Source organism: Macaca mulatta, chromosome X (genome assembly GCF_049350105.2).
Source record: "Macaca mulatta isolate MMU2019108-1 chromosome X, T2T-MMU8v2.0, whole genome shotgun sequence".
Classification (NCBI taxonomy): domain Eukaryota; kingdom Metazoa; phylum Chordata; class Mammalia; order Primates; family Cercopithecidae; genus Macaca; species Macaca mulatta.
Window position 1 is genome coordinate 144,270,600 of NC_133426.1, and position 72,089 is coordinate 144,342,688.

Here is a 72,089-nt window from a genome sequence, read left to right on the forward strand (position 1 = left end):
ATTCTAGGATTTTCTTTGGTTGATGAATTTTTTATATTAGAATATTAAATGTTCCTTATCTGATCAGATTTTGATAATTTCTTCAGAAAATGTAGATTATTTGCTTGAGATGGATTTAAAGATTTCATTTGCAGTCCAAAAATACTTGAATCACATAATAATATCAAACACTGACATTGTCCTAGACACTGTTTGAAATTTCCTATGAGGCAGATGGTCTTACGTGTATGTGTATGTGCATGTGTGTATGCTCACACATACTATTTTTTGAACTATCTATTTTTCCATGTATCCATTTGCAGTAATGTCCTAGGTAAATGGTCTCTTTGTTTTCTCTTTTTCTTAGTGTAACATCTGGTGTCATGCTGTCAGTGTTTAAATCCCAGCTCCATTATTACTTAGCTTCACCTCAGTTTTCTCATTTATAGAATGTGGACAATAAGAGTGCCTACTTTTGCCAGCCAGGTTTCTTGGTTGCAAGCAACAGCAACCAACTACAGTTAGCATGTTCAAAACAGAAATTTCTTGGAAAGATATTAGGAAGGCTGGCAAAACAGGTTTCAAAAATGGTACAAAACAAAGGAACCTGCAAAGGCCAGTTTAGGTACTAGACTCTGGAGGCTATTTTTGGTACCACGACCACTGATCACTCTGATCACTTGATGTTCCTACTGGTGAAAGGCATCACTTGTTTCAGATGCCAAGTCCTCGATGGGAGTATTCAATTGGCCAACTTTAGGGCACTAGCTCATGATCACTACAGTAGCAGGATCTGGCTTTTGGAATGGGAGGTAGGACCCTGCCTTCCATAAAGATTCACACAGTGGGTTGGATGCAGTGGCTCACACCTGTAATTCCATAACTTTGGGAAGCTGAGGCAGGAGGATTGGTTGAGCCCAGGAGTGCGAGTTCAGCCTGGGCAACACAGTGAGATTCTGCCACTACAAATAATAATAATAATAATGATAATAATAATTAGCTAGGTGTGATGGTGCATACCTTTGGCCTCAGCTACTATGGAGGCTGAGGTGGGAGGATCACTCGAGCCTGAGAGGTCAAGGTTGCAGTAAGCCATGATGGCACCACTGCATTGCAGCTTGGGTGACAGAGTGAGACCCTGTCTCAAAAAAAAAAAAGAAAAAAAGACTCACACTGTGGTGGAATTTTCAAACAAGGGAAGAATGTTCAGGTACTAGACTACCATAAAGCAAGTCAAAACACAGTGAAACAAACACACGTTACTGGGAAAAAAGTCTACAATCCATCTCACAGGTTGTTGTACAGATGAAATGAGTGGCACATAGTTAAGAACCCTCTAAATTTTACCTATTATGATTACGTAGGGGAGAAAAAATATCTTTTCCCTTCTACCTTTCTAAGTTCTCAGCTGGGGCACCTGTAACAAAAGACAGATTAACAAGAGAAAAGCATACAAACTTATTTAATATAATTTTTATATGGCAAGATAGCCTTCATAAAGAAATGAAAACACTAAGAAATGGTTAAACCTGAGCATGTTTATGAGGAGGGAGAAACTGGGAAAATTTGATGGAACAAACAGGTATGAGCTAAGAGTAGTAAACTGGGGAAAACTTAGCAGGGCCTATTCATTCATTCAGATTCCTCTCCACATCCCTCTGCCTTGGGAGATAAGGGTGTTCCTTTTGTGTGGGTATAGGGAGGGCACATCTCATATAAAGGTCTTATGACCAGCTTCAGGGAAAGATCAGAGAGTCTTAAGTACACCTGCCATTTCTCAAATACCTTCAGCTTAAAATATTCAACTTGCCAAGTTGCCATATTTGGGGGTAGAGTGTCCTGAGCCCCATAAATTTTTCTCATATACTATTTTGTAGTAGGTTGTAGTATAGGACTCTCTTTTCACATGTGAGTTTCTGCCTTCTGGTTCAGTGGTTTTCTGTGATCATTTCTAATGTCCTTAAAACATTTTTATATTTGATCCTAATCTTACAAGTAAAAATAGTTCTAATAAGAAAAGTAATGGTGTTATATAGTTCAAAATTGTTTAAATTTATAGCATCTCATTTAATCATCACAACAGCCATATGAGAAACACTGTAACAGCCCACTGTAACACTGTAACTGTTACAATTGAGGTCAATTCTAACAGCCCCAAAACTCCTCCTATAGTTCAACATTGTTAGTACCACGTAACTATGCTTTTCCAAAATCTTTTGTGTGGTTATCAGTTAGATTGTAAATTTCTTGAGGATTGTGATTAGTTTCCCACAATGACTAGCACAGGGCCATGAAAGCACATAATAGTGGCTTAATTAATGCTTGTCAATTAATTTCCCTGGATCATTCAGAGGAAAGGCCAATAAAAATTGCTGAATAATACTCAACAACAAGAAAACAAACAACTATACCAAAAAAATGTTCAAGAACCTTAACAGATGCCTCATCAAAGATGATATACAAATGACAAATAAGTATATGCAAAGATGTTTTATATCATGTCATCAGGGAAATGCAAATTAAACAACAATGAGATACCTACACACTTATTAGAATGGTAAGTCCAGAACACTAACAACACCAAATGCTGGCAAGAATGTGGATAAACAGAAACTCTCATTCATTGCTGGTGGGAATGGAAAATGGTACGGCCACTTTGGAACTCAGTTTGGCAGTTTCTTACAAAACTAAACATATTCTTAACATATGATCCAGTAATTGTGCATCTTGGTATTTACCCCATGGAGTTGAAAACTTATGTCCACACAAAAACCTGGACATATATATTTATATTTATAACAGCTTTATTCATAATTCCCAAAATTTGGAAGCAACCAAGATATCCCTTTGTGAGTGAATGTATAAACTGTGGCACATGTAGATGACAGGGTATTACTGAGTGCTAAAAAAAAAAGTTATTGAGCCATGAAAACATGTGGAGGAATCCTAAATATATGGTACTGAATGAATGAAGCCAATCTGAAAAGGCTACATTCAGTAGTATTCCAACTATATGACATTCGGGAAAAGGCAAAACTGTGGAGACAGTAAAAAGATCAGTGTTTTTCAGGGGTTGGGGCATAGAGGGGAAAGGAATGAATAGGTGGAGTATAGAGGAGATTTTAGGGCAGTGAAACCACTCTGTGTGATATTACAGTGGTGGGTATATGTGATTATGCATTTGTCCAAACCCATAGAATATACAACATGAAAAGTGAACCCTGATGTAAACTGTGAATTTTGGGTGGTAATGGTAGGTCAATGTAGGTTCATTAACTGCAACAAATGTACCACTATGATGGGGGATATTGATAATGGGGGAGGCTGTGCATGTGTGGAGACAAGGGGTAAATGGTAAATCTCTGTACAGTCCAATTATGTTGTGAACCTAAAACTGCTCTAAAAAATAAATACATTTTTAAAAGGACAAAAATATTTCTGTGTAATAATACCATATTTTGGCCTATTTTTCAAAGCCCCTTCAAAGTGTAATGTTATGATAATCATATTACCCCCTGTGAGGAAGGCATAGAGTGTTTTCAGTTACGTTTTAATGACTGCAGAAACAGCGAGAAAGGGCTTTCTTGTTTTTATTCCATTCTGCTGTGCTTCTGGTGGGTTTGTATTACCAACTTCCCGTGCTGAAATTTCCCTAGGAATAGACCTGGTTCTAACTACGCAAACAGAGAAAATGTGATCATATGGTCTTTAATTAGCATTATATGTAAAAGGGCAGGGCCTAGTGTTGAAGGAGTCCTGGAAGTGAAGGATCTGTAAGTACCTTCAGCAATAATTCTGAGCCTCAGTCTCCTTTTGCGTAATGGAGAAGATCTTTAAAAACATTTTCAGATCTGCTCTTCTGTGACTTGGGCAGTGTATTATTTAAGATAGTACTAGCTGCTATAACCAATAGGTCCCAAAATTCAGTGCTGTATTAGTCCATTCTCACACTGCTATAAAGAACTACCTGAGGACGGGCGCAGTGGCTCACGCCTATAATCCCAGCGCTTTGGGAGGCTGAGGCGGGCAGATCACCTGAGGTCGGGAGTTCGAGACCACCCTGAACAACATGGAGAAACCCTGTCTCTACCAAAAATAGAAAGTTAGCCAGGTGTGATGTCGCATGCCTGTAATCCCAACTACTTGGGAGGCTGAGGCAGGAGAATTGCTTGAACCTGTGAGGCAGAGGTTGCGGTGAGCCGAAATCTCACCATTGCACTCCAGCCTGGGCAACAAGAATAAAACTCCATCTGAAAAAACAAACAAACAAACAAACAAAAAACAACAACAAAAAAAACTGAGATTGGGTAATTTATAAAGGAAGGAGGTTTAACTGACTCATAGTTCTGCATGTCTTGGGAAGCCTCAGGAAACTTACAATCATGGAGGAAGGCAAAAGGGAAGCAAGCACCCTTCTTCACATGGTAGCAGGAGAGAGACAGAGAGAAAGAGAAGGTCCCACACAGTTTTAAACAATCAGATCTCATGAGAACTCTATCATGAGCCAGTACTAGGGGGATGGTGCTAAACCATTAGAAACCACCCCCATGAGCCAATCACCTCCAACCAGGCTCCACTTCCAACACTAAGGATTACAATTCAATGTGAGATTTGGGTGGGGACACAGAGCCAAACCATATCAAGTGCCTTAACACAACAGAAGTTTATTTATTGGTTATGTAATGGTCCAATATAGGTATTCCCAGTCTGTGGTAATAATGATAGGGCTCTGTTTTATGTAGTCATTTTAGTGACCCTGGTTGCCCTTCAACACAGGGTATCCAAGGTTGTCCTAGGGGTCAGCATCTGGCAAACGGGAGGGGAAAGAGCATATGAGATTGTGTTTTAAAGGCCTAGAAGTGGTGCACATAACTTTTGTTCATTTTTTATTAGCCAGACATGACTACAATTAATTACACGGGAAATTTGGAAACATACTGTAGCTGGGTGCCCAGGAAAAAGAGGAGAACATGGATATTGATGAATTAGTCTCTGCACGCACAGTAATAACAATTATCATAAGTAACATTTTAGAACACTTATTCTGTGCCAGGTTCTGTGCAATGTGCATTTACATACATTATCTTATTTAATCTTTTCAACCTTAATGAGGTGAGCACTATTTTTGAGGTGAGCCCAGTTTTTCAGATGAAGAAATGGAGGTTCACATAATCCAGCAAGTCAACTCTAAAGCTATGCTTTAAACCTGGGTCTACTTGGCCTCAGAGTTGGATCCCTTAACGTCTATACACTTATAACTGCCCTATATGATTGTTTAATGTTGGAATATATTCTATTGAGTTCCAGCCTAATGGAAACACAGATCATTTAGTAAAACGCTTTCTTTAGCTCTTTGGGTGTTTATATCATGTTATAGCTGGCCAATGTCCCAGTCATATTTTAGCTCTCCACAGGTGAGCTTTCAGAATATGTCCATAGATAAAATATACTGCCTCAATCAGATTCTTATCCACAGTTTCTCTTGGAATGTTGTTCACACGTGGTATATGAAGTGTTTATGAACGCAGGGAATGATGATTGGAAATGAGGTTGGAAATCTCAGGAGCTACTTCTCTGATGAGGTTTCCAGTTCCCTTTGAGTCATGTGGGACATTGATCTAACTGTACTCTTGTGGTACTGGGAGAGTTCTGCTTTGGGTCTTGGCCATCATCAGAAGGGTTGGGAAGTGAAGCATTCAGGGATGCAAATTAGCATGGATCTGTGGCCAAGGCTATAAAGAATCCAGACTGCCTGAGGTCAGAAACCTTACACACTGAAAGCAACGGGCCTTTCAGGTGCATATTTTGCGCGGGAGGAGAATGGCACCTGGAGAAAGCAGAGACCGGGGTATGGCAAACTCCATGCTCTGTGAAGGGTGGAGGTTGCAATCAGTCATACCGATTGAGGAGAGATGGTGGCCTGACTGAAGAAGTTTAAAAGCCTGCTATGAGGCTAACCAATGTGTAGAGGACTATGTGCTCGCAAACGAGGCGTTCCCGATAAGTCCTGCTCTTGCAAACGAAGCAGGGCGTTCCTGATAAGTCCTGCTCTTGCAAACGAAGCAGGGCGTTGGGGGCTTGTTTATGTGTAAACATCTTGAAAATCCAGAAAGTCAGGGAAAGGTCAGAAAAACAACAATGTGTCTTGTGACTTGGCAACATTCCACAAACGACTGTATAAAATAAAGCAGAGCACGCCATTCGAGGCGGCCGCCATGTTTGTCTTGTCTTGTGTTGTCTTGTGTGTCCTTTGTTTAGGAAACACGCGGACCCCAATACCAATGTTGGAGAAAAATATATAAACTACACATAATGGAATCTTTTGAGTGTTTGATTTTCAACTTGTTGTTTTGATATCTTGTAAATGCACTGGTTTTCCTTACGTATTTTTACTCACTCAGGCTTTAAATTCTGAGAAACACTACTCTTTCAATTAGGTTATGTGACCCAGCCATAAGATGCAATTTAAGCTATTCCTCCACTCTCTGTCCCCACCTACTTCCCTCTTAAGTTGGTTGTGATAACTAGAGGTAGGAATTTTTTGTTTGCCTTGCAAAACAGGGAAAACAAAACAATGTTTAGCATACATGTTCACAGTAGTTCCTCAACCCAGGCAGCAAGGGGCACAGCAAATTCTGGTGCCGTGCAGATAGCTTCATTTCAAAGGACTTCAGGCCTTTTGCTCTAACCATTTGCTAAGTAATGGTTTGCAATTAGTCAAAGGATATCTGCAAGAAAGCCTCGGGCAATGTACTAGGCTTTGAATACCCAGAAACAAAATAGACATTGCTCTTGGCCTCAAGGAGCTCACAGTCTAGTGGGGGACAAGACAATGTGATAAAGGTTAGACTGGAAGAAGGAAAGGACGGCAATAGTAGCAAAAGGGGTTGCCCTTAGGCATTGGAGATTGTGATGTTTAATATTGAGTGTCAACTTGATTGGTTTGAAGGATGCTGTTCCTGGGTGTGTCTGTGAGGGTGTCTCCAAAGGAGATTACCATTTGAGTCAGTGGACTGGGAGAAGCAGACCCACCTTCAATCTGGGTGGACACCATCTAATCAGCTGCCAGTGCGGCTAAGATAAAGGCAGGCAGAGGAACATAGAAGGACTAGACTGGCTAAGCCTTCTGGCCTCCATCTTTCTCCTGTGCTGAATGTTTCCTGCCCTCGAACATCAGACTCCAAGTTCTTCAGCTTTTGGACTCTTGGACTTACACCAGTGATTTTCCAGGAGCTCTCGGGCCTTCGGCCACAGACTGATGGCTGCTCTGTCCGCTTCCCTACTTTTGAGGTTTTGGGACCCAGACTGGCTTCCTGGCTGCTCAGCTTGCAGGCGGCCTATTATGGGACTTCACCTTGTGAACGTGTGAGTCAGTTCTCCAAATAAACTCCCTTTCATATATACACCTATCCTATTCGTTCTGTCTCTTTAGAGAACCCTGACTAATACAGAGACCTAGGCTGTTAAAAGTACTAACACTAAGGTGACCTATGGTAGCGAGTCTTATAGAGCCAAGCCCCTCCACTAATTCTCAAGCAAACTTATAAAAACTGTATTTTGCACAGTTGGAAAATGAGTTTCTTCCTCCTTTTCTTCACCAAGAAATGCTTTCCATCCCTTTTATAAATACTGGCTTGATACGTACCATGGGCCAGACACTGTTCAAGGGCTATAAAGATCTGTGACATTAATAGGGATTGGACGTAGAGGACAGAGGGCTAAACAAATAATATGGCACATGGAATGCTAGAGATATGCACAGGGGATTATGGGAGCACAGAAGAGAGGTGCCTAAATCTAGCCTAAGTATAGAGGAGGGAAACCTGGTGGTCTGTCAAGGTTTTGTGGAGATGTGCGCCTGAGCAGAATCTTCGGGAATAAACAGGAATTAGCCAGGAGAGATAAGAAAGGGCATAGCAGGGGGGTGGCACATGGCACCCCGGTAGAGGCAATAGTGCAAGTATGAAGGTCAGATTTTAATATGATACAAAAATCACTATAACCATTCAATTTTGTTAAATGGATTTTCAATTAATATATGTTTCTGATAAATGTATTATTATAAAGATAAAACAGCCTTTTGTGTCAAATTTCTCTTAGACATACTCTAAGAGAAAAGTAGAAATTATTCTGAATGCCCTCATTGTGAGGGCACCGCCATTAATATTTTGCAAACTGTTTTCTTCCACATAAGTTATGGTAATTTTCTCAAATCGTTAAATAATCTTTTAGGTCATGATTATTGGTGTCTGCATAGTATTCCATTGGATTTACTTAAGCGAGCCCCTATTGGCATGTGTTTATGTTATTTACACTTGTACACAAATATAAATCCTGCTGTACCTGGTATCCTTTCATAGATATCATGGCATAGGGGTTAAGAGTAAAGACTGTTGGGTTTAGATTCTAGCTCTGCCACTTATAAGCTCTGTAAATCTTTGGCTAACTACTTAGCTTCCATGTGCTTCCATGTTCCCATATATAAAATAGAGATAAAATAGTAGCAGTCTCAGAAAGTTGAGAGAATTAAATGAGTTAATGCTAGTAGAATTCTTACACAAAGCCTAATACCAAGTAAGCACTTGTAATATTTACTATTATTGTTAAATGTATGCCTCTCTGATCATTTACTGAGGGTAAAATCTTGCAGGTAGAATGGCAAGGTTAAGGAGTACGTCTATATTTAATATGCTTAATGCTTCTTTTAAAATTCCTCGGCAGAAGGGGTATACCAATTTACTGTCCTACCAGTAGTGCATGACAGTGCCTTTTGTCTGAAGCTCTCTTACCACTTTTCCTTCTCCATCTCCATCTGAACACTTACGAAACAAAGCCCATGTCTAATTCACCAGCACTTATTACTTAATGCAGTGCCTGATAAGTAATAGTTGCTGCAAAAATATTTCTAGAATTAAGAAAAATATGCCAACTTGGTATTTTTGTTTTAAAAGAGTGGCTTATTTTAAAGCATATATTTTCTCTAAGTTTATTATTTGCCTCCTAATTTTGTTTATGGAATTATTTTTTAAATTTCAACTTTTATTTCAGATTTAGGGGGTACATGTGCAAATGTGTTACATGGGTGTATTACATGATGCTGAAGTTTGGGGTATGATTGATCCTGTCACGCAGGTAGTAAGCATACTAACCAATAGGTAGTTTCTAAGCCCTTGCTCCCCTCCCTTCCACCTCTAGTAGTCCCCAGTTTCTATTGCTGCCATCTTTATGTCCGTTAGTATTGCTTAGCTCCTGCTTACAAGTGAAAATATGAGGTATTTGGTTTCCTGTTCCTGTATTAATTCTCTTAAGATGATGGCCTCCAGCTGCATCCATGCTGCTGCAAAGGACATGATTTCATTGTTTTTATGGCTGCATAGTATTCCATGGTGTATATGTGCCACATTTTCTTTATCCAATCCACCATTGATTAATACCTGGGTTGATTCCATGTTTTTGATATTGTCAACAGTGCTGCGATGAACATGTGAGTAAATGTGTCTTTTTGGTAGAATGATTTCTTTTCCCTTGTGTATGTAACTAGTAGTGGGATTGCTGGGTCAAATGGTAGTTCTATTTTTAGTTCTCTGAAAAATTTCTGAACTGCTTTCCACAGTGGCTGAATGAATTTACATTCCCACCAACAACGTGTAAGTGTTTTCCTTTTCCCTGCAGCCTCACCAACATCTGTTATTTTTTGACTTTTTAATAATAGCCTTTCTGACTGGTGTGAGATGGTATCTCATTGTAGTTTTTATTTGCATTTCTCTGATGATTAGAGATGTGGAGCATTCTTTAATATGTTTCTTGGTCACATGTATGTCTTCTTTTGAGAAGTGTCTGTTAATGTCCTTTGCTCACTTCTTAATGGTGTTATCTGTTTTTTGTTTGCTGAATTAAGTTTCTTATAGATTCTGTGTATTACACCTTTGTCAGATGCACAGTTTGCAAACATTTTCTTACATTCTGTAGGCTGTCTGTTTACACTATTGATAATTTCCTTACTTTAATTAGGACTCACTTGTCAATTTTTGGTTTTGTTGCCATTGCTTTTGAGGACTTAGTCATAAATTCTTTGCCAAGGCTAATATACAAAATGATATTTCCTATGTTTTCTTCCAGAATTTTTATAGTTTTGGGTCTTACATTAAAGTATTTAATCCATCCTGAGTTAATTTTTGTATATGGTATAAGGAAGGGGTCCAGTTTTATTCTTTCGCATATGGCTTGCCAGTTATCACAGCATCATTTATTGAATAGGGATATGTCATTATTTTAATGTGCAATTATCTGAGTAGTAATGAGACAGAACATAATTTTCTCATGTTTCTTGGAAATTTCGTGTGTGTGTGTGTGTGTGTGTGTGTGTGTGTGAATTGTGTGCTCATATCATTTGTTTATGTTTCCAATAAGGTGTTTATCCTCTTTTGATTTTAAGTATTTTCTGTGTATTATATAGTCTTTTTCATATATGACGTAATTCTATCTTTGATTTTGTTATTTGTCTGTTAATTTTGTTTATGAAATTATTTTGACATGCAGAGTATTTTAATATTATATAGTCAAATTGTTTAATCTGTATAGTTTTGTCTTTGCTACCATGCCTAGAATGCCTTCTTTCCTCCAAGATGGTATTTTCTCCTAGGTTTTATGACTTCAGCGTTTACATTTAACTCTTTAATTCATCTGGAATTAATGTTGGCTCAATTTACTCCCAAGGAGCTAATAATTGTCCCAGCATTTTCCTTTCCCCCATGGATTTGAAATATCATCTTTACCATATACTAAATTTATATGTCCATCCGGAACAGTTTCTGTGCTTTCTTTCCTTATCTGTTAATATTGCCAGTCTATTCCTATACTAGTATAATATTGTTTTCATTATTGTTGCTTTAAGAGATAATTTAAGTATTTGGCAGGGCAAGCTCTTCTTCCTTATTCTTTTTTCTTTTTTTTTCTTGAGACAGAGTCTTGCTCTGTTGCCAAGGCTAGAGTGCATTGGCACGATGTTTTGGCTCACTGCAACCTCCACCACCTCCACCGTTCAAGCAATTCTCTGCCTCCGCCTCCTGAGTATCTGGGATTACAGGTGCCCGCCACCATGCCCAGCTAATTTTTGTATTTTTAGTAGAGACAGAGTTTCACCATCTTGGCCAGGCTGGTCTTGAACTCCTGACCTCGTGATCCACCCACCTCGGCCTCCCAAAGTGCTGGGATTACAGGCGTGAGCCACCGCGTCCAGCCTACTCATTTTGTTTTAAAAAATATCTTGGTTATTAAATAAATAAGTAATTATGTATATATCTTCAGAGATTCACAATTCCCCAAAATACATTTCTTTTTTTTTTTCTTCAAAATAATGCAGATATTTTTATAGATGGTGGTCCTAGAAGGCTGCTATACTTGAGGTATATATTTTTTTCTCTCTAGGAAAACATTTACAGTCCCTTATTCTGCATAATATTGCAGATTTTAAGCTAGCAGTCACCTTCAAGATTGTGTAGTCCAGCTACCTTATTTCACAAATGAGACACTGAAACTTCAGCAGTCAGGCAGCTAGTTTAAGGCAGGGGTAGGGAGAGAATGAATGGTCCCTGACTCTTCATTCTGGAACACTAGCACAAAAAAGATAGTAATGAATAGTTATCATATCATCTCATGCAGTAACATCCATGAGAGCATTTAACATGTACCCTTTGACACAAAATTCTCTTGAAATTAGTTTTTTTTTCCCTTCTCTTCCCCACACCCCAATTGAAATATCTAAACAAATCTCTTTCTGCCTCCATCATAGACTTTACAAATATAAATGTTGTATGTAGTACATGGTATTTTACAGAAAACTACAATAAGATAAATTTAGACTATGGTTTGAGCATATAATTATAGCATGCCATGAAACAAAGAGAGTTAAAAATACAAAACTAAGCCCACAGCAAATAAATATTGTATAAGACACTCACTGCTTTATGGAAATTCAAAAGAATTTGTAAAATCTCTTTTTGAAGCACTTCACTCAAATTTGTAGTGCAGACTCATCAAATTGAGCTATGCTTTTGGATATTCCCAGACTTTACCTATTAAAGTAAGTGTCAGCAAGTAAGGAGGTTAGATTGCAGGACTTTGGGAATAGATATGTAGCCTAAATATTTAGCTTTCTTGACCTAAATCATCTCTGACCAGCAAAGACCAAAAATTAACTTTACCTCAAATGTACATGTTGGCCTTATGAGAAATGTTTGGATTGTAACATTTACTACCCTGAGTCCAAGTCATATGGTCAGACTCCAACAACCTGCAGACTCAGAAATAAAGATCTTTGATGGAAGTTCCTGCCAAGAAGTCAATATTGAATAGGCAGAGATCATGCGAAGTTGAGAAGTAATTACGTAGCCAGGATTTAAATTGAAGTAGAAGATTTGAAAGAGGATGGGGACCTATGATTCTATTCCTGTTTGGAAAGATCTGATACCTAAGTGCACATCAGCATTCAAGAATGTTTTACATCTCTCACAAGGGGAACTGTTTATAGTAATGGATGAGGGAGACCCCTGCCAATCTTGGAAAAGAAATTGCCTTAATGGAAGAAAGTCATGCACCACTGAATTCCTACTATTGGGTTATATTAAAACGTTATGCCCCTCATTCTCATCAGTAAATAATTGAACTCCCTTTGGGTGTGTGCCATGCCACAAAGCATGATGAAAGCTTACGGATTTGGGACTAGGCTCCAGGACGCAATGGAAAGAAGTTAGGCAAAGTGAGTTTTACTTCCAGTTCAGCCACTATGTGTCTGAGCAAATTACTTTCCCGCCTTGGGCCTCAATTTCCCCAAATGTTATACTTCCTGAGTCATGGACACCCCTGAGAACCTGATGAATGTTATGGATTGCTTCAGAGAAATGCACACACATACATACACCACTGCCCCAACACACACACCAGGTTCGGAATCTCTGATTGATGTGATAGCCAGATCTCTTTCTAGTCTACAAGAACCTCTGCTCAAAAAGCTACATTTACAAAGAAATTATAGGTGTAAATTCATAAAAAAATGAGGTTGGTCTTGAGTTCATAAAAGTGAAAAATATTCTCTTAGTAGTTACATTTTTAATGGTAGGCTTTTCCACACTGTGTGTATGTACACATGCATACATGTGCATATGCAAAATGGCAAATGACCAATATGAAGTACTTAGCAACCTCTCACTAAAACCACCACTATCCTCTCATTTTAGGTAACTTTGGTAGTTGGTCTTTATTTAGAAAGAAGGTATATAAATGACTTAAGTCCAATTGTGAGATTCCTATGGTGCATCACTTTTGAAATATCCTGTTTTTGCCAGTATTATATAGATATACATTAGTTAATGAGGGATACAGTATATCTGCTGTTGAATTATATTTAATTGGGGAAGTCTCTAGGTTTCTTGTTTCTTCATTAATTTATCCATTTTGAAATATGGTAATTAATAGGAAAGCTGAAATACATCTAGATTTTTAGGGGCCTGAGATAAGACTAGGGTTTTAATCCTGGTTCTAACTCTCAGTTTCCACCTATCACATAGTTGCCTCTATTTTCAGCCACAAATTTTCCTACATAATGTCTTCCTGAAAATTTAGGTGACAGTCCAATATGCAGAAGTCAAACAATTCATTTGGATGCTCTAAGTGTGGTTCTGTTCTTGGAAAGCTAAAATATATTTATTTGATAATTATATTTTGCCTTTCAGACATAATCTTCAATGTTTAATATGGCCAGAATTTTCCACATATTTCTAAATTGAATTTTAAAGTCATCAAGTGAACCTGCAGTTGGTCAATTTAAGCCTAATAAACATCACAAGGAAGTTAAATATTTGTTATTTGGGCATGATCTTTGTCACAATTAGGTTATGGTTATGAGACTCATTTCTATTTACAGTCATTTTTATAAAATAACAGAACAAAATGCAATAACACATTCGAATGATTGCAAAAGCACTGATGGCCGTACAAAGATGGTGAATCAGCTAAAAATGGATAAAATCTAACATAGGAAAGTCCAAAAGCACATTTAAGTTGTAGTGAAATCTAACCTTTGGCAAAAATCAACACTCATAATTAACCCCTGCATAGCCCTAGGAAGAAACCCTAATAAATAGATATACTCCACTATTTTTAAAAATATATGTATTTTAAAATCAAAATGTGTACAATAAGATTTTTAAAGTCCAAAATGCTAAAAGTCCTTTAATAAAAAACATCCGTTCCTTGATTTAACCTGCTCAACTTCATTCCCTAGTGGCAACCTCTTTCAAATCTGTAACTATTTCATCTGATATTTATGTCTATTTTCCAAAATGTTCAAAACACACACACACACATACAAAGGGTTATTGGATCAAGTTTAGACATTGTCTATTGAGTATTATTATGTCAAATCTGGAGTTTTGCTCACATACATACTCTTCTCTATTCCATCCCACATCCTTCCAATATGTCTTACTTTTTTGTGGAAATACGTATTATAAATTTACTACTGTGTCTATGCAGTATAATTCAATGTTGAGCCAATTAGTCAACTATGAATACATTTACTTTCTTTTTCAATTTGCTTTTATTCCTAGAGTTACTTATTAACTAACTTTTGTGTTACTTTTTTTTTTTTTTTTTGTTCTGAGATGGATTCTAGTTCTGTCACCCAGGCTGGAGTGCAGTGGCACGATTCGGCTCACTGCAAGCTCCGCCTCCTGGGTTCACGCCATTCTCCTGCCTCAGCCTCCGGAGTAGCTGGGACTACAAGGCACCTGCCACCATGCCTGGCTAATTTTTTGTATTTTTAGTAGAGATGGGGTTTCACCATGTTAGCCAGGATGATCTCGATCTCCTGACCTCGTGATCCGCCCGCCTCAGCCTCCCAAAGTGCTGGGTTACAGGTGTGAGCCACCACACCTGCCCATTTTGTTTTACATCTGATGAAGTCTTCTAACATAGTTCAATAGTTCTGTAAAGAGATTTATAACGATTTTCCATATCTTGTCAGATGACATAAATTTTAAGTTTCAGTAGAAGGTAAATTTCAAGAGGGCAGAAACTTAATTTTGTTCATAAGTATAGCCTGAGTGCCTCTAACAGGCTCTAAAGCATAGTGTGTTCTCCATAGATAGCTGTTGCATAGAAAATGAAAAGAATAATTTGTCATTTTTATTTTTCCCTGGAAGCATTCCCTCTGAAACCTTCCAATCTTTTGCTCCAACCTGGACTGATTGCTTGCTTCATAGCTGACATCCTGGGACTTACCTTCAAGTATTATGTGGTTGTTTTTTTTTTTTTCCTGGATCCTATGTCTTCTATTTTCTTGGTTTGCACCCTCACTTCATAGAATATATCCTTCAGAAGCTTCTTGAGTATGAAAGTTTTTATGGAAGATAAATATTGCACTTGCACATCTAAAATTATTTTTGCCATATACTTGCTTGATAATTTAGTCGCATATCAAATTAAAATTTGAAAATGGTTTTTATGCAGACTTTTGAAGCATTTCTCTATTGTCTTCTATCTTCCAGTATTGATTACCATTCCATCACCCTTTGCAGACACTTGAAAATCCAGAAACAAACTCATATGATATATGGTCTGGCTCTGTGTCCCACACAAATCTCATCTTGAATTGTAATGCAAATTGTAATCCCCACGTGTTGGGGAAGGGACATTGTGGGGGGTGATTAGATCATGGGGGTCCCCCCATGCTGTTCTTATGATAGTGAGTTCTCACGAGCGATCTGATGGTTTTATACCTTCACGCTGCACTTCTCTCTCCTGCCACCTTGAGAAAAAGGATGTGTTGGCTTTCCCTTCCACCATGATTGAAGTTTCCTGAGGCATACCCAGCCATGCAAAACTGTGAGTCAAATCTTTTTCCTTTATAAATTACCCATCCTTGGGTATGTCCTTATAGCAGCATGAGAACAGAATAATACAGTAAATTGGTACTGCAGAAGTGGGGTACTGCTATAAAGATACCCAAAAATGTGAAAGCAGCCTTAGAACTGGGTAACAGCCAGAGGTTGGAACAGTTTGAAGGTCTCAGAAGAAGACAGAAAAATGTGGGAAAGTTTGGAACTTCCTAGAGACTTGTTGAATGGCTTTGACCAACATATTGATAGTGATATGTACAATAATGTCCAGGTTGAGGTAGTCTCAGATAGAGATGAGGACCTTGTTGGGAACTGGAGTAAAGGTCACTCTTGCTATGCAGAGAGACTGGCATCATTTTGCCCTTGCCCTAGAGATCTGTGGAACTGTGACCTTAAGAGAGATTATTTAAGGTATCTGGCAGAAGAAATTTCTAAGCAACAAAGCATTCAAAAGGAAGCAGAGCATAAAAGTTTGGAAAAATTGCAGTCTAAAGATGAAGTAGAAAAGAAAAACCCATTTTCTGAGGAGAAATTCAAGTTGGCTGCAGAAATTTGCAAAAGTAACAAGGATCCAAATGTTAATCACCAAGAAAATGGGGGAAATGTCTCTAGGGCATGTCACAGACCTTCACGGTAGCCCCTCCCATCACAGGCCTGGAGGCCTAGGAGGGAAAAATGGTTTCCTATGATGGGCCCAGGGCCCCCCTGCTCTATGCAGCCTTGAGACATGGTGCCCTGTGTCCCAGCTGCCTCAGCTCTAGCCATGGTTAAAAGGGGCCAAGGTAGAGCTCAGGCCATTGCTTCAGAGGTGCAAGCCCCAAGTCTTTGGGGCTAACACATGGTGTTGGGCCTCCGGGTGCACAGAAGTCAAGAATTGAGATTGGGGAACCTCTGCCTGGATTTCAGAGGATGTGTGGAAATGCCTGGATGTCTAGGCAGAAGTTTGCTATGGGTTGGAGCCCTCATGGAGAACCTCTACTGAGGCAGTATAGAAAGAAAATGTGGGGTTGGAGCCCCGACAGAGAGTACCCACTGGGGTACTGCCTAGGGAGCTATGAGAAGAGGGCCACCATCCTCCAGACCCCAGAATGGTAGATCCACCTACAGCTTGCATCGTGTGCCAGGAAAAGCCATAGACACTCAATGCCAGCCACTGAAAAAAGCCAGGATGGGCTGTAGAGGTAGAGCTGCCCAAGGCCATGGGAGCCCACCTCTTGCATCAGCATGACCTGGATGTGAGACATGGAGTCAAAGGAGATCATTTTGGAACTTTAAGGTTTAATGACTGCCCTATTGGATTTTGGACTTGCATGAGGCCCTTTGTTTTGGCCATTTTTCTCCTATTTGGAACAGGTGTACTTACCCAATGCCTATACCCCCATTGTATCTAGAAAGGAACTAACTTGCTTTTGATTTTACAGGCTCATAGGCAGAAGGGACTTGCCTTGTCTTAGACAAGACTTTGGACTTGGACTTTTGGGTTAATGCTGAAATGAGTTAAGACTATGGGCAACTGTTGGGAAGGCATAATTGTGTTTTAACATGTGAGAAAGATGAAATTTGAGAGGGCCCTGGGGCAGAATAATATGGTCTGGCTCTGTGTCCCACCCAAATCTCATGTTGAATTGTAATCCAAATTATAATCCCCATGTGTTGGGGGAGAGCCCTCATGGGAGGTGATTAGATCATGGAGGTGGTCCCTCCATGCTGTTTTCATGATAGTGAATGAGTTCTCATGAGATCTGATGGTTTTATAAGGGACTTTTCCCCACTTTGCTCTGCACTTCTCTCTCCTGCCACCTTGTGAAGAAGGACATGTTTGCTTTCCCTTCTGCCATGATTTTAAGTTTCCTGAGGCCTTCCCAGTCATGCAGAACTGTGAGTCAATTAAACGTCTTTCCTTTAAAAATTACCCAGTCTTGGGTATATCCTTATAGCAGCATGAGAATGAACTAATACACCATACATATGTGGTTAACTGATTTTTGACAAGGATTCCAAGACCATTCAATGAGGAAAGAGTAGTCTATTCAACAAATGGCATTGAGACAACTGAATAACTACATGCAAAAGAATGAAATTGAACCCTTGCCTCACACCAAATATAAAAATGAACTAAAAATGTATCAAAGGCCTAAATGCAAGAGTGAAAACTACAATAAGATCCTTAGAAGAAAACATAGGGGTAAATCTTCATTATCTTGGATTTGGCAATGAATTATTAGATATGATACCAAAAGCATACATGCAAAAAGAAAACATAAATGAATTTAACTTCATCAAAATTTAAAACTTTTGTGCTTCAAAGGACACTATCAAGAAAGTAAAAGACAATCTACAGGAGAAAATATTTGTAATTTATATATTTAATAAGGGCCTTGTATCTAGAATGTATAAAGTACACTTACAACTCAATAAAAAAAAAAAAGACAACCTAATTTGAAAATGGGAAAACAATCTGAATAGACATTTCCCCAGGGAAGATATAGAAATGACAAATAAACACATAAAATGATGCTCAACATCATTAATTATCAGGGAAATGCAAATCAAAACTACAATGAGACATTAATGTATATCCACTAGGATGGGTAGAATAAAAAAGATCAATAAAAAGATAATTGCTGACAATGTGGAAAAACTTTGTCACTTTCATGCACTGCTGGTGGGCATGTAAAATTGTACAACTGCTTTGGAAAACAGTCTGGCAGCTTCTCCCAAAATTTAACATAGTGGTACCATATAACTCAGCAATTTTATCCCAAGGAATCTACCTGAGAGATTTGAAAATATATGTTAACACAAAACTTGTACATTTGTAGGCATATATTATTTGTAATAGCCAAAACGTGAAAACAACCAAAATGTCCAACTGACAAATTATTAAAATATGATATGTCTATATAATAGAATATCATTCAGTCATAAAAAGTAATGACATTCTGATAAATGCTACAACATGGATAAATCTTGAATACATTATGCCAAGCAAAAGACACGAGTTTAAAAAAACTCGCACATTATATAATTCCATTCATGTGAAAGTCCAGAATAGGGAAATTTACAGAGACAGAAAGTAGATTGTTGGTTTCTTGGGACTGAGGTGGAGTGGGGGAATAGTCTTGTAACGGCTAAAGGATTCACTATTTCTTTTCAGGTGATGAAAATGTTCTAAAACGGATTGTGGTGATTGTTGCCCATATCTGTGAATATACTAAAAACTACTGTATTGTACACTTTAAATGGGCAAATTGTAGAGTATGTGAATTATATCTCAATAACGCTGCTTAAAAAAGAGGCCAGAGACTGACTTCATCCATGAAATAGTAGTTGCAGTTGTACATTCCCACTGGAGATATTCAAGAAACTCAATAAAGCACACCAAAAGAGAGAGACTCAGCTCTGGGAGCACACCTTAGTCAGGGGATACCAAAAACAATTTGTAACCAGTCAGCTGTGAAAGACTGGGCTTTTCTCCTCATTCCCCCTTCACCTTGGGTCTGACCTTTGATGCAACATTCATGTGGATATCTGAGGGAAGTGTTTTTTAGGCAGAGGGAACACTATGTACAAAGTCATAAGATGGGGACATATATGCTGTGTGTATGGAGTGGAGCGAGTGAAGGGGATAAGGGTGGGAAATGAAGTGGAGAGGGGCAGTGAGGTCAATATTAAAAAATGACCATGAATTATTCTGCTTTATGCATCCCTGCCCTTGCAATTGCATGTAATCCATGCAATAGCAAATGTAATCCATGCCATTTCAGTTCTTCCAATCAAAAGACAGACTCTATTTCTTCACTCCTGAAATTTGCCCTGTGACTTGCTTTGGCCAATAGGACATTAACAAACATGACACAAATAGAGTTTTGAAAAACACTTGGGCATTGGAGCTTACTTTCTTGCTGCTCTTAGAATCCCAGGCAGCCATGTGAAGAAACCCAGGCTAGCTGTGTAGATAATTAGAGATGCATGAACCAGTTCCCTTTGTTATTTGAGCTGACACCCAGCCAACCATCAGACATGGCTATTGACTATAGTTAATAACAGGTGCATGGATTAGCCTAGCCAAGACCAGCAAAAGAACCACCCAGCTGAACCCAGTCCAAATCACTGACCCACAGAATTGTGAGCTACATAGCTATTGTTTTTAGCCATTACACTTTGGGGTGGTTTGTTACATAGCAAAATCTAGCTGATATAGTAAACATAAAGGAGGCTTCTGAGGCACACCTCTGCCCCATGCTCAAAGCTAAAGGGGGAAGAGGGGTTTCAGATTTTCATGTCCTAAAGCCCAGCTCACAGGATTTGGGGCTCAACTCCCAATGAACAATAATGGGTTCGTGTTTTCTTGGAGTGTTTTTTGTGCTGCATGGTCTCCTTGGAGACCAAACATAGATTAAGTGGGAAGCACCCGAAGTAATATGTGGATTACAGCCTTTCCCCTGGGAGAGGGTGGATTCTAACAATGAAAATGACATCAGCTGCCATTTCTTGAGGTTCTGGTATAACCTGGGGGCTTCCATTTGCATTATCTCCTTGAATCCTCATAATCACCACGGAAGGTAGGCATTATTGTTCTTCTCATTTTACAGACTGAGATTCAGAGAAATTAAGTGACTTGTCCAAGGTCACACAGCTGGGAGGGCTAGGATTCAAATCCTGATCTGCCTGACTCAATAACCCAAACACCTAAGCACAATACTACACTGTCACTCGGTTGAGACATAACAAGCTCACCCTGAAGTGTGCAATTGCTGACCTGGTTTACTTCCTGGGAGACATCAGGCTGGATGATGGCCAGTAGATGAGCCCACTCCATGCACTGCAATTCAGCCCCATGCCTTGTTCACTCATTTCTACCTTTGTATCATCTGCAGCTGGCCTAGGTCCTCCCATTTCCGCAGCAGTGGAACAGCTGGATTAACCCTTTCCTTCAGTAGGGGATCTCGGGGGAGAGTATGAGCCAAGGGTTGCTCCTGGAGAGGCCTGGCAATGCTTTTACTCTTCATTAAAAGTTTATGTGCATTATACACTTCATTATATGCAATTGGGTTTCTTATATGGCACTCCAGTGCATAAATGACTCCCTAGACACATTTGTGAGTTTCCATTGTTATAATATAAATGCTGGCCAAGTCACAAGGCAGACATGTTTTAAACTATTCAGTTATTCTTGGTATAATAACCAAATCCGGGGGAGGTTTTACTTTACAATCCCTCTACAGGATTGCTTGCTGGACAGCATCAGTATTTCTATTGGTCAAAATCTTTCAGTTTTGATTCTGAGTAGTCAGGAAAATGGGAAAGGCCATGTGTAGAAAATTACGCTCATTTCCAATTTATTGTGAATTCAATTTATTGTGAATTGACTTATGTGGTGGGCTACTTTATAAAACATAAATGTAGATTCTAGAAAGGCTAATATTTTTATATTGAGAAAATAATGAATCCATGAGTATTGTGTAGCTTTAAGAGCTCGTAAAGAGATACACATACATTCATTCATTCACTCACTCATTTTTTTTCAACTGACATTTACCAAGCATTTATTGTATACCTAGCACACAGAGCTAGGCACTAGCTGTGTAAAGATGAATATAAGACACGGTGTTCACTCTGAAAGAACTTACCTTCTAGTAGAATGACAGATAAATGTACAATTTTAGTGTAGTATAATAACTGTTATGAGAGATATATGCCCAGAGTACTGTGGGAAACCAGATTAGAGAGTGGTACATGAAGAGAAAATGACTGTCGAATAGAGTTCTTAGCAGAAAGGTATGTGGCTTCACAGAAGAGGGTTTTCAACTTGCTGGAGTGGGGATAGCTCCCAGAACAACATGGAAACTCACATGTTGCAGATTGCAGAGCCACTTGTCAGTCTGATGCCCTCCATGGAGGATGGCTGATCTGCCTGTTTCTCCAGGTGTTCACTGCTATGTGAGGCAGAAACAAACTTCTCCTTCAAAGAGGTTTGAACCATTATGCACATCAGAATTTGCTTGTTATAGTAGTTAGCCCATCCTTGCCCAATACAGTCACAATGTCCTGCCTGTTTTCATATCTCAATTCTGGCCCTTCCTCTCTGTTATCGCTGCCACCATTTAGGTCCTCAGTGTGTCCCTCCTGGACCACAGCAACAGCCTTCTAATTGCTTTCCCTCCTTTGCCTTCAGCTCTCTTTGCTAAGTGGAAGGATAATATGTTTTACAGAACATGCTTTGAAGAAACAATACTTTAGGCCAGAGGAATAATATTAAAGAAAGATCTGCCAGAGTGGTGGTGGTGAGGAACTCTTCCAGTGATAGGCATCCCTCAGATGTTCATTATATGCAGGCAGCCCCCTCCTCTGCCTCTGCTCAGGATAGTTCTTATAAAAGCCCATAAGCTGGATGCCAGCAAAAATGGCTCCGCTTTTCTCTATTTTAGGAATGTCTTATAACATTTGGTGTTAGACACCAGAGGAATAGATCCGAGAGTATGAATGGTTCAGGAAGATTCATCTCTATTACTAGCAAGAGAGCTCAAGGCATCATGGCTCCTGATTTGGTGGGAGGGTCAGGGTGAATGATATTTTCATTTCATCTCGACCACTTGTTAGTTGTTGAAAACTTGGGCAAGTTACTTGACTCTAACTTCAATCCTTTTCAGCTGTACTATGGGAATAAATAAAAAATTGAATTAAATTGAAAAACAAAATGAAAAATTAAAATGATAAAAAGAATCTCAAAGAGTTGTGAGATGATGAGATGATAAATACAATGCCCTTGGAATAGTGTCTGGCACCTCATAAATTCTTAAATGTTTTTATTATTATTGCTTTTAACATTAAGTAGAAAATAGAGTAGTTATCATTAATGCTATTTTCTGATGTATTTTTAAAAACAATTATTTCCATATTAAATATTTCTAGTAATGTTTTAGAAAAATAAAGTTATCAAGTAGCCAAAGACTTCCATGCAGGGTACAAATTCTTCCTGACTTGGAAACACAGCTCATTCTATTGCTAATATACTTAAATGTGTTTCCAAATGACTTTCAGTTATGGCAAACTCTTTCCCAGAGTTTGATCATATTTAGAAATGTAATACAGTATTTTCCCTTTCTTTCCACAGCTGAGGAACAGACATAAACAGATATTGAGGACAGTTTTCAGGGAATTCTCTTTAAAGCTCTGTTAGCTGAGGCTGTGGCCAAAAGGAATATTGAGGCTTCTGAGGATGTTTTAGATCCAACACAAAGTGGTGTATTTTGTGTCAGGTTCTCTCAGAGGACTCCTACCTTGGATATTATTTGTTTTGTGTCCTCTGAAGCTTCTTCATCACCTGCACTTTCTACTAGAAGTGATTCATGTTTTTTGGTGTGCCTTTCAGATCTGAGAGGGAGGCATTCTGATTCTCCTATCTCACCTTTTCTAAAACAAGGGCAGGATGAGTAAGGGCACAAAACATAAGCTGAAGTCGCCTCTGGGATTTCTGGGTAAGGAAGATGGGAAACAGCCACTGCCTCATTTTTATGGACCCACCTCTGGTGAATTGATGGTGAATAGATGCTGAGACAAGTTTAGCTAAAGACGGGAAACCACCAGACCTTCAAAATATGAATACAACTAGCTCCAAAGAAAGAATAGTGTGGCCCAATTAGAACTCTGCAATACAAAACCTTAGAACACAGGCCAGCAAACTTTTCCTGTAAAAGGCTAAATAACCAAATATTTTAAGCCATTATGAGCCATATGATTTCTGTCAGAACTACTCAACTCCACTACTGTAGTGGGAAAGCAGTTATAAGCTGTACATAAACAAATAGGGATGACTGCATGCTAATAAAACTTTATTTACCAAAAAAAAAAAAAAAAAAAAAAGGATTTGGTCCAAGGGCTATCTATAGTTTGCTTACCTCTGGTTTACAGATTAATGGAAGTCCAGACTAGGACAAGGAAATGAGCCAGCGGTCTTGCTTGGACCTAACTGAGCTAAGCCAATCTAGGATTCATATTGTTTCTAGTTTCATGAAACTGGGACAGGCGTAAGACTCCTTCAGATCCCAAGGCGGAGAGGTGAGGGGCACTAGCATGACCCTTCAGTGAAATCCACAGAGAGATGAAGGGAGTAAGGACAGAGTCTGTGGGTTCCCATTCCTTACAAACTTTAAAGAGATGTGGGTAGGGTGAGGGGAGGGGCATTCTGGCTAATCCATGATGATTTACCCTTTGGTATGTCATCAGAAGGGTTCAACTCAAGGTGAGGTAATGGAACTACCATGACCTATTGACCTTGTTATGTCATCAAAAGGAACAGCTTTTGACCAGAAAATGGTGGGTTTCTTCCTAGTGATTCACATATTACCCAGAAGCCTCTAGCTTGTTGTAGTATTTCATAAAATTCCAAATATGTCAAAAATAATTTGATAATGCCACAGTTTGTGTGTGTCTGTGTGTTTAAGCTAGCACTTTGACTAATTCCTCTCTTTGTTGCCTTGGGACCCGATTATAGATTTGTCAATGGGAAGGGGGCAAGTTTGTCTTAAATGTTGTGGTCATTAGTGTGCATCCATTTGCACAAAGGAGGCCAACACCCAAGTGGGAATGACTGAAAAGGAATCTGATGTCTCATGTTTTTGGATGAAATTCAAAATGCAAACCTTTGCCCATAGTTGTTGGGAGAAGCTAAACAATGTAATACCCTGAGTGTTGCCTACTTTCTGAGGGGGTGGGGAGAGACACCATGTATTTTGCAGAGGCAGACCTTTATTTAATTAGCCCTGATGTAAAGATTTCTTGTCTTTTGCAGCTACACAGCTTTAAGAGAGTGCTGGGTACCTGAAGGCCAGCTCCTACTGGGACTAATTCCATCCAGACAGCTCCAAGTATGTTCATTAGGCGCTGATTAGGTTTCACACAGGTGGGGAAGGTTAGGGGCACAGATAGAGAGGCGGTGCTGATTGTGTTAAGCATAAAACACCATCTGTTTCCCAAGTAAGAAAAGGAACTGCATCCACACTTCTGGAGAGATCACCAGGCCACTGCTGAAGTTGCTGCTCCCTCCTTCCCTTTCTTTTATTCTCCAGCTACATTTACAGGTCTTAAAACAAGTTGGTAAAAAATAATGAAAAACAAAATAATATATCTGAAAGCTGTTGAAGAAGATGCTAACTAATTATCACATTCAAGCTTGCTGATTAGAACGAACAGGGAGAATTTTTCCCCCGATGCAGGCGTTGTACTTGGCATGAAAATAGAATACTACATTGCCTCCTTTTCATACTAAGGACTTTTTCTTCCCCAAGGCAAGCAGCCTGTCCAGTTAGCCCGGCTCTTCAATGCACTTTAATATGGTTTTGTTTGGGACCAAAGAATGCAAATGAGCTGACATGCAGATCCCCCTTTTCTAACAGAAAATAAACAGCCTGGAGGCGCATGGGGGAGGAGAGGCAGCAGTTGGTGGAGTGAGCTGATAAGCACTTGAGTTCACCTGATAAGGGCTCCGAGCTACTGTTCTGCTCGCCCACACAGAACCAGAGGCTCACAATGCTGTCGTCATTCCATCCAGCCTCCCAGAGCAAACCACCCCACCACCTGGCCTCTCCCCATTCACCATTCCTCTTTCCTGCCAAGAAAACTTTCCTACCCAGCAGGTGGTGGCAGGCAGGGCAGTGGGGGGGTGGGGGGAATCCAGAGCAGGGTGCAGAGCTTGTCCCCCTCCTAGTCTTCAATTAATGACCTCACTGGTAAAGAGTCCCATTTTTATTATTGTTAGAGCTCAGCAAAGCCAGCTGGAAGCCAATCAGTGTGACTCCTGTCCCCCACCCCAGGCACATGAAGGAGCAGGAGGCTTTACCCTATAGCCATGGCCAGCAAACCATTCTGGGGCGCTTGCAGTAGACTTCAGTTCTGTGGGTGCAGTGTGAGATGCGCAGCCTGGAGCTGGGTGATGCCTACTTTCACTGGATTCTCTGGGGTAGCTTTGTTGGAATTGTGGGGGAGTCAGGCCCCAGCATGCAGTGAGGATAGCTCCTGTGGGGGAAGGGCAACCTATCACTGCTGTCAGACACAAAGGGCCCAAAGACTTCCCAACTCCGGAAGCTAATGCAGGATAACTAAACTCCTTCCTTCCTTCAGCCCAGTAGTCCTGACTGCTGCTTTTTAGTGGGCACTTTATATATATGAAAAGCATGGCCTCAGCAGAGATGTCTCCTAAATTGGAAGTCAGTTTCCTGTAAGGGGACCCCACTGACTGCTCTTTGCCAATGACTAGTAATGTTAATTTTAACTGGGCACTCAAGGCCCTCCACCATCCAACATTCATCCAACCCCCAATACCTGATCTCAGAGGGATCCAGACTGAGTGCCTGGCTCTCCACTGTGCTGAGAGCATGCTCCCACCCCAACATTTGCACAGATGTCATTTTTCCTGACTAGAATGACCACTTTCTGTTCTTCTTTCTATTGTGTCTCTACGTATTCTTCAAAGGGCATTGGAGCTTTCCCCAATTTTGTCAGTCCATTTAGACCTATTTCTCTTCTGAATACTTCTGGCGATTACTGTATGTCTTCTGGGATTCTTAATGTATGTCTCTCATGGTTTTCTTGCCTCTACCAGTAGTTTGTAAGCTCTCTGAATGCAGAGCCTTTTGCTTCTTATTCCTCCATCTCCCCTATAAAATGTAGCACAGAGCTTGGCAAATAGTAAAATTTACTTGGCTTAGTAAATGTGAATTCATTTGACAATTTGTCGATTGACAACCCGTGATAGCGTTGGAGCTCAGAAAACTACACCCCAAAATATGGTGTCATTCCTGTCCCTCAAGCCTCTGTCTTTCTCAAAGCATAGGATGAGACTGTTCTCTGAAGTACCTTTTTCTACCTAGTAACCAGGCCCCCAAAGAGGAATTGCCTTAGATCCCTTCCCTGAAATTTTGTTAAACAGAGAAGATTAAAACTTATATCACAGAGGAAAAGACTGAAAATTAACCACCACACCTAGAGCACAATGAACTTCAAACTTTGTCCCAAACCATTGTTTGTTCTCCAGTCCTATTCGATTTCCAAATAGAATCACTCACAAGATAATGTCTGCTTCCCAGGTCCATTCATTGTCCCCTAAAAATCATTTACTCCTACACTCCCATCTCCCTTACCCTATGAAGAAGGGTATATAAGCATCTGGACCTCACTGGGGTATTGGATAATCATTCCCCTGCAACGTTAACTAACTTTGTATACCTTTTCTCCTATTAATCTGCCTATTGGTTCATTTTCAGTGGACCTTCAGAGGGCAGAAGGGAAGTTTTCTCTTAGTTTTTACAATAGCATGGGTTAATGTTTTTTTTTGTTGTTGTTGTTTGTTTTTTTACACTGGGCCTGTGCCTATGCTAAAAGAAGAAGAGAAACTAAGGTTTTTGTGTGTCTAATGTATGGTATATGTGTATCTATGTACATGTGTGTAGGTACATGTGTACATAGGTACATGTGTGTCATATTATTTCCTTCAACAATTTTGTGAGAGTTGTTATCCCAATTGTATAGACAAGGAAAACTGAGGCTCAGAGAGCAAAATGATTTGCCTAGATTTACACTTTCAAGAAGTTACATTGTTAAATTTGAGCTCAGCATGGTTTATCTTCAAAGTCAAAGTGTTTTTCATTATTATTCTGCCTCCTCACCTCTCCAGTGCCAGGGCCCCAGTGGGGTGTGAGCTGGGGGGATTGTGGTCTAGAAATAATGGGTTTAAATTTTTCATTAATCAACTGAATGTATTCAATAAGCACTTAATATTTAGTAAAACATTTCATACATACCGTTTTGGATGCTGTGGGGATAGAGAGAAGATCAAGAGAAAGTCCCTGACTGCTAGGAGTTCACAATCTCATAGATGAAAAAATACCCATTGAACCAAATTCTGATTAAAAAAAAATTTATCTGGCAAAGATCTGTATAGGTTTTTTGAGGAAAGAAGATACAGATTGATTCTGACTGAAATTGTTGGAGAGGTCATTGTGGAGAATGTGTAATTTTAGTTGGGTTTCAATGGGAGGATCAGATATTTACAAGTAAACACATAGATAAAGAACCCTCCAGACTAGGGGAAAGAGACAGGTGGGAGAACCCCGTATGTATGTGTGGAAGGGATTTTCTTTGGAGCCCAGCACCATTGGCTGAGTAGTGTTTTGCTCACAACATTCTGTTTAGAGAGGTGCTGTCTTGGTCTCATACTATGCCTGGAGTACAAACCATCCATAAATGAGTAAGACTCTCGGGCTCAGTGATGTCAGTACTTGGAGCCTTCAACTTTTGTGATCAAAAGCTCATGGCAGTGGCCCATAGACCTCTTCCCTTTTGACTCAATGGATTGTCACAGGCTCATGATTCAATAAAGACACTATGTATCTTTTTTGTGCCATCTTGATTGCCATTGAGAATGGTTATGAAAGGTAAAACACACAATTAGAAGTCATTCAACAAGGCAGAGTACATAATTCCACAATTGATTTTCTTGAAAGTTCATGGAAAATGTTCTTTGGGGTAAATATGTATGTGCCCAAACATTTCATATCATCAACAGAAGTCTCTGAGCAAAGGTCAACATGAAGGAAAAGAGATCTGTCTTGTTTAGATAAAAAAATTCTGATTGCTCTTTTAACTGCCTCTCTAGAGACAATAGGATGCTCTGGAAAGAGCACAGGCTTTGGAATCATTCAGCCATGTGTTTAAATTCCAGCTATGCAAGTTAGTATCTCTGTGATCTTGAACAAGCTGCTTTACCTCTCTGAGCCTCCTTTTCTTCATCTGTAAAATGAGGATAGTAAGACCCACTTGCTAGGTTACTGTGAGAATTAAAATAGATAACACATACATGATATCTGGATCTGTGCAAGTCACATAGTAAATCCTCCACATATAATATTGTTATTTTGATGATATTTAATCAAATTTTTCAGCAGAAAAATGTCCCCCCCCCCATTTGATTGTAATGTACATGAAACCTAGAGACCATGCTTATGTTATCTAGCACCTAACATATTGCATTGATATAGTGGGTACTCAGTTAAAATTTGTTGGATGGATATAGATGGACAGATCAATGGAAAAAACAGCATTTAGCAAAGTGCCTGACACCAAGTTGTCACGTCATATTTAATTGTTAAATTGACTTGCAACTAGCCTGATTGGGTAAGAGAGAGGGAAGCAGAGGGTCCAGAACTTTCAAGTATCCTTAAGAATCATATTAGATCTTTTCTTCATCAATCTTTGTGAATACAGGGTTATGAGTTTGCCCTCTCCATCTTTTAGTGTCCTGGTCCATAGTCCTGTCCAAAACAGAAGTTAAACAAAGAGTCAAAGGCTAAATCCTCAATTGACAGAGTAAAAACTGGCCGCAAGGTTTTCCCTTTAAAGGCAATTGCTTGCTGCCAAGCTCTTAAAAGGAGCATCTCCTGGGAGGCAGAGAGGCTAAGTTGCTCACTGGTTACACTAAGCCTCAAATATAGCTTTGGTCAGATCATGAGAGACCTGAAACTTGCTTGTTGTCCAACAGAGAGGAAAGGATAATCTTGTGTTCCAACAGAGAAAAAAGGATAGTGTTTAATTTGTTTTAAATGAAAATATAAATCTCTACTTCGGAGGCTGTTTCTTTCCCTTTGCCCTTTCTATAGTTTGAAACCAAATCCTTACCACTTACTTTATGCTCACTGTACCAGCTAATATTTGCATGAAAGGTTCAGCCTTCCATAAGACCTAGCTTTTTGTTTTCATTTAGCACATATTTACTGAGCAGCCTCCTAGGACCTAGCACTCTTCTACTGGCTCACACAAGTTTGCTGAATGTATCTTTCTGGCTAAAAGGCATCACAGTCTTTGTGTATTAAATTTGACTCCAAGATTTGTAGAGATGTTTCCATCTTATTCATGTAAGAGTGGGCAGCTGCTTCAATAGCTGCATTAGAGGACATGAAAAACAGATTTACTCTAAGACACTTCTTTTTCCATTCTCATGCTCAAAATCTCTATCCTTAACATCACCAACACAGCAGTAAGGCCATTAGCAAAGGAGGAAGCATTATCTTCCTTTTAGAAGGCCCCAGTTGACAAAAATATATTTTATCATTCCTATTGGCATAGTGGCCAAGGTTCTCTGGTCTACCGAGCTGGGTGGAAGCTTGGGCTTTGGAGGGCCTACCTTCAGTAGGGCAAGATGGTTCATGCCATCTTAGTGGGGAGCTGGAGGATAGAATACTTGAGTGAGCTACTGTGAGATAAAGGAATGAAAAAGATGCTCATAGGGTGGAGCCAGAGACAAATATGCTCTGCTCCATAATTTTGCCTCCAGATGACCCTGTGGATGAGTTCCTCTTGCAGAAAGGCAAAATGTAGTCTGCATAACTTCATGCCAAAATTTAATGAAATTCATGTCTTGGAACCATTGTCTGATATTTTGTTTGAATTAATTTTTTGTTACTGTTGTTTGCTTGCTTGTTAATGATGTAAGTGGATTAGTGGTGCTCTCCTTACAGAGATCATCAGCATTATCCCCTAAACTTAGGTTCAGAGGTCAGCGTATCCCTAATACACAATATATATAAAACTCTGCTAAACATCTTCTCAGGTCTAGAAGAACCTCTCTCTCAAAGTTCTAGGGAGAAAATTTTCCTTAATCTTGGATTCATCTGTATAAACTGAGAGACTGAAAATGGGCATGACTTACCCTCTATTATCAACCTGTCCGCCTTATCCCATCTTCCTTGTCACAGCTTTAAGGGGTATAAAAAGGTCAGAGTACAGGACAGAGAAAGGTAGAGAAAGCCAGGAGAGAGAGGGAGTAGGGAAAGAGAGACAGAGATAGAGTAAAGGGACAAGATAAGGAATGAGAACCAAGAAAATGAGGAGAACTATGAAACTATATATGCCAGGCTTTGTTAAAGGTTCAAATGACATAGCCATGAACAAACAAAATAGGCACAACCCCTGCCATCACAGAGCGCACAGTACAGTGGAAGAAGATAGACAGTCAGCAAGGTAATGGAGTGAAACACATAATAAGTCACTGTTAACTGCAATGGCAAAAAATAAATTTGGCCAGGGGAATAACAAGCATTGAACAAGGGCTTGTTCTTTTAGGTATAGTCAACAATGAAGGTGTCCCCGAGAAAGGGATATTTGAGTCACTTTCTCAGTCATTTCTTAACTCATAGTTGTTGATCAGGGTGATGGCCTGAAATTCACTGTGGTGGCATAAAATTCTAGGATGTGAGTTGATGAGGCCCATGGAAACAAAAATTCCTATGATGACAAGGGTCCTGAGGGGTCATTTCCACCAGTCTCTGCATTTGCATATGGTGGTAAGTGACTTGCCCAAGCACATAGGCAAGTAAGGAACAAAGCTAAGAAAAGAAACCAACTTTTCTGACTCCCAATTCAGTGTCTTTTCCATCTACTTAGGGGTACGAGGACACAGATATGTTTTCTTATGCCCTTCAAAAATGAAAAATATGGATATTGCTCCCAAAGTCAATTGTTCTCAACCTTGAAGATGTGAGTGAATCTCCTGGGAAGTATGCTATAAATAAAGATACCAGGGTTCACCTCTAGAAAATTCTGATGCAGATAGCCCATGGGTCTCACGTTGAGAACCGAAACTAGGCCATTGAGCAGAGAAGTAGGGTTTTATCAGAGTTTTGTCTTGACTTCTTCAGATCTCAATTCCCTGCCAAAAGTTAGTTTTAAGTCATTCCGTTTATCCAGTGAGTCTTGTCGTATTTTGTTTAAACAAGTCACCATTCTTCTAATCTCTTCTAATCTGTGTTCTCTTAGAATATTTTCTCTTCATTGGGCATGTGAGTATCCAGTTTAGAAATGTCTAGAGCATAGGGACTGTGAAAAAATATGTAGATGAAACCTAAAAAGAGATTCAGAGGTGATAGATGATAGAGGAAATTTAAGGCCAGGCCAAGAAATTCAGATTTGGGCCTATAGAAAATGAACATTATTTGTAGACTTTTCAAGAGAGAGGTGATGTTATCAGATTTGTTTTTTGGGAGACAATAAGTCAGGTAAGATTGTGTAGGATAGATGATAGTGAGAAACTGGCGGCAGGAGGAAAGTAATTTTAGGAGGATATTTTAAGATTGCAGGCAAGAGGAGAAATGGGACTGTGGCTGTGGATGTAAGGATGAAAACAGAAGGGGCATAGGTATGCAAGCCATTGGAGACGTTTAAATCCACAGGACTTGATGACTGATTGGCTTTGCATGGTGAATAAAATAAAGGAGTCAAAATGACTTCAAACTTTCTTCTGAGCTAGGAACAATTGCAGGAAGAGCAAGTTTGGCACATGCAGATGTAATGACTTTGGTTTGGGCCACGTTAAGTTTGAAGTGTTGGTAAAATAACCATAAGAATGTGTGTATTCAAGAGAAAGATTAAGTGTAGAGATCTAGATATAGCACTGATTATTTCATAACTGATAGTTCCTTTATTCCACAAAATTTATTGAACACTTACTATGTTCCAGGTATCAATCCAGAGGCTTAATGTATGTGAGTGTACAGATAAAATTCCCTGCTTTCATGGGGCTGACATTCTTGCAGGGATGAAGTAGGGAGTGGGTAGACACCAATAAACATAATAAATAAGTAAAATATAAGTTAGAACATAATAAGCGTTACAGAGAAAACTGGTATCAAGGGAATGCCAATGATAGCCCAGAAAGAAAGAGATAAAAGTGTAAAATCCAGAGAGAGGGCTAAGGGCAAACTCTTTGGAGCATTGACATTAAGAATTTGATAGAGATATAACAGTGATTAATCAGCAGAAGAAATAAAAAGTGAAATACGAAGGCTGAGAGAACCACGGTGATAGGAGGAAAATGTTTCTGTTGGAGACTGAGCATAGGTGTCAAATGTTGCCAAGGGGTGAAATACACTGAGGGCATCTATAAGGCTATTGAGATTGAAAACTAAGACACTATTTAGTGGAGTTGCAGAGGCAGCTCCTAAGTGTGACATTTACTTTATATTAGGATACACACTTATAGGGAATTAATAAGAGAATGGATGATTTACAAAGTAGCAACGATGAATAAGGGAATTATTTTTTAATGTTTATAAAATAAAAAATAAGGTTGAGATTATATCTAGAGTGAATAAGAAATAACATTATGGGCCGGGCGCGGTGGCTCAAGCCTGTAATACCAGCACTTTGGGAGGCCGAGACGGGCGGATCACGAGGTCAGGGATCGAGACCATCCTGGCTAACACGGTGAAACCCCGTCTCTACTAAAAATACAAAAAACTAGCCGGGCGAGGTGGCGGGCGCCTGTAGTCCCAGCTACTCCGGAGGCTGAGACAGGAGAATGGCGTAAACCCGGGAGGCGGAGCTTGCAGTGAGCTGAGATCCGGCCACTGCACTCCAGCCCGGGCTACAGAGCAAGACTCCGTCTCAAAAAAAAAAAAAAAAAAAAAAAAAAAAAAAAAAAAGAAATAACATTATGAAGAGCATTTTTTGTTGAGGGTTGATGATTAGTAAGGGAAACATGAGAGTGTGTGTTGGCTGAGAGAAAGGACCCAATGGGAAAGAAAAGCGTTACAATTTAAGAAAATGGAAAATTGATGCATCAAGGTCGAATGAAGAGCATAACAGAGATTTATACTCTAAGGTTAATAAAATTGTTGGGATTAATTTTGAAATGAAGATATAACAGGAAAAAAGGAAACCAGATTGGATGAAGATCTGGAAAGACTTTGTGATGGGAAGGAATGGGAACTGAGGACATTTATGTTTTATAACGTGACAGTTTGAGAAGCAAAGAAAGGGTCAGAAAAGCATTTGTCAGGAAAGAAATAAGAGCATTGAGCAGCAGTGTTGCAGGCCCAACTGAAGGTGGATATGTGAGTATATAGTGGGGCCACTCAGAAGGATGAGTTGTGTGTGTGTGCTCACTAGGATCTTTATAGATGGGGAGGAGTAAAACAATAACTATGGGTGCACCCAGGATTGAGTTTAGCACAGTAGTCTCAGAAAAACATGACATTAGAGAAAATGTATTATTATTGAATTTAGAAGTGATTAACCATGGTCTCCTGAATGGGTAGAGATAGAGGTGAAAGCACCTGGTGGCAAGAATAGGGAGGTATACAAGGAGGGGAAAGTCCAATGTCCAGTGGGGGTAGGAGCGTATGTTTAGTGGGACTGAGGAAAAAGAGAGCTTGGAGTCTCTTGCAGACTGAAGTAAGAGAGGGAAATTTTGAGGTTTAAGAATTTAGGGTAAGAACAGTTTCAGATGACAATAAGGTCATGATATAGCCACTAAGATGATTGGTAAGATAGAATACAGATAGGGTCATTGGAAGAAAGGGGATCAAGGCCAGTGTCATGAATTAGTTATCTACATGAAGGTTGAAGTTGTTCAGGAGGTAAGAGGGGATCTGGTGGAAAAAAGATGGTAATCTGGGTTTCAGAATGTTTAGTGAATGAAGTGGAAAGCCTGGCAGAGAGATCTGAAGGTGACTCTGAAAATTTTATCAGTCAAATAATGAAGGCTTCAAAAGAAGAGGGGTTATTGATGAAAATAAGCCTAGAAGAGTCTGGAATGGGGAGTCTGGAAACTCTTGTCAGTCTTTTTACCCCAGGATGTATGGAGTGTGGATGAATGAAGGAACTTTAGAGCTTTGCTAACTGAAGTGCGGGTGTAACAGCACCCAGGATCATCTGGGAGTTCATTAGAAATACAGACTCTCAGGTTAAACCCCTGACGCACTGAATCAGAATCTGCATTTTATCAAGATTTGCAGGTGACACATCTACACATTAAAGTTCAAAAAACACTGCTAAAGTGGTTATGAAGGAAGTGTCCCTATCAGAAGAAAACTAAATTTTAATGAAGGGGTAATAGAAACTTTACAAGAGATGTGTTAACAAGGCCTAGGGGTGGGTGGAGCTGAACAGAGTAGAGAACTAACCAGTTATAACTGGAACTAAGGTGTGAACCTAAACTGCTTAAGAGTGGAATTGGGTGTGGTACATTCAGGCAGGTGATCTTTGTCTTGGTCTAGCTTCATGTGGTGGAGAAAACTGGGTTGGCTGTGGCTGTTCAGGTGGTTGATGAACCTTTCTGAAAGGCTCTTCTTAAGTAAGAAGAACATCTGTGCTCATTGTCTATAGCTTGGGTTGTGGCTCATGCCTGGTGGAATTGCTTATAATAACGAGGCTTCTTGCTGTGAAATTGAATTCATGTTGAAAGGCAATGTGAACATTTCCTGTTAGTTGATGAGATGGAGTAAATCCTTCATGAGGCGATGTGTTTCGAGACCATAGCATGCAAGCTAAGTGTGCAGTGGTGTTGCCAACCAAAATCTTTAAAGGATTTTTGCCCCAGATATTTTGAGTTGGGCCTGGGAAAAAGTTGACGATGTCAACAAATGCCAGAAGACAAAGGAGCTTCAAGCTGAAAACTCGGCAAAGTTGCCTTTAGCTTTTCAGAGTTTCGTTCACTGCTTTGTCTTTCTGTATTTATTTTACTAGCCTTACGATTTCGCCTTCCAAATAAGAGGTGAATATTAATCTAGGCAATATTAATTAAAATAACCTGAAAGCTTAAAGCCATGGCTATAACATATACTGGCTGAACATATGTGCATGTAATAGTATCAATATTGAAAGCCCCTGCTGTGAAAAGCCATAGCAAAGAATTTTTAGCAGACTTACTTCTGGGATCACTAATGATTAATTAGTGTGTATCATAATGTAAAGCAAATGTCACCCTAGCTACCTGGGGTTGCTGTCATTTGAGAGTGGAGCAATTTCCTGTTGATCACCAACAGTAAAATGAAAACTGCCTGCCATCTTGTGGAAGATGGTAGGTATCTCATGCCCAGGGAAAAAAGCGAGTGAGCCTTCTAGACCCTTCTTGCATGTTCTCTTGGAAGTTTTCATAAATGCATTGTCTCTTGCAGAGAAACGTAATAAGAATTAAAATGGAAATGAGCACATTTCAATTAAAAATGCACAATTACGTTTTCTTTCTCATTATACATTTCAAAATTAAGGCATCTAAGTCTAAACAGTAAACAGAGTCTTTTCATCAGGTGGCTGTTTCTTGAAGAATTGTGATTTGGCCTGACCTGCTCAGTTTATTGGCTAGCCCCAAGAGAAATTGTAGCTGAATAAGTATTTCAGATCACTACCTGAGAAGCAAAGTGCAGGCTATGAAATGGTGAACTGAATGCCAAACCAGCAGTTCATGGATTTTTTGATTTAAGCAGGATTCTTAGAGCACTCAGGAGTTTAACCTGCTCCTCGGTAGCCTTTAAATGGTTCTGCCCAGGGCAGCCATCAGCCCAGTTGATTACTGTTACTCCCTCAATCCCAGGAAAATTTGTGTCCTGGGGAACAAATAGTTATTTCCTAACTCCAATCACAATTGAGAAAACAATTGAACCAGTAAAGGGCTGCTTAGCGGAGACAGGTGAGTACAGCAGTAGAGGGAATTGTTTGGAAAGATCAGGAAAATAAGACTGTCTCCAAGTTCCTTAACAGGTGGTTTTGGTCAAATTGAGGTAGGGGGAGTTAAGTGGCTATTTCATTAAATTGACTGGTCAATTTAGTCAAAATGGACAATTTGGTAAGCTTGTATAGACCCAGTCAGAGTCTTTTTCGGAGGCTCTTTAACAACGCGGATCCAATCCAGTCCATGTGTCCAGTCCCCAGTAGTGAGTGTATTTTCTTTTTTTCTCTCTCTGTATCTAAGTATCATTTTATGTGTCTATCTGTGTATTGACTTTAGATATCAAATTTGACTTCTTGGTTTCAAGTACATATATATATTTCTCACTTTCTTGCCATAGTACAGGAGCTCATTTAGTGAGATCAAAATTTACTTTAAAAATATGGTCTCCCCCGACAACCACACTTGACTAGCTTCGCGTTTACAGCTGGGCGCAGTGGCTCACACCTGTAATCCCAGCACTTTAGGAGGCCAAGGCAGGTGGACCACGAGGTCAGGAGTTCAAGACCAGCCTGACCCATATGGTGAAACCCTGTCTTTACTAAAAATACAAAAATTAGCTAGGTGTGGTGGTGTGTGCCTGTAGTCCCAGCTACTCGGGAGACTGAGGAAGGAAAATCACTTGAACCCAGGAGGTGGAGGTTGCAGTGAGCAGAGATGGTGCCACTGCACTCCAGCATGGGCAACAGAGCGAGACTCTGTCTCAAAAAAAAAAAAAAAAAAAAAAAAGGAAGAAGACTATGCATTTAAAATAAAAATAATACATATCTGTTGATGGATGACTTGGAAAAGTTTTCAAGAGAACTTAAAATGGTCTTTGCTATTTTGCAGCATATATTTTAATTGAAGGGCATCCATGCACACTTTCCATAACAAATAATTATAGAGTGGTCAAACACAATAGAACACTCAAACATTTATTATTCAGTAACCAGGTTATATACGAACAGGAAGCCAAAACTTCTCCAGTGGTTAGCTACTTGTAACTCTATAATTAGGTACATTCTACAATTTCATATAGCACCTAGTTACTGAGTAAATATTCATGCAAGTGTTCAATTATTTTTGAATCGCCCTATATTGTCACAGTTACATGATCAAAAATGAATCAAAAATACTACATGCAAGCAGTAGAAAATAGATCATTTAGTGGCCTTTCCTTCATACTTTTATTTCATTTCTTGTGAGAATTCCAAAATGTATCCTCTTCTTGTAAATTCTGATTCAAGCATTCTTTTTTTTTTTTTTTTTTTTTTGAGACGGAGTCTCGCTCTGTCACCCAGGCTGGAGTACAGTGGCCGGATCTCAGCTCACTGCAAGCTCTGCTTCCCGGGTTTACGCCATTCTCCTGCCTCAGCCTCCCCAGTAGCTGGGACTACAGGTGCCCGCCACCACGCCCAGCTAATTTTTTGTATTTTTAGTAGAGACGGGGTTTCACCGTGTTAGCCCGGATGGTCTCGATCTTCTGACCTCGTGATCCACCCGCCTCGGCCTCCCAAAGTGCTCGGATTACAGGCTTGAGCCGCTGCGCCCGGCGTGATTCAAGCATTCTTATACCTACTAGTTAACCAGAACTGAAAACTACAACTCCCAAGAAGCTCAGCAGCATCCTAATAAAATGACAGCTGGCAGTAAAGAAAACAGTTTAAATATTTTGTAGTGATATTATTCTCTCTTTGGATATGTGGCACAATAGTACATTTTTTTTTGTTACATAGTAAGCATAAAACCTGATAAGCAAGCTGAAATCAAACCAATGAAGGAAAGTTCTCATTTTCAATTATGCTCTTGACAAGATGTGTTTTATTTTGCTTTTTAATCATTTATTTATTTTTTAAGGATGTGAGTTTTAAATGTACACTCTTTTAAAATATGAATGTAACCATGTATTTTACCTGTAATAATAAATGTCACCCACGAGCATTTCAATTTTTTAAAGGCACTTAGAATTTCACAAAGAGTTGGAATTTTGAATACCAAAATAAGAATTCATGTTTTCCAGCTGAGATAAAGCTTTCTGATGGGTGGAATATATTACAGGACCAAAAAATGCAGTGGCGAGAATAAATAAAATAGATTGCTTCCCAACTGCTGTCTTTTCCCCCAGCATTAGATGGTATGCATCGTTTAATAAGAGCAAGCCCGTTAAGTGTTTTTGCTCTTTGTAATATCAGGCTGCTGGTGATGGACAGAACTGTGTTATAAATATGGAGTAGATGTGGAAGCTGTTGTTATAAAATCACTTTTTCTCCACTCATTGGAAAATAAGTTCACTTACAGTTGTGCTACCATGGGGTAGTTAAACTTTTAACTCATGGAAACATTCTATTAGACCTGACAATATTATGCATTTTATTTGTTTATTAACATAGTGTTTAAAACTACATGTTTGTTACTAAAGATTACACGCCAAATAGGAGAGATACAGAAATAGCCTCCTTCTATATGTGAAGGATGAGAGATGACAAATCCATCTGCAATTTAAATTTTCTTCTATAGGTATTATCTTAGGTCCTCTTTGTGTGTTTTCTCCTATTTTTCTTTGTGTTAGCTCTATCTTTCTTTGTTTTAGCTGGCTTGTGCAATGTGAAGACTCTGCCTTGCTTATAGCCCCTCAGTGGAGGCAGCCTTAATAACATCAGTGCATTTTGTTTCTCCTCCTGATGTGCCTTTGTTTGATAGGCAGTTTCATTTGGTGTCATTGTTTAGCTTAAGCAGTTGGCACCTGGGAAAGTCTATGGAAACCTTCAATTCATCAAATCAGGACTGACTGGCAAAAATATTGCTTGCTGATACAGACAGTCCCATATTTGGTTACTCAAAAATTAAACATGTATTTCAGTCTTGATTGGAAAGGAAGTCTTTGGAAGACATGCAGCTGCCAAGGTAGGGGGGAGGTGCAGAGAATGGCTGGAGAGGTTTAGGTGGGGAAATCTTCAAACAGGGATGACTTAAGGTATCCAATATTTGTAATCTTTAAAAAGGGGGCATTTGAGAAGTGACAAAGAGCTTGATACCTTATGGGAAAAGTGGACACTGATTATACAGAGCCCTGATTATATAAGTCCTAAAAAATTGACTCAATCCGTTGAGTATTTTCAATTCATGACATCAAACAACTGATCTGACCATCTCCACCCCACCTCAAACCCTAAGGTGATGAAAAGGAGTGGTTGTATATACAAACTTTTATCCCACTGTTCTCAGGTTTTATGCCAACAGCCACAGGTCAGGACATGGATGTAATTGCATCTAGCGACATCAATGTGCTTTTTGATTTATTTGGTTTTTGTTTATTTGTTTACTTTGTCAATTCAGACAAAAGATTCAGCAACTGAGCAGGAAAAAATAACCACTCAAACCAATCATTTGAGACTGTTGACTTCTTTCCATTTCCTGGCAAGTTGCACAAAACCAACAGCTCCAGCAACACTACATAGACATAGCTTGATTGTGCCACAGGTGGCAGGCACAAAGACAGGAACAGGAACTGGAATTTCATATTTGTTAGCAACAAATATTGACAACATGACTCAGTTGGCAGAGACTCTAAGGTTGATTTAGGTTCAATTTTTCATTCATTCAGCCACAATATCTCATCAGCATATACTATGTGGCAGTCACTCTGCTAAAGAGGAACAAGAAAGATCAATTCCTGGAATATAGAGGCATTAAAGAAGAACATTTCAACACAGTGTAATAAAAGAAAAAGTGTGACTCTGCTTTCCACCATGTGAAAAACTGCTTCCCTTCTTTAACCCCTGTTTTCTCTGGCAGGAGGGTTAGTGCTTGCTTTCTACACCTTCTCCCATCAGGCGATGCTTTGAAATTCCAAAATGTTCCAACAGTAGCACTTCTATGCTATGTATCTGCACTTCACATCAACTTGAAACTGCCACCGAGTCTGGGAGCATACATGAAGGATTTCTCTGTGGCTAGTTCCACAAAGGAAATCAATTGTGCTCCAGCTCTGCACCTGTGGGATGGCTTTGCTTGCAGAATATCCTCCTGCCTGTGAAGTGCAAAAGGACCTCTAATGGGCAGGCTTTCTAGCCACAGATGGGGAGATAGGTTTGCTCTTTCTCTTCTCCTGCATCTGCACAATGCATGCAGATACCCCAGCCATGTCTCCCCATTAAGCACAGCTTGAGACACTGTAACAATCATTGCTACTTCAGAAGTCACCAAGTGGGTGTGCCCTAGTTTGTGTTGAAGTGTCACCTCCAGGGGCAGTTTGACAAAGCAAAGACCTCCTCAATTCAGTCAATCAAAACAGAAATATTATCTTTGGCCAATTGTAGAAGTAAATTGTCAACAGGATCATCTTCAATAAGATAAATTGCTCTCTTTATCTCTGTATCTCTGTACTCTGTCTCACACACACACACACACACACACACACACACACACACACACACTGGCACACACATAAACACACTCAGATTTTTCCTTGAAGACTGTGAAACCTTCCTGATTTGGCCCTCAGTAATCTCTTCCTCTGACCCATTTATTGTCCAAGTCACTACTAGACAGTTTGACTCTAGTTATAATGTTGCTAATACAAGTCCCATTTTCCTCTTGCATCCTGCATCTAATCTGTAAGTAAATTCTTTTGGCTCTACCTTCAAAATATATTCAGAGTTTGACAACTTCACACTATCTCTGCAGCTACAATCCTGGTCAAAGCCACCATCACCTCCCCTGAATTACTGAAATAATTTCCTAACTGGCATTACTGTTTCTATTCTTGACCCTTTATAATACATTTTATAAACAGCCTCCAGAATTATTCTTTTACAACATAAAGTAGATTATGTTATTCCTTGCTCAGACTGTGCTATTGCCTTCTCCTTGTTCTTAGACATAAATTATTAACTATGGCCTCCAGGACCCAATGTAATTTGTCCATGCCTAGTTTCTCATCCAATTTTGTATGATTTCCTCTCTGTCACTAAACTCCATCCAGCCTTGTTGGTCTTCTTTTGGTTTCTCAGGGCCTTTGTACTGGTTATTTTTCATGTCATTCTGAAACTCACTGCCCTCAGATTTTCTCAAGGCTTATTTTCTTGCTTTACTTTCATATCAGCTCAAATGAACCATATCCTTCTCATCATACAGGTTGCAGTTCAAGAAACACCTCCTCAGAAAAGTTTACCCTGACTGCCCTATGTATGGTAAATTTCCTCTTCAATCTACAAATCATAAAAGCCAATTACTTGTTATCCCATTACTATTTTATTATCATTACATTACTTATAACTGTGTGAAATTTTCTTGTTTATTTATTCCTTATTTATTGTCTCCCCAGCCATTTTCTACTATGTGCATTTCATGAATATAAAGATTATGTCTACTTTGTTAATTACTGAATCCCTAACACCTAGAACAGTTCATGGCATACAGTAGGTATGCAGTCAGTAGTGTTCAGTGAATAAATAGATGCAATGTAGAAAGCACAATTATGCATAGAATTGATGTTTAAAAAATTAGATTAATAAATAATTTGAACAATGTTTATGGAAATGTTTCAAAGTGAGAATTTCCTTCTGTTTTGCTAAAGTATAGCAGAAAAAGCCAGAAGATGAACTGCAGTGGGTCACCACTGGTACAGTTTGGATTTTTGTTCCCTCCATGTCTCATGCTAAAATGTAATCCCCAATGTTGCAGGTGGGGCCTGGTGGCAGTTATTGGATCACGGGATCAAACCCCTCATTAATGTCTTCGTTCCATCCACTTGGTGATGAATGAGTTCTTGCTCAGTTCATTCACATGAGCTCTGCTTGCTTATTTATTTATTTATTTATTGTTCCTTTATTTATTTATTTATTTTTGAGATGAAGTTTCGCTCTTGTTGCCCAGGTTGGAGCGCAATGACGGGATCTCGGCTCACTGCAACCTCTGTCTCTCGGGTTCAAGTGATTCTCCTGCCTCAGCCTCCCGAGTAGCTGGGATTACAGGTGCCTGCCACCATGCCTGGCTAATTTTTGTATTTTTAGTAGAGATGGGGTTTCACCATGTTGACCAGGCTGTTGACCTCAGCTGATCCACCTGCCTTGGCCTCCCAAAGTGCTGGGATTACAGGCATGAGCCACTATGCCTGGCCTTTATTTTTATTTTTTAATTTTTTATTTCCATAGGTTTTTGGAGAACAGGTGGAGTTGGGTTACATGAATAAGTTCCTTAGTGGTGATTTCTAAGATTTGGGTGCACCCATCACCCAAGCAGTATACACTGTACCCAATTTGTAGTCTTTTACCCCTCACCACCCTCCCATCCTTTCCCCCCGAGTTCCCAAAGTCCATTGTATCATTCTTATGCCTTTGCATCCTCACAGGTTAGCTCCTACTTATGAGTGAGAACATACAGTATTTGGTTTTCCATTCCTAAGTCACTTCACTTAGAAAAATGGTCCCCAATTCCATCCAGGTACCTGTGAATGACATTATTTAATTCCTTTTCATAGCTGAGTAGTATTCCATGGTATGTATATACCACAATTTCTTTATCCACTCATTGATTGATGGGCATTTGGGCTGGTTTCATATTTTTGCAATAGTGAATTGTGCTGCTATAAAAATGCATGTGTAGGCTGGGCACAGTGGCTCATGCCTGTAATCCTAGCACTTTGGGAGGCTGAGGTGGGTGGATCACCTGAGGTCAGGTGTTAAGGCCAGCTTGGCAGCTGTCTTGGAGACCGGTAGTCACCTGAGGTCAGAAGTTCAAGACCAGCCTGGCCAACATGGTGAAACCCCAGCTCTACTAAATATACAAAAATTAGGCAGGTGTGGTGATGTGTGCCTGTAATCCCAGCTACTCGGGAGGCTGAGGCAGGAGAATCGTTTGAACCCAGGAGTTGGAGGTTGCAGTGAGCCGAGATCGCGCCACTGCACTCCAGCCTGCGTGACAGAAAGAGACTCCATTTCAAGAAAAAAAAAAAAAAAAGAAGAAAAACTGCATGTGTAAGTATTCTTTTCACATAATGACTTATTTTCCTCTGGATAGATATCTGGTAGTGGGATTGCTGGATCAAATGGTACTTCTACTTTTAGTTCTTTAAGGAATCTCCACACTGTTTTTCATAGTGTTTGTACTAGTTTACATTCCCACCAGCAGTGTAAAAGTGTTCCCTTTTCACCACATCCCCAATGACATGGTTTGGCTGTGTCCCCACTCAAATGTCATCTTGAATTTAACTCCCACAGTTCCCATGTTATGGGGGTGAGTCTTTCCTTCACTGTTCTCATGATAGTGAATGAGTCTCAAGAGGTCTGATGATTTTAGAAACGGGAGTTTCTCTGTGCAAGCTCTTTCTTTGGCATCCATGTAAGATGTGACTTGCTCCTTTTTCTACCATGATTGTGAGGCTTCCCCAGCCATATGGAACTGTAAGTCCATTAAACCTCTTTATCATCCCAGTCTCATGTATGTCTTTATCAGCAGTGTGAAAATGGACTAATACAGTAAATTGTACCAGGAGTGGGGTGCTGCTGAAAAGATACCTGAAAATGTGGAAGTGACTTTGAAACTGGGTAGCAGGCAGAGGTTCAAACAGTTTGCAGGGCTCAGAAGACAGGAAAATGTGGGAAAGTTTAGAACTCCCTAAGGAGTCTAAGCTGAGGTGGTCTCAGATGGAGATGAAGAACTTGTTGGGAACTGGAGCAAAGGTGACCCTTGTTATGTTTTGGCAAACAGACTGGTGGTATTTTGACCCTGCCCTAGAGATTTGTGGAACTTTGAACTTGAGAGTGATGATTTAGGGTATTTGGCAGAAGAAATTTCTAAGCAGCAAAGCATTCAAAGGGTAACTAGGGTGCTGTTAAAGGCATTCAGTTTTATAAGGGGAGGACAGCATGAAAGTTTGGAAAATTTGCAGCCTGAGAATGTGATAGAGAAGAAAATCCCATTTTCTGAGGAGAAATTCAGCCCAGCTGCAGAAATTTGCATAAGTAACGAGGAGTCAAATGTTAATCTCTAAGACAATGGGGGAAATGTCTTCACGAGGTCTTCATAGCAGCCCCTCCTATCACAGGCCCTGAGGCCTAGGAGGAAAATATGGCTTCGTGGGCCAGGCTCAGGTTGCCCATGCTGTGTGCAGTCTAGGGACTTGGTGTCCTGTGTCCCAGCCACTCCAGCCATGACTAAAAGGGGCCAAGGCACAACTCAGACCATGGCTTTAGAAGGTGCAAGCCCCAACCCTTGGCAGTTTCCATGTGATGTTGAGCCTGCAGGTGCACAGAACGATATGGTTTACCTGTGTCCCCACCACCCAAATCTCATCTTGAATTGTAACTCCCTCAATTCCCACATTTCATGGGAGTAAGCCAGTAGGAGGTGATTGAATTATGGAGTTGGGTCTTTCACGCACTGTTCTTGTGATAGTGAATGAGTCTCACAAAACCCTGCACAAGCTCTCTCTTTACCTGCCACCATCCAAGTAAGACGTGACTTGCTTCTCCTTGCCTTCCACCATGATTGTGAGGTCTCCCCAGCCATGTGGAATTGTAAGTCCATTAAACCTCTTTTTGTTCCCAGTCTCGGGCATGTCTTTATCAGCAGCACGAAAACAGACTAATACACTTACCATATGATTGTATACCTAGAAAACCCTAAAGACTCCTCCAAAATGCTCCTAGAACTGATAAATGAATTCTGCAAAGTTTCAGAGTATAAAATTAATGTAGACAAATCAGTAGCTCTGCTATACAACAACAGTGACCAAGCAGCAAATCAAATCAAGAACTCAACCCCTTTCACAATAGCTGCAAAAAACACAAAAATATTTAGGAATATACCTAACCAAGGATGTGAAAGACCTCTACAAGTAAAACTACAAAACACTGCTGAAAGAAATCATAGATGACCCAAACAAATGGAAACATCTCATGCTCATAGATGAGTAGAATCCATATTGTGAAAATGACCATACAGCCAAAAGCAATTTTCAAATTCAATGCAATTTCCATCAAAATACCACAATCATTCTTCAAAGAACTCGAAAAAAATCTGAAAATTCATAAGAAACCAAAAAAGAGCCTGCATAGCCAAAGCAAGACTAAGCAAAAAGAACAAATCGAGAGGCATCACATTACCTGACTTCAAACTATACTACAAGGCCATAGTCGTCAAACCAACATGGTATTGGTATAAAAATAGGCACATAGACCAATAGAACACAATAGAGAACCCAGAAATAAAGCCAAATACTTACAGCCAACTGATCTTTGACAAAGCAGACAAAAACATAAAGTGAGGAAAGGACAGTCTATTCAACATATGGTGCTGGGGTAATTGGCAAACCACATGTAGAAGAATGAGACTGGATCCTCATCTCTCACCTTATACAAAAATCAAGTCAAGATGGATCAAAGACTTAAACCTTAGACCTGAAATGATAAAGATTCTACAAGATAACATAGGAAGAACCCTTCTAGACATTGGCTTAGGCAAAGACTTTATGACCAAGAACCCCAAATCAAATGCAACAAAAATAAAGGTAAATAGATGGGACTTAATTAAACTAAAAAGCTTCTTCACAGCAAAAGAAACAGTCTTAAACTAAAAAGCTTCTTTACAGCCAAAGAAGCAATCAGTAGCGTTAATAAACAACCCACAGATTGGGAGAAAATTTTTGCAATCTATATATCTGACAAAGGACTAATATCTAGAATCTACAAGGAACTCAAACAAGTGAGCAAGAAAAAAACAACTCCATCAAAAAGTGAGCTAAGTACATGAATAGACAATTCTCAAAAGAAGATATACAAATGGCCAACAAACATATGAAAAAATGCTCAATATCACTAATGATCAGGGAAATGCAAATCAAAATCACAATGTGATACCACCTTACTCCTGCAAGAATGACCATAATAAAAAAATGGAAGGTATGGTTATTTAAAAGAGTGTGTCGGCCAGGCGCGATGGCTTATGCCTGTAATCCCAGCACTTTGGGAGGCCGAGCCTGAGGTGGGCGGATCACAAGGTCAGGAGATCGAGACCATCCTGGCTAACAAGGTGAAACCCCGTATCCACTAAAAATACAAAAAAAAAAAAATTAGCCGGTCCTGGTGGCAGGCGCCTGTAGGCCCAGCTACTTGGGAAGCTGAGGCAGGAGAATGGCATGAACCCGAGAGGTGGAGCTTGCAGTGAGCTGAGATCACACCACTGCACTCCAGCCTGGGCGACAGAGCGAGACTTCCGTCTCAAAAAAAAAAAAAAAAAAAGACTGTGGCACCTCCTGCCCTACTCTCTCCTTTTCTTTCTCTAACCATGTGACATGTTGGCTCCCTGTTGCCTTCTGCCGTGATTGTAAGATTCCTGAGGCCTCATCAGAAGCAGATGCTAACACCATGCTTCCTATAAAGCCTGCAGAACAATGAACCAATTAAACTTTTTTTCTTTACACAGGCTGTTATTTCTTTATAGCAATGCAAGAACAGACTGACACAGAAAACAAGGAAGGGGACATTGCTATAAAGATACCTGAAGATGTGGAAGCTGCTTTAGAGCTAGGTAATGGACAGAGTTTAGAAGAGTTTGGAAGCCTCAGAAGAAGACAGGACGATGGGGGAAAGTTTAAAACTTCTTAGAGACTGGTTAAATTGTTGTGACCAAAATGCTAATAGAAATATGGGTTGGGCATGGTGGCTCACGCCTGTAATCTCAGCACTTTGGGAGGCTGAGGTGGGTGGATCACCTGAGGTCAGGAGTTCAAGACCAGCCTGGCTAACATGGTGAAACATGATTTCTACTAAAAATACAAATAATTAGCCAGGCATGGTAGCATGCACCTGTAATCCCAGCTACTCAGGAGGCTGAGGCAGGAGAATCACTTGAACCCAGGAGGCGGAGGGTGCAGTGAGTCAAGATCATACCATTGCACTCCAGCCTGGGCAACAGAGTAAGACTTGGTAAGAAAGAAAAAAAGAAAAGGAAGGAAGGGAGGGAGGGAGGGAGGGAGGGAGGGAGGGAGGAAGGAAGCCAGGCTGACAAGGTCTCAGATGGAAGTGGGGAAGCTATTGAGAAATGGAGTAAATGTTATCCATGTTATGCTGTAGCAAAGAACTTTGCTGCATTGTGTCCATGCCCTAGGGAATCAGTGGAAGTTTGAACTTAAGAGGGATGACCTAGAGTATCTGGCAGAAGAAATTTCCAAGCAGCAAAACACTGAAGAAGTGACATGGCTGCTTCTAACAACCTACAATCAGAGACAGGAGCAAATAAATGACTTAAAGTTGAAACTTATATTTAAAAAGGAGGCAGAGCATAAAAGTTTAGAAAATTTGCAGCCTAGCCATGTGGAAGAGAAAGAAAAAAGCATTTTCAGGAAAAAAATTCAAGCAGGCTATGGAGCAACCACTTGCTACAGTGATGGGAGGGGTTGCTGCAAGGGTGTCTGAAATGCCTTCAAGGCGTTTTCCCTGTTTTCTTGGCTATCAGCACTGGATTCCCTTTTAGTTATACTGGATCCCTGTTGCCTTCTGCCATGATTGTAAGTTCTCTGAGGCCTCATCAGAAGCTGAGCAGATGCTGGTACCATGCTTCCTGTACAGACTGCAAAACTGTAAGCCAAGTAAACCTCTTTTCTTTATAAATTACCCAGCCTCAGGTATTTCTTTATAGCAATGCAAGAACAAACTGACACAACCACTGATAATAATGTTAAGAATTTCACTGTGACAGCATGCCAAAAGCTATTGGTATTCTACCTACCATCAATTAAATGGTCCCTACAAAGTGGTAAGTTCCCTAAGAAGAACCGTGAAACTTTTCCCCAGTGCCCACTTTTCTACCTCTTCTGAGACTGAGCTCACTTCTCTGTAAGTGCCAAGTTCTAAAGACAGACATGGCATGACATAACAGAATGATTTGTTGTGGGAAAACCCCCTCCAGTTAAGCCCCATATTTACTACTCCTTTGTCTTAATTCCACATTACCATCACAATAAAGCCAAAAAGGAGGGAGATTATAGTGGGTGCTGTCACCCAAATTCTCCATTCAGTACTGAAGGAATCATTTTCACTACTGCTGAGAATGTTGGCTGTTAATAACTCACCGCTGAGTCCCTCTCTGGGAGCTGGCCTCATCTGAAGAGAACAAGCTCACCCAGAGTTGTATCCTCTCTCTGAAAAGGAGTCCACATCTAGTGACTGTGATGTAGGACTACAGCTCCTGGCTTCCTTGCATCAGTTTAGGACAAATTTGAAGGGTTATCCCAACTCCAAAACCCCCTAAGGAACTGGCTGAAGCCTCTGCTGCAACTACATGTTAGTTCAAAACTTCTCTGTATCTAAATATTCTTTCCTGATTACCTTAGAAATATTATTTCTGAGAGGACTTCCTGAAGAAATCTCCTCATTCAGATATTCATTTTAGAGGGTATTTCCTGAGGAATATGACTTAAGACTGGGTTCTAGGAGTAGACCTAGAAAGAAAACTCTATAGTGGCATTTTGGAGGTGGATTATCCATCAGCCAGCTTGGAGTGGGAACCATTTCACTGGGGGCAGATGGAATACTAACTGCTTTTGGCATTCTGTAGGCAGTGATATTGTTTATGCATTTTTTGGCAGTGAACTGGGATGGAATACCAGAGAAAGCGAACACGTTGGCAAGTACAACATCTTGTATGTTTGAGCATTTGGGTGGAGTAGTAATTATAAGGACTAGGGATTGAATGGCTTTTGCTAGATGCTGTTCATGCTTTGGACAAAAACAATGAAAGGATAAGGAGGTCTAGTAATTGATTTAAGATGGAGTGTGAATGGCAAATATCTTTGCCAACATACAAAGAGGCACTCATTTCTTTCAGCTGGAAGGCAGAAAAAGCTGGTGATCAGGCCCAGGACTTAATTATAAAGCATCTCAGAGTCCAGAGAAGGTTGAATTTTCAACCATGGTTAGTCAGCTCTGCCAAGGTCAGGGTATTGATTGGGAAGAAATGGGACCTGAGGCATGGGATAGGTGCATCTGGGTCAATGGACTCTAAAATCTTGATTTTCAAGATTCTCCTGATCTCTCTAGGGCTGCAAAAGTTAAAATCCTCCTCCTTGCTAAAATCTAATGCTCTATCCTGTTTGGAAGATGTTAGATATTTCTGCTTTGGAAAAAAAGGTATCCTTGCTGGGCATGGCAGCTCACTCCTGTAAGCTCTTTGGGAGGCTGAAGTGAGAGGATCACTTTAGCCCTGGAGTTTGAGGCTGCAGTGAACTACAATGTGCAACTGTACTCCAGCCTGGGCGACAGAGCAAGACTCTTTCTCAAAAGAAAAAAATATACTCTCCCTACCACAGAAAACATGTATCATCTTTCAGAATCCTCACTTCACTTCCTTGCCATGAAACCCCAAACTAAAATCAAGTAACAACATTACCCAGTTAGGGAAGTGCTGGGCCTCTTAAGAGAGGAAAGGGACTATGTACCAAAGTAGTGGCAGGATCTAGTCAACATGATTAATTGGAGCCAGAACAGTATATATAAAACGGGATCCTGTGTGTGCTGGATCAAAAAAACAAAACATGAAGTTGGATAAATGTGAATTTTCTTAATACGGATTACTTTCCCATGATATAGGATTTACTTGGTTGAGGACCCTGGAAGATAGGGCTAATATGCTTCTAAGGTTGTTTTTGGAATCTTGGGAAAATGATCATCCACAAAAAGTGAAGTAAAAACTGCTAGAAATTGTGTGAAAGATGATGGAGAAATAAATCAGAACTCTCCAGAATTGGTCATGCCGGGGAAAGGACACACTGCAACTGGAAAATCTGCCAGCCAAATATTTTCTGAAGAAAGGCTCAGAGGACATTCTATTTAACTAAAGCAATAAAGAATGATGTGCTGGCAAGAGAGACACATCCATTACTGAGAAACTTATTGTCCTATACAGATCAGGGATAACACTGGGAAATGCTATAATAAAACTGGGCTACTTGATGGCAAAGGTGATGATAGGATCTGGAAATAATAGAGGCCAGATGTCAATGATTTACTATCAGGAGCAAAGTGGGCACAATTATTGTAGTGAACAGCAGGGTCAGAGTGGCAGCCAAGGGGTCCTGACCTGCAGAGAACTATGCAGATCGTTAATAGAACATAGTTTTCTAGGAGCAAGATAGATGGGAACCCAACAAGATTTTTGCCTAATTGACACAACCAAAAAAAAAAAAAAAAAAAAAAAAAAAAAAAAAAAAAAAATCAAAGATGGATGATCAGAAAGGGCAGCTTTCCCAATAAAATATATGATCTCTTGCCCAATTTCTATTCCTAAGCCTGTTGTCATATCCAACACCAAAGCAAGCTGAAAAGCTTTCTCCAGTCTCTCCCTGAAGGGACTTAAGATTATCTGCTTGAGTAACTATACACTGGGATAAAGGAAATACCTAAGTATTTTGAAGTTTGTTAGGATCAGTTGACATTGCTAACAGGACACCAGAAGTGTTATTGTGGCTTCTCTGTTGGAGTGGCAGTATATATAAGCCAGTTAATAAGTGGAGTCCTGGCTCAGGTTTAGCTCACAGTAGGTCCACTACATCTATAGATTCACCTTGGGGTCGCTACCCCAGCCGACAAATGTATAATTAGAATGGTTATACATGATACTTGGAAGAATCCTAACATCAGATCTCTGTTCTGTGGAGTAAAAGCTATCATAGTGGGAAGGCTAAGTGCAAGCCTCTGGATAACTCCCTCCTTCTCTTATGCCCAGTCAAGACAGTAAATCAAAAATAAAATTACATCCTGGAAGAATGACAGAGATTATTGCCTCCCTTAAAACTCTGAAGGATGCAGAAATGGGAGTCCTTACCATATTCTCATTGATTTACCATTCTGGCTTCTATAAAACCAACTACATACTGGAGGACTAAAGTGGATTATGGTAAACTCAATTAGGTAGTATCCCCAATGACAACTGCTGATCTAGATATTGGGGTATTTTTACTAGAGCATATTAACATAACTTGAGGTACATGGTATAGGGGAAAATTTGGAACTCCCTGGAGACTTGTTGAATGGCTTTGACCAAAATGCTGATAATGATATGGACAATGAAATGCAGGCTGAGGTGGTCTCAGATGGAGATGAGAAACTTGTTGGGAACTAGAGCAAAAGTCACTCTCTTGTTATGTTTTAGCAAGGAGACTGGTGACATTTTGCCCCTGCACTAGAGATTTGTGGAACTCTAAACTTGAGAGAGATGATTTGGGGTATCTGGCAGTAGATATTGCTAAGCAGCAAAGCATTCAAAAGGTGACTTGGGTGCTGTTAAAGGCATTCAATTTTATAAGGGAAGCAGAGCATGAAAGTTTGGAAAATTTGCAGTTTGAGAATGTGATAGAAAAGAAAATTCCATTTTCTGAGGAGCAATTCAAGCCAGCTGCAGAAATTTGCATAAGTAACGAGGAACTGAATGTTAATCCCCAAGACAATGGGAAACTGTTTCCAGGGCATGTCAGAGGTCTTCATGGCAGCCTCTCCCATCATAGGCCTGGAGGCCTAGGAGAAAAAAATGGTTTCATGGGCAAGGCTCAGGGTCCCCATGCTGTGTTCAGTCTAGGGACTTGGTGTCCTGCCTCCCAGCCACTCCAGCCATGACTGAAAGGGGCCAACATGGAGCTCAGGCCATGGCTTCAGAGGGTGCAAGCTCCAAGCCTTGGCAGCTTCCATGTGGTATTGAGCATGTGAATGCACAGAAGTCAAGAATTGGCATTTGGGAATCTCCACCTAGATTTCAGAGGATGTATGGAAACACCTGGATGCCCAGGTAGAAGTATGCTGCAGGGGTGGGGCCCTCATGAAGAACCTCTACTAGGGCAGTATGGAAGAGAAATGTGGGGTTGGTGCCCCCACACAGAGTCCCTACTGGACAATGCCTAGTGTAGCTATGAGAAGAGGGCAACTGTCCTCCAGACCCCAGAATGGTAGATCCACTGACAGCTTGCACTGTGAGCCTGGAAAAGCCACAAACACTCAACACCAGCCTGTGATAGCAGCTGGGAGGGAGGCTGTACCCTACTGAGCCACAGGGGCAGAGCTGCCCAAGACTATGCAAATCCACCTTTTGTATCAGTGTAACCTGGATATGAGACATGGAGTCAAAGGTGATCATTTTGAAGCTTTAAGATTTGACTGCTCTGCTGGATTTCAGACTTGCATGGGGCCTGTAGCTCCTTTATTTTAGCTAATTTCTCCCTTTTGGAATGGCTGTATTTATCTAATACCTGTATCCCCATTGTATCTAGGAAGTAACTAATAAACTAATAAAAAAATTTGACTTACAATCTCAGGTGCTGTGGTTGAATTGAGCTGCTCCATGAAAATTATTTCTTTCATATTTAAGTATGAAATTAGTATTCTCAGACATTTGTTTTTCAGATAGTATTTTTTAATTTAATGTAATTTGCAAAATAACAACTTGCTTCTGGTTTCAAAGAAGATGTTTCCATGTGTCTTTTATTCTAACAAAAATAAGAGAAAATTTTTATTATAAGCCTGCCTGTAACTTGCTGGATGATTTTACCAAATTATATTTATCTTCTGTGCTTGATATTACCTCTCTTTATAATGAAAATAGCAGAGAGGCAGAGGACTTTAGGAATACTTACAGAGAAACTTTAATTTCCAAAAGCATCTGAGGATAAATTCAAAGACTATTATAAACCCAAGATTCTAGAACAGAAACTAAAAAGACAGATAGTCATCTATAGATGACAGCATGTTGAAGCAAATATCAACCCTTTACATAAATATAGTGCTTTATAGATTATAAAAAGTGTTTACATACCAGTGATTGGCTAGGTGGATGCTATAATCATTCCTCTTTTACAAACAGGAAGGCTGAAGCTGAGAGAGGTTAAGATTCTTAATCAATATCTCCTGGGTAATAAAAACATAACTGGGAACCTAGGTTTTCTGATTAGAAAGTTCAGCAATGTTTTCACTACACTAAAATTGTCTTTTGAAATGCAAGCAGGAAAGGTAAGTTTCAGTTAAGTTTCTTCAACATAAGTGAGTTAAGGAACATTTCAGAAAACATTAGGGAAGAAGAAAAATATCTAAACATATTTTCAGAAATGAATGTAGTTTTGAAATGTTTTTCTCCTTTAAAAATGTTAGCTGACATTTATAAAATGATTTGATCATCCTAAATTCTTTTTTCAGAAAATCCAAGGCAACAGAGAAGTAATATTTATTGGGAGCCCACTTTGTGTCCAACACTGTGCAAGTTACTTTACAGAGTAAGTGTATGCAATTGTCATAGTCACCCTATTATTTTACAGATAGGAAAATTGAGGTTCAGAGAGAATAAATTACTTGCCTAAAGTTCCAAAGTTTATAAGGAGCAGCACTGAGATTTCAGCCCAGGTTGTCTGACTCCAAAGCCCCTGTTAAAATTATGAATCAATCATTTAATCCAGAAGTATTTAAGGGGCACTAATTATGAGCTCAGCATTTTGAGGATCAACATAAGAAATATAAGATAGAATCCCAGTCCTCAGAAAATTGACAGCTTATCTGGAGAGAAAAAAAGGGATTAGAACAAATTGTTGAATTATGTAGTATAGACTTGTACTAAAAAATATGGTCCCTGCCACCAAGTAGCGTGGCTCATGCCTGTAATTTCAGCACTTTAGGAGGTCAAGGCAGGTGGATCTCTTGAGCCCAGGAGTTCGAGACCAACTTGGGCAACATAACCAGACTCTTTCTCAACAAAAAATACATTAAAAAATAGCTGGGTGCGGTGGCATGCACCTGTAGTCCCAGCTACCCAGGAGGCTGAGGTGGGAAGATCACCTGAGCCTGGGAGGTTGAGGCTGCAGTGAGCTGTGATCATACCACTGCACTTCAGCCTGGGTGACAGAAAGAGACCCTGTCTCAAAAACAAAAACCAACCAACCAACCAACCAACCAACCAACCAAACAAACAAACAAAAATATAGTCCACGGATCACCTGCAGCAATTTTATCAGCTGGAAGCCCAATAGAAATACAGAATCTTAGGCCCTCTGCTCAGGTCTACCCAATTAGAGTCTGCATTTTAATAAGAACCTTGAGTAACTTGTATGCAAAGTAAAGTTCGAGAAGTTTGTGTATGAATTATCAATTCCTGCCTAGGGAATAGGCAAGAAAGACGTCAAGAAAGAGATGCTGCAACTGGGCTTTGAAGGCAGGTGTGATGTGACTCTCCTTATCTCCTTCAAGTTGTCTCATCTCCAGTGGGTCTGGCAAGGCTACTCTGAGAGTAGTGATAGGGGAGAGAAGGGAAGGTAGTGAAGGATTCCAGGGAAGTAGTATAAGCAACTGAAAAGTGAAGGAGTTGGTGACGATAATCAGGGAGTTCAGTTTCCACCAATAGGAAGAGAGAATGTAAAGGTATTATTTACACCCTTATCCCACATCACTCCTCATCCTCTCCTCAGGTGGTAGGTTGGAGGCAGTCTGGTTTGTGTGTTGCTGTATGTCATTGGATGTGTAAATACATGCATAAACCTCCACCTCAGGACTTCTTTAATGCTATAGGCCTAATTGGTGCATTTCAACAATAAAGTCTTTTTTCAAATAAACTCATATCCTAAAGCTGTATTTTCTTTTGTAAAGCTCAGCCACAACTGGTCCTCGATAAAATTTACATTTGCTCTAGGGACTAAGAACATTAAATGTCTTTCTCTTAACTGAGCACCATTCTAATTAGGGAGAAATTGCATTAGGGAGCCATGTGACTATCTGAGAAGAACACATTCATTCCTGATTTTGATATTTTAAAATATAGCAGATTGCAGAAATGCAGATTACGATGTGGATATAGTGTTAAAATTGCTTTTGCCATTATAAGGATAAAAATAGCTCTTGGCTCAAATTTCCTGCTGCTTCTTTCTAAATGAAGGAGTTAAATACTGAAAGGCAGGTGGATGCTGACGCTTCTTTAGAAAGAGATGAATAGGGTTGATGGCAGGAGCTACAGGGAAGCTATTGAGGCTGCAGATGCATATGCTGCCCTTACTTCCCACAAAGTTCAAAGTGGGGTGAAGCTGCCTGGGTAATTGGCTATGAAATAGCAAGCCCTCTGGATGAAAATGGCCCTTGTACTTAATTGCCCACATTCTGGGCAGTGGGTAGCCACCTGGTTGATTAGTGACCCTACCTATATTTACAACCACCCAAGTTTAAGTGCGAGTATGATTGTTAAGACACTGGCACCAAGTTCAATTGGGGGCCTTGGAATTTCAATCAGTTCTGACCACTTCAGGTCCAAGTCCTTCACCTTCCAGACCCAAGCAGATGGTCCTACAAAGCCCTAAGGTAAAAGCCCATTTTACAATTGAACAGAATGAGGACATGCATATTTGTAAAATAGCAAGTACAATAGCAACAACTGTGATGAGAAAGAGGCATTTTATTTGTATAGCACTTAGCAATTTGCCAAGCACTTTTCTTGAAATTCTTATTCTGGTCTTTATAAAAAGCTTGTAATGGAGGGTTTATTGTGTCCATTTTTTAGATGGATAAATTAAGATCCAGTGAAGCTAAGTGAGTTTTGCAAGGCTGCACAACTAGTAGGCAACATAACTGGCACTCATATTTGGATCTTTTGACACAAAACCCAATCTCTTTTTGACAGCAGTAATTTACCTTAACTGTATCCACCCTCACTGTTCTGCAGGATCTAATTTATGTCTGCTTTAGCCACAGAACACCTTTGGGTAGGAGATACCCACGTGTGAAACATACACAGGTTTACATTGGCTTCTGGTGAACTGGCCAGTCACAATGCCTGCCTTGTATTCCCTAATAGTCAAGTTCTATAGCCCATTCTAAAGTAGTAACAATGGCTAATACTTACTGTGTGCTGAGTGTTGTGCTAAACACTTCACATTTATTAACTCATTTAAAGCTTTACCTTACAACAACCCTACAAGGTAGGTATTGTTTTGTATCCACATTTCACAATTGAGGAATCTGACGCAGAGAGAGGTTAAGTAATTTGTTCGTAGTGGAACTCCCTAGTGTGGCCCGAATCTATGCTTTCAGCACTATACAAAATCATCTGTCTATGGCAGAATTCAGAAATCCATGGGTACAAGACATTCACACTCCCAGATCTTCTCCAAATCAATCCTGCTAATGCCCCAGAGCTGTGCATTCCCTTTATTGAACTGGGAGTGGAAAGTGTGAGGATAGATGGCTAGGTAATTGCTATGCCAAAGTGAAAGGAAGAGAAGAAACTAAAATTACAAAAAGAAAAACAAAACCCATTTAAAATGGCACCTCTATGGTACCAGGTACTATATTAGTCAATTCACTAATGTTTTCTTCTTTCATTTTTACCAAACTATTATAAAACCTATTTTTCAGGTGAGGAAATAGGCTCAGTGAGGTTAAGTTGCCTAACACAACCTGTAGCTCCATAACTGCATCCCAGACAGTCCAATATCAGAGCTTGAACACTGAACCACTCTATCAAAATTACATAATGACAACCATCAAACATTACCACTTAATGGGCACATACCACGTGCCAGGCACTGCCTTAAATGCTTTCTCTATAATGGGTCACTTAATTCTCAGGACAACCCTATGAGGCTGGTCTTATAATTATCCCCATTTCAAAGAAAGACAACCAACTCATACCCACTAAGCGTTGAAACCAGGATTTGAACCCACTTCTCTTTGTTATCAAAGCTCTTTCCAATATAGGGGAAATGGAGAAAGCCGAGCTTTGCGCATCACACGGGAATGTACTCCCTGTTTAGATTGGTCAGAGATGCTGCTGGCTATTTGCCTAACTGATCCCGAGGCTTCAAGGGAAGACTTGAAAAGCAGAGGCTTGGATTTTTTCCATAATGTATGGCTTAGAAAAAAAGCAGGGGCTACTACTTCAACATAACCCTCCTATTGACACATGACAACTCACCTTGTACCCATCTCTGGGTCCTCATGGCATCTGAGAAATCTTTGCATCCATGGGTATAATAAAATTTATAAATATAGACATATAAGTGAAAGTGGGCATACATTACTCTTATCTGGTCCTTAAAGCAGATCTAAGGATTTCTACTTACTAGTTTTATTTTATTTTGTGTAATTAAAGAAATTAAGCTTATTCTCTACATAGCAGAACAAAACAATACTTTCAAAGTCAATCTTTTGATTGATTCAGTCAAATCCCTGCATAATTAGTAAGATTTTTCTGTATTTTGCTTTGTTTTGTGTATAATGTATGCTAAAGTTTACGTTTAAAATTAAAGCACCATCAACGTGGAAACCTGGAAATACAATAGCAGTGTTTCCAACAGTTTAAAGTTAAGACATACGTCCTAGAACCAGATTTTCCAGCTTCAAATCCCAGCTCTGCCATTAGCTGGATGACATTGGACTGGTTACCTAACCTTTCTGTGCCTCAGCTACCCATCTATAAAATGAAAATAATGACATACTGGCCTTATAGTGTTGTTATAAGTATTGAATGAGTACTTATAGAGTGCTGTAAACAGTGCTTTGATGCTCAATATGTGTTACCTATTATTTTATTGGTAGAGGCCACAGGAAAGAACAATTTGAGAGGTCCTAAAGTACTGGATCAATGATGTTTTCCTTTGATGGAGGACAGGTGAGGGTAGGTTGAAGACAATGAAGAGGGGTAGATGGGTTAAGATGAGGCTTGGCTAGGTTGAGATAAAAAGTTGATCTGTTATGTCTCTTAGATGGGAGAATGGCCTTAAGGTGCCAGTCACTGTCTAGGAAGAATGCTACGTTCTAGAATAGTTGCATCAGGGTTATTGACTTTGCTGTTGACCAAAGAATTGTGAGACCTGAGATCTAGCATAGGTTCTGACACAGACTAACTGCACATTACATCGTGAATGAGTGATTGCATTATACCTACAATTTATTTAAACACATCAGTTAATAAATCAGAGTACATATTTTATTTTTTACTAATGTCAACATCATGAAAAATACTCAGTCTCTATCTAACATACCATCTATCTAATTGAGAAAATGACAGGCTTATAGAATTTAAGCCAAATCCCAAGATGAATTTTTAAAATTTTTTAATTTTTAATTTTTGTGGGTACATACTAGGTGTGTGTATTTGTGGAGTACAGGAGATATTTTGATACAGGCATGCAAGGCACAATAATCACATCATGGAAAATGGGGGTATCTATGCCCTCAAGAATTTATCCTTTGTGTTACAATCAATTTTACTTATTTTGTCATTTTAAAATGCACAAATAAATTATTTTTGACTCTGGTAACCCTATTGTGCTATCAAATACTAAGTGTTATTTATTTATTTATTTTTTACTCATTAACCATCCCCAATTCCCCCAACTCCCAAACTCCAACTACCCTTCCCAGCCTCTGGTAACCATCCTTCTACTCTCTGTCTGCATGTTTTCAATTGTCTTGATTTTTAGATCCCACAAATAAGTGAGAATATTCGATGTTTATCTTTCTGTGCCTGGCTGTTTCACTTAACATAAGACCGCTAATCCCATGCACGTTGTAAATGACAGAATCTCATTCTTTTTTATGGCTGAGTAGTACACCATTGTGTATGTGTACCATATTTTCTTTATTCATCCATCGATGGATGGACACTTAGGTTGTTTCCAAATATTAGCTATTGTAAACAGTGCTGCAACAAATATAGGAGTGCAGATATCTGTTCAATATACTGAAACCCTTTATTTTGGGTATATACCCAGCAATGGGATTGCTAGATTGCACGGTACCTCTATTATTAGTGTTTGGAGGAACCTCCAAACTCTTCTCCCTAGTGGTTGTACTAATTTACATTCCCACCAACAGTGTACGAGGGTTCCCTTTTCTTCACATCATTGCTAGCATTTGTTATTGCCAGTCTTTTGGATACAAGCCATTTTAACTAGGGTGAGATTATCTCATTGTAGCATTGATTTGCATTTCTCTGATGATTAATTATGTTGAGCACCTTTGTTTAACTTTTATTTCAAGTTCGGGGTGCATGTGCAGGTTTGTTACATAGGTAAACTTGTGTCATGAGGGTTTGTTGTACAGATTATTTAATCACCCAGGCATTAAGCCTAGTACCCATTAGTTGTTTTTTCTGATCCTCTCCCTCCTCCCAACTCCACTCTTTGAAAGGCCCCAGTGTGTGTTGTTCCCCTCTATGTGTCCATGTGTTCTTATCATTTAGCTCTCCTTATAAGTGAGAACATGTGGTATTTTGTTTTCTGTTCCTGTGTTAGTTTGCTAAGGATAATGGCCTCCAGCTCCATCCATGTGGCTGCAAAGGACATGAGCTCATTCTTTTTTATGGCTGCATAGTATTACATGGTGTATATGTATCACATTTTCTTTATCCGCTCTGTCATTGATGGGCATTTAGGTTAATTTCATGTCTTTGCTATTGTGAGTAGTGTTGCTATGAACATACGCATACATGTCTCTTTATTGTAGAATGATTCATATTCTTTCAAATGGTATTTCTGTCTTTAGGTATTTGAGTAATCACAACACTGTCTTCCACAATGGTTGAACTAATTTCACTCTCACAGTGTATAAGTATTCTTCTTTCTCCAGAACCATGTCAGCATCTATTAATTTTTGACTTTTTCATAATAGCCATTCTGACTGGTGTGAGATGGTATCTCTTTGTGGTTTTGATTTACATTTCTCTAATGATCAGTGACGTTAAGTTTTTTTTTCGTATGATTGTTGGCCATATTTATGTCTTCTTTTGAAAAGTGTCTCTTCATGTTTTTTGGCCCCCTTTTTAATGTTTTTTGTTTTTTTTTTTTTTTTTCTGGTGAGTTTGTTTAAGTTCCTTATTGATGCTGGATACTAGACCTTTGTTGGATGCAGAGCTTGCAGAACTTTTCTCCCACTCTGTAGGTTGTCTGTTTACTCTGTTGATAACTTTTGCTGTGCAGAAACTTTTTAGCTTAATTAGGTTTCATTTATCAATTTTTGCTTTTGTAGCAATTGCTTTTGGCATCTTCGTCATGAAATCTTTTCCTGTGCCTGTGTCCTGAATGGTATTGCTTAGGTTGTCTTCCAGGGTTTTTATAGTTTTGGGTTTTACATTTAAGTTTTTAACCCATCTTGAGTTAATTTTTGTATATGGTATAAAGAAGGGGTTCAGTTTTCATCTGCAGATGGCTAGCCAGTTATCCCAGCACCATTTATTGAATGGGAAATCTTTTTCCCATTGCTTGATTTTGTCAGATTTGTTGAAGTTCAGATAGTTGTAGGTGTTTAGTCTTATTTCTGGGTTCTCTATTCTGTTTCATTGGTCTGTGTGACTGTTTCTGTACCAGTACCATGCCGTTTTGGTTTGGTAGCCCCCAAACTATATGGTAGTATAGTTTGAAGTTAGGTAGCATGATGCCTCCAGCTTTGTTCTGTTTGCTTATGATTGCCTTGGCTATTCGGGATATTTCTTGATTCCATATGAAATTTTAAAGTAGTTTTATTATAGTTTTTTGAAGAATGTCATTGATAGTTTGATAGCAATAGCATTGAATCTATAAATTGGGCAGTATGGCCATTTTAACAATATTGATACTTTGTATCCACGAGCATGGAATATTTTTCCATTTGTTTGTGATATCTCTGATTTATTTGAACAGTGGTTTGCAGTTCTTTTTTTTTTTTTTTTTTGAGACGGAATCTCGCTCTGTCGCCCAGGCTGGAGTGTAGTGGACGGATCTCAGCTCACTGCAAGCTCTGCCTCCTGGGTTCACGCCATTCTCCTGCCTCAGCCTCCCGAGTAGCTGGGACTACAGGAGCCCGCCACCTCGCCCGGCTAATTTTTTTTGTATTTTTTAGTAGAGACGGGGTTTCACCGTGTTAGCCAGGATGGTCTCGATCTCCTGACCTCGTGATCCGCCCGTCTCGGCCTCCCAAAGTGCTGGGATTACAGGTTTGAGCCACCGCGCCCGGCCGGTTTGCAGTTCTTGTAGAGATCTTTCATCTCCCTAGTTAGTTGTATTTCTAGGTATTTTACTCTTTTTGTGGTAATTGTGAATGGAAGTTCATTCCTGATTTTGCCCTCAGCTTAACTGTTGTTGGTGTACAGGAATGCTAGTGATTTTTGCACATTGGTTTTGTATTCTGAGACTTTGCTGAAGTATTTTATCATTTGAAGAAGATTTTGGGCTGAGACTATGGGGTTTTCTAAATATAGGATTATGTCATCTGCAAACTAGAATACTTTGACTTCCTCTCTTCCTATTTGGATGCCCTTTATTTATTTCTCTGGCCTGATTGCTCTAGCCAGAACTTCCAATACTATGTTGAATAAGAGGGGTAAGAGAGGGCATCCTTATCTTGTGCTGGTTTTCAAGGGGAATGCTTTCAGCTTTTGCTCATTCAGTATGATGTTTGCTGTGGGTTTGTCATATATGGCTCTTGTTATTTTGAGGTATGTTCCTTCAACACCTAGCTTATTGAGAGTTTTAAATATGAATGGATATTGAATTTTATTGAAAGCTTTTTTTCCATCTACTGAGATTGTCATGTGGTTTTTGTCTTCAGTTCTACTTATGTGATGAATCCCATTTATTAATTTGCATATGTTGGACCAACCTTGTATTCCAAGGAAAAAGCCTACTTGATTGTGGTAGATTAGCTTTTTGGTGGAGCATCTTTTTGTATCCCTGCTTGCCATTTGTATGTCTTCTTTTGAAAAATGCCTATTCAGGTCTTTTGTCCATTTTTAGTTGGATTATTACATTTATTTCCTATAGAGCTGTTTGAGCTCCTAATATATTCTAGTTATTAATCTCCTATCTGATGGGTAGTTTGCAAATATTTTCTTCCATTCTGTGGGTTGTCTCTTCACTTTGTTGATTGTATCCTTTGCTGTGCAGACGCTTTTTACCTTGATGTGATCTATTTGTCAATTTTTGCTATGGTTGCCTGTGCTTGTGGGCTATTACCCAATACATTTTTGCCCAGACCAATGTCCTGGAGAGTTTCCCAAATGTTTTCTTGTAATAGTTTCATAGTTTGAGGTCTTAAATTTAATTCTGCAATCCATTTTGGTTTGAGTTTTGTATATGGCAAGAGATGGGGGCAAGGTTCATTCTTATGCATATGGATGTCCAGTTTTCCCAGCACAATTCATTGAAGAGACTATATTTTTTCCAATGTATGTTCTTGGCACTTTTGTAAAATATGAGTTCACTGTAGATGTGTGGATTTGGTTCCGGGTTCTCTATTCTGTTCTGTTGGCCTATATGTCTGTTTTTATGCCAGCCCCATGTTGTTTTTGTTACTGTAGTTCTATGGTATAATTTTAAATGAGGTAATGTGATTTCTCCAGTTTCATTCTTTTTGCTCAGTAAAGCTTTGGCTATCCTGGGTCTTCTGTGGTTCTGTATACATTTCATAATTGTTTTTCTAATTCTGTGAAAAATGTCATTTTTTGGACTAATGAAGTTATTCTGTCTTAAAATCTTTTTAAATTTTTAGTTTTTACTTTTTTGGGGTACATAGTAGGTATATATCTTTATGAGGTATATGAGATGTTTTGATACAGGCATGCAATGCATAAGAATTACATCATGAACGATGGGGTATTCATCCCCTCAATCACTTTTTCTCTGTGTTACAATCAATTGAATTATACTCCTTTAATTATTTAAAAATGTACAATTAAATTACTATTATTGACTACAGTCACTCTGTTATGCTATCAAATACTAGGCCTTGTTCATTTATTCTAACTATTTTTTGTACCTACTAATAATCTTCACCTCCCCCTCATTTCCACTGCAATACCTTTCCCAGTCTTTGGTAAACATCCTTCTGCTCTCTTTCTTGATGATTTAAATTGTTTTGATTTTTAGATCCCACAAATACCTGAGAACATGTGATGTTTGTCTTTCTGCGCCTGGCTTATTTCACTTAACATAATGACCCCTAGTTCCATCCATGTTGTTGCAAGTGATAGAATCTCATTCTTTTTTATGGCTGAATAGTACTCCACCGTGTATAAGTACCACATTTTCTTTATCCATTCATATGTTGATGCACATTTAGGTTGCTTCCAAATCTTAGCTATTGTGAACAGTGCTGCAACAAGAATGAGAATGCAGATATCTCTTCAATATACTGAATTTCTTTATTTTAGGTATATACCCAGTGGTGGAATTGCTGGATTGTGTGGTAGCTCTATTTTTAGTATTTTGAGGAAACTCCAAACTCTTCTCCATAATGGTTGGACTAATTTACATTCCAAACAACAATGTATGAGGGTTCCCTTTTCTCCACATCCTCTCCAGCATTTATTATTGCCTGAAATTTGGATAAAAGCCATTTTAACTGGGGTGAGATGAGATCTCATTGTAGTTTTGATTTGTATTTTTCTGATGATCAATGATGTTGAACACCTATTCATATGCTTGTTTGCAATTTGTATGTCTTCTTTTGAGAAACTTCTATTCAAGTATTTTGCCTATTTTTAATCAGATTATTAGATTTTTTTTCCTATAGAGTTGTTTGAGCTCTTTATATATTCTGGTTATTAATCCCTTGTCAGATGAGTAGTTTGCAAATATTTTCTTCCATTCTGTGGATTGCCTCTTCACTTTGTTGATTGTTTCCTTTGTTGTGCTCAAACTTTTTAACTTGATATGATCCCATTTGTACATTTTTCTTTGGTTGCCTGTGCTTGTGGGGTATTACTCAAGAAATTTTTGCCCAGACTGATGTCCTGGAGAGTTTCCCCAATGTTTTTTGTAGTAGTTTTATATTTTGAGATCTTAGATTTAATTCTTTAATTTATTTTGATTTGATTTTTATATATGACAAGACAGGGGTCTAACTTTATTCCGCTGCATATGGATATTAAGTATTTCCAGCACCATTTATTGGCGCCTTTGTCGAAAATGAGTTCACTATAGGTGTGCGGATTTGTTTCTATGTTCTCTATTCTGTTCCTTTGGTCTAAGTCTCTGTTTTTATGCCAGTAACATGCTTTTTTGGTTACAATCACTCTGTAGTATAATTTGAAATCAAGTAATGTAATTCCTCCAGTTTTATTCTTCTTGTGTAGGATAGCCTTGGCTATTCTGGGACTTTTGTGGTTTCATATAGATTTTAGGATTGTTTTTTCTATTTCTGTGAAATTGGCATTTTGATAGGGATTGCATTGCATCTATAGATTGCTTTGGGTAGTATGGGTATGTTAACAATATTAAATCTTGCAATCCATGAACATAGAATATCTTTTCAACTTTTGTGTCCTCTTCAATTTCTTTCATCAGTGTTTTATAGTTTTCATTGTAGAGATCTTTCATTTCTTTGATTAAGTTAATTCCTAGGTATTTAATTTTATTTGTGGCTATTATAAATGGGATTATTTTAAAAATTTGTTTTTCGTATTGCTAACTGTTGGCATATAGAAATGCTACTTATTTTTGTATGTTGATCTTGTGTCCTGCAGCTTTACTGAATTTGTAAATTCAGCAAATTTTTTCTGTAGAGTGTTTAGGTTCTTCAAATATAAAATCATATCATCTGCAAACAAGCATGATTTGGCTTCTTCCTTTCCAATTTGGATGCCCTTTATTTGTTTCTCTTGTTTTATTGATTTAGCTAGGACTTCTATTACTATGTTGAATAACAGTGGTAAAAGTAGGCATTCTTTTTGCATTCCAGATATTAGAGGAAAGGCTTTCAGTTTTTCCCCATTCAGTATGATACTAACTGTGGGTCTTTAGTATATGGCTTTTATTACGTTGAGATATGTCCCTCAACACCCGCGTACACTGTTGTTTGGAATGTAAATTAGCCTTCGCTGATGCAATAAAACTTTTCACTAAAGAACCCACCACTATGGAGAAGAGTTTGGAGGTTCCTCAAAAAAATAAAACAGAGCTACTATACAAATCCAGCAATTCCACTACTGGGTATATACCTAAAAGAAAGTTTTGTGAGGGTCTTTATCATGAAGGGCTGTTGAATTTTATCAAATGCTTTTTCAGCATTGATTGAAATGAACATATGGCTATTATCTTTCATTCTGTTTATATGATTTATCACATTGATTGATTTGCATATGTTAAACCACCCTTGTATCCCTGGGATAAATTCTACTTGGTTATGATGAATAATCTTTTTAATGTATTGTTGAATACAGTTTACTACTGTTCTGTTGAGGATTTTTGCATCAATATTCATCAGAGATATTGGCCTGTAGTTTTCTTTTATTTTAATGTGCCTGTGTCCAAGACAATTCTTATGCCAGAATCAGTGTCAGTGCTCTGCCCACATCTACTCAGGATTCATCTCTATATGTTGGAAGTATTATTATTTTCTTTGTTGCCAAGGGAGGAGGCTCAGACTGCTGGCAGTGCAAACCAGAAGTGGTACAGAGTGAAAACCCTTGGAAACTGCCCCCAAACAATGACAAATGGGGAGTCAGTGGATATATACTGCACCTTCTTGTCCCTCAGTTGGCATAACTCTGAAGAGTATTCTACGCTGTTTCCCAAAGTTCTCCAGATGGACTGAGTTGTAATTGCACACAGTGGTAACTTGTTTGATAATGCAAATTTTATTGACTTTCTTTCCTTTACTGTTTCAGCTGCCCACTTTCCCATGAATGCTTACTGGGATCACTTTCCACAAAACTAATTACCCCGGAATCCTCATTTCAGGGTCTGCTTTTGTGAGCAGAACTCAAACCAAGATAAAAGAATAACATGTGCTGGAAAATACTTAGAAACTATTTAACTGATACGTGAAAATAAAATATTGATTTCTCTCCCTAAACTCTTTATCCTCCTGTAAAATACAACTGGAGTGTAGCTCTCTCTACATATTGTTTTTTCATTGTTCTTTTCCCCTGTTTCTTGCTCTCTCATTCCTCAGTAGCAAATAAGGCAAGACTTCAAGATTCCAGGCAGCTAGGCAGTTTTCTGGGTGACAGGCTTCTAGTTTTTCATGTCTACTTCCATTTTCCTTGTGGAAGATGCAGAAAAGTTCATTATGTCACTTGGGTCAAATATTATCGTGCACAAACCCACGTTTATGCTTAAGTGCATTTGAGGTTCTCCTAGACAAGAACACTGAGATCCAGATATATTTTGGTGAGCAGGTACTTCATCACCATTACACTTACAGTTTTCCCTCAAGCACTTAGCTGATTCTGGCACAAAACTCACCTTGGGATTTGGCCTAAATTTCATAAGATTTGTTGCTTCTTCAAGTTGACCCTCAAGTTAAGTGAGGGTTATTTTTGATGCTAGGTTATTTAGGTAATGAAATGAAGCATTTTGTAATGATGTAGGCATTAGTAATTATTTACATATGTAGTCCAAATACACACAGTCCTGCTCTTCCCAGCTCACATGATAGAAGCACAGTCCCTAAATCTTGGGCTCCCTTGACAAGTTATTTTTTTCTGTCGTAAGACGTAGGCATTGAAAACACAGCACAACATTCATGTTTTCCACTTTTCTTCCACTCATTTTCAAAGAATCAATTCTAAATGTATTCCAGTGCATGAGGAAAGGGAGATTAACAGTGATTCCATTGTGCAGCTTCACAAATCTAGTGAAGTTTTCAGCTATTTAGAAGCTGTAGCAACTTACCTTGTATTAATAGAGTCAGGGGGGTTCAGCTGTGTCCGTGTATCAAGGGGTGCTGTGTTTCTCCTAAGGCTGTCATATGGAAGAAAGGAAGTACAGATCTATTTTATCTTGGGCTCATAGGTCTGAGAAGGAAATAACTTACCAAATTTGGCTTGCTTTTTATTAGGCTTGTGACTTGCTACCTTTCATATTCCCTGGTATGTTCGAGTAGATTTCATTGATTAAAGTCAGGATTTCTCAGTGCTGGGAAGGGCTTTGGATGAGAAAGTGTCTCATGTCCTTCTGAGAAGACAATATGTGGAAACTCAGAGATTTCACCAGTCATTTACATAGGCTTTATGAGCATCTAGAACTCTGTATTTATGAGTCAACTCCCACTCCTTTAATTTACCCAGTCTGAAAGGATTAAAGAAAGGAAAACCATTGCTCCCTTTTCTTCACTTTACTTCAAAGCTGAAGATAAATGATCAATCAAATGTTTTTTAGCTAATCAGTAACTTCTGCTTATTTCTAATTCTACAGTGTACTTGTTTCAGTGTGGAATGTTGAAAAAAAGGAAAAATTAGTTGATGTTTTGTAGAAGTCTGAGAATGCTTTTGAAAACAAATTGAAAAAGCAATCTTTTAACAATGAAGGAAAAATATTACTGGAAAATACAAAAAAAAATTGCAGAATTTCAGTAACTTAGCATTGAAAGTAAACCTAGAAGTCAGCCAACTCAATGTCTTAGCCCATGCAGGAATCTTCTCTTAGCATTCTGCTTGTTTACTTTCGGTGATGCCATCTTTACCACTTCCTCAAAGTAGCCCACTCCATTTCTGGATAGCTCTAACAGGCAATTATTCCTTATATTGAGTCATTTTTCACATTAATGCACATGAAAATGATAGAAAAACAATCAAGTAAGCAATTTGCTAACATAAGATTCCAAGGAACTGTCTTTATGATGAGCAACTCATGTTAAACCAATTTAATTTCCTTCTGTGACAGAACTGCAGGTCTTGAATAAAGAGGAGAGCAATCAATGTAGGATACATCTGGACTTCACTAAAGTTTTGTGGATCTGCAAGGCATTTTCATTAGTGAGCCAAGAAGATCAGGCCTGGACTGTACCATTACATGAGTTATATTCCAAGGGCATTAAGCAATGCTTTGGGAGAAACCTAGTACAACATGTTCCAGAGATCACATAGTTTTGTCCCAGAGCTTTTCATTTTTCTTTCCTACAGGATCTAGAATGAGAGAAATGTATATATTCCTACTAAATTTGTGGATGACACCACATTGGGAAATGGAGCTGGAGGGTGGGGGAATTAAAAGCTGAAAATTTCTTGTGAGACAAGAGCAGAATCCAAGGTGACCCTGACCAATTAGAAAAATGATCTGTCAAAAAAGGCTGACATTTGATGTTCAACAGGGACAGTGCTGGGCAATCCATGTGCTCCCCAAATCCAAACCACACGAATACCTGCTGAGGAATGGCTGGTGAAACCATCATTCTGAATCACACCTTGAGTAAATGGAAACAATACAGAACCATTGTTTAAAAGGCTGGCATAGGCCTGGGTTTTGTGAACAGGGCTATTAATGTACAAAAGCCAGGACATAATTCTTCTACTCTATATTCTGCATCAATGTAGACTTTATTAGATACACTCAGGCATTCAGCACGTTGGTCTGCATATAAAATATGGAAGTAGAAAAACTGGAGAGACTATCAAGGTAAAAAGGGGTAAAAAGCAGTCTTCCTGGAGAATATGTGAAAAAAGCTGAAATGACTACATTCATTAGAAGATTCAGTGTTGACTCCTTACTTGCCTTCCTTTCATCCGATTTCCCGACATCCACCTAATTATAATACCTCTTCTCCACATTACTTGTGAAGTTCTATCTAAAGCTATTGTTGTCCAGACCTGTTCATCAAGATATTCCATATCTGGCTTAAACTGTTTCTTAAGTTTGGTCACATGCCATGTAGATAAGCCAGATTGGCAGAAAACATTTAGTGCTAAATGACATGCTTTGGCCATAACACTATCATAGCAATCATCACATTGATAAATAATCTATCCTGGCATACATGAGGTACCTTATGACCTATACGTTGTGTGAAGGAATGGGAGAAGGGATTTACCTAATTGGTTATTATTTTTTTTAAATCTGGACTTCTTTCTGTCAAAGTGAAGTTAATATAAGAATGTTGTGAGGAAGTGTACAATTAATTATGAGCCAAAAGTTGCCTAAGACATTCAGAGGAATCTCTGGAAGGGCACTTAGAATGAAGTAAGGGAAATGTAAGTCAATGGCAGCATTATTGATGTCTCTAAGTAGTGACATGCTAATATGATATAAAATGGTTATTTGTTTTCATAATAACTCTTTAATTAACCTGTCTAAATTTGTCTAAAGCATCTTGCATGGTACCTGGTACACACTAGATGCCAGATACATACTAGTTATCATTCTGTGAATTTTTTAATATTTCTTAACTTAAGCCAATTATACCTATATTGATTTCCCTGACTTAGCACTGGCATTGCATGCTGTGCTTTTAACTCTCTGAAAACATTCTGTAAGAGCTTACTCAACTCCTCTCCAAAGAATAAAATTTAATGACTATCCAGTTAAGCCATTCTTGCACTGCTGTAAAGAAATAGCTGAGGAATCGTTCCAAGATGGCTGAATAGGAAGAGCTCCGGTCTGCAGCTCCCAGCAGGATCCACTCAGAAGACAGGTGATTTCTGCATTTCCAACTGAGGTACCTGGTTCATCTCACTGGGACTGGTTGGGCAGTGGATGCAGCCCACAGAGGGTGAGCCAAAGCAGGGAGAGGCATTGCCTCACCCGGGAAGTGCAAGGGGTCGGGGGATTTCCCTTTCCTAGCCAAGGGAAGCTGTGACAGATGGTACCTGCAAAATTGGGACACTCCCACCCTAATACTGCGCTTTTCCAATGGTCTTAGCAAACAGCACACCAGGAGATTATATCTCGCACCTGGCTTGATGGGTCCCATGCCCACAGAGCCTTGCTCACTGCTAGTGCGGCAGTTTGAGATCAAACTGCGAGGTGGCAACCTGGGCTGGGGGAGGGGCGTCCAGCATTGCTGACTTTTGAGTAGGTAAACAAAGTGGCCAGGAAGTTCAAACTGTGGGAAGCCCACCGCAGCTCAGCAAGGCCTACCTGCCTCTGTAGACTTCACCTCTGGGGGCAGGGCATAGCTGAACAAAAGGCAGCAGAAGCTTCTGCAGAGTTAAACGCCCCTGTCTGACAGATCTGAAGAGAGCAGTGGTTCTCCCAGCATGGAGTCTGAGCTCTGAGAATGGACAGACTGCTTCCTCAAGTGGGTCCCTGACCCCTGTGTAGCCTAACTGGGAGATATCTCCCAGTAAGGGCCAACTGACACCTCATACAGCCGGGTGCCCCTCTGAGATGAAGCTTTTAGAGGAAGGATCAGGAAGCAATATTTGCTGTTCTGCAGCCTCCCCTGGTGATACTCAGGCCAACAGGGTCTGGAGTGGACCTCCAGCAAACTCCAACAGACCTGCAGCTGAGGGTCCTGACTATTAGAAGGAAAACTAACAAACAGAAAGGAATAGCCTCATCATCAACAAAAAGAACATCCACACCAAAACCCCATCTGTAGGTCACCATCATCAAAGACCCAAGGTAGATAAAACCACAAAGATGGGGAGAAACCAGAGTGGAAAAGCTAAAAATTCTAAAAACCCAAGTGTCTCTTCTCCTCCAAACAATTCCAGATCCTCACCAGCAGTGGAACAAAGCTAGATGGAGAATGACTTTGACAAGTTAACAGAAATAGGCTTCAGAAGGTCGGTAATAACAAAATTCTCCGAGCTAAAGGAGGATGTTTGAACCCATCGCAAGGTAGCTAAAAACCTTGAAAAAAGAGTAGACAAATGGCTAACTGGAATAAAAAGCATAGAGAAGACCTTAAATGACCTGATGGAGCTGAAAACCATGGCACAAGAACTATGTGATGCATGCACAAGTTTCAGTAGCCGATTTGATCAAGTGGAAGAAAGAGTATCAGTTATTGAAGATCAAATGAATGAAATGAAGTGAGAGGAGAAGTTTAGAGAAAAAAGAGTAAAGAGAAGTGAACAAAGCCAACAAGAAATATGGGACTATATGAAAAGACCAAATCTACATTTGATTGGTGTGCCTGAAAGTGACAGGGAGAATGGAACCAAGTTGGAAAACATTCTTTAGGGTATTATCCAGGAGAACTTCCCCAACCTAGAAAGGCAGGCCAACATTCAAATTCAGGAAATACAGAGAACACCACAAAGATACTCCTCGAGAAGAGCAACTCCAAGACACATAATTGTCAAATTCACCAAAGTTGAAATGAAGGAAAAAATGTTAAGGGCAGCCAGAGAGAAAGGTCAGGTTACCCACAAAGGGAAGCCCATCAGACTAACAGCGGATCTCTCGGCAGAAACCCTACAAGCCAGAAGAGAGTGGGGGACAATATCCAACATTCTTAAAGAAAAGAATTTTCAACTCAGAATTTCATATCCAGCCAAACTAAGCTTCATAAGTGAAGGAGAAATAAAATCCTTTACAGACAAGCATATGCTGAGAGATTCTGTCACCACCAGGCCTGCCTTATAAGAGCTCTTGAAGGAAGCACTAAACATGGAAAGGAACAACAGGTACCAGCCACTGCAAAAACATGCCAAATTGTAAAGATCATCAATGCCAGGAAGAAACTGCATCAACTAATGAGAAAAATAACCAGCTATCGTCATAATGACAGGATCAAATTCACACAGAACAATATTAACCTTAAATATAGATAGGCTAAATGCTCCAATTAAAAGACACAGACTGCCAAACTGGATAAAGAGTCAAGACCCATCGGTGTGCTGTATTCAGGAGACCCATCTCATGTGCAGAGACACACATAGGCTTAAAATAAAGGGATAGAGGAAGATCTAACAATCAAATGGAAAACAAAAAAAGCAGGGGTTACAATCCTAGTCTCTGATAGAACAGACTTTAAACCAACAAAGATCAAAAGAGACAAAGAAGGCCATTACATAATGGTAAAGGGATCAATTCAACAAGAAGAGCAAACTATCCTAAATATATATGCACCCAA